The 72,089-nt window shown below is 35.5% G+C and overlaps 1 pseudogene across 1 annotated transcript; it reads left to right on the top strand.

The window, feature by feature from the left end:
* The first annotated feature begins 39,663 nt into the window (after nucleotides 1-39,663).
* LOC308415727 (craniofacial development protein 1-like) lies at nucleotides 39,664-40,550 on the top strand (annotated as a pseudogene). Its single transcript has one exon. The product of its transcript is annotated as a craniofacial development protein 1-like (transcript).
* Nucleotides 40,551-72,089: the final 31,539 nt, after the last annotated feature.

Raw genomic sequence — 72,089 nt, 5'->3', positions numbered from 1 at the left:
TTACTTCAAGTAAATAAGTAGCTTTGCTGAACACAAAGGAGAGTATTCATATTTAAGAATGAATGTAAACAAGCTCTAATACAAATAAATTATGTGACACTTCTCTCAATGAAGATATAAATAAATTCAATATTTTCTGGGAAGGGAGAAACAGTTTTTTTTTTTTAGAAAAAGAGACATCCAAATATGAAAAATAATAATTAAACCAATCATTATACACATTTTATATGTAACAATATCTCTATCAATAGAATACTCACATCCTGAGAGGGATATAATAGCAGTGTAAGTGAAAGAAGAGCAAAAGTATGCTGTTTCCTATAAGGCACTATTTAATAGCATGTATTGGAACAAACAAAAAACAAAACCAAAGACAAAAGCAAAGCATATCAGAGACAAATTTTTCCAAGGAATGCAGAAAGCATAGTTGGAAATGAGCAGTTAACTAATCAAAACTATCCTAAAGCAAGGAAAAAAAAAAAACAAGCAAACAAACAAAAAGATCATGGTTCAAAGTTGAACTCATTCAAATGGCTTTCACCTTTTTTTTTATTTTTTTCTTTTTTGAGGTAAACTGGTTTATAACTTTGACATCTACTTAATAGTACAATAATTTATTCCATTCTGTAAAGGTCAAAAGGAAAGGGGAAGTATAAGAGAGATGTAGCTAATCAACAGAAAGAAAAAAAAATAAAGAAAATTTATAGCTGTCCATGCAGAAATATAATACTCAAATGGAAATTTATATTTGCTCAGGATTTTTTGTTTGTCTCATTCTGTGTAACTTTAACCTTATGTAGATAATACTTTAATACCAAATTCTAAGACTGAATATGCTGTAATGTATTCTTTATATCCTTACCTTTTATCTATTTCCTTTACATTCCATCTCAAGTAATATTTTGTCAACAAAATGCAAAACTAAAATTTTCACCTATTTTCGATGTCTTCTTTTTGTAACTTATTCAAGTAACCAACTAATCCATGCTAAATTTGCTCCAGTGTTCCTAATCTCTTCATTAATTCTAAGATGCCTTAAAGCTTTAATTACCACCTAACATTCATGAATGTGATCAATGAAAAATTTCAAATAAAACTTGCATCACCACTCTCTTGATTTGTGATTTGTTCTTTATGGTATTTCTGTTGCTGTTGCTGTTGTTGGTGGTGGTGGTGATGGTGGTGGTGGTGGTTGGGGTATGTGTGTGTGTGTGTGTGTTTGTGTGTGTGTGTATGTGTGTGTGTAAGTGTTATGTGAACTTTCCATAGCATGCAAGTGGAAGTCAATGGACAAGTCTGAATGCCAGTCTTCACTCTTGTCATTGTTAAAGACATATCATCATTTTATTATTCACCATTGGTACACCAGGATAGCTTTTTTGGATTACTAGCTCTGTAGACATGTATTGTCTTTAGATGGTTTTTGAGTGTTTTAAGTACTTGCGTACACTTCTGCAATAAACATTTTACCTAGCCATCTTTGTAGGTCAATTTTATGAATTTTTTGAAACTTTATTTTAAAAAACAAAGATAAAAAAAATTAAACATTTTTGCATAAATGTATACAAATACAATTGTGTCAGTGCTTGGCTTTTTTTTTTTTTTTTTTTTTTAAAGGCTTGATACTCTGCATTAAGGTCTTACTATTTACAATGAGCAAAAAAGACATGTTAAACAGGGTGTAACTCAGAATTACTCAATGTGTTCTTGGTGTGTAAGGATTGAGCATGACTTCGTACAGTCTGTGAGTTGTTTCTGGGGCAGTCTGAGCCTCTGGGGGTTAGCATCCCACTATCAGTGACTGCATATTATGTCTGTTCTTTTGTGACTGGGTTATCTCACTCAGGATGATATTCTCTAGATGCAGCCATTTTCTTAAAAATTTTGTTAAGTCATTGTTTCTGATGACTGAATAGCATTCCATTGTGTAAATGTACCACAATTTTGTATCCATTCATCTACTGAAGGACATTTGGGTTCTTTCCAGCTTCTGGCTATTATAAATAGAGCTGCTATGAACATTTTGGTGCAAGTATCTTTGTTGTATATTAAAGTGTCTCTGGGGTATATGCCCAGAAGTGGAATAGCTGGGTTTTCAGGTAGTACTATGTCCAATTTTCTGAGAAATCAGCCAGACTGATTTCCAGAGTGCTTTTATCAGTTTACAACCCCACCAACAGTGGAGAAGTGTTCCTCTTTCTCCGCAACTGTTGTCATCTGAGTTTTGTATCTTGGCCAATCTGATTGGTGTGAGGTGGAATCACGGGGTTGTTTTGATTTGCATTTCCTTGATGGCTAAGGATGTCAAGCATTCCTTAGATGTTTCTCAGCAATTCCATATTCCTCACTTAAGAACGTTTTGTTTAGCTCTGTACCCCATTTTTAATAGGGTTGTTTGATTCTCTGGTGTCTAGCTATTTGAGTTCTTTGTATACCTTGAATATTAGGCCTCTATCTAATGTAGTGTTGGTAAAGATCTTTTCCCATTCTGTTGGCTGCTGTTTTGTTTTCTTGACAAAGTCCTTAGCCTTGCAGTAATTTTGCAATCCCATTAAGTCTGGTTTATTAATCTTCGACCTTAGAGCTTGAGTCATTGGTGTTTTGTTCAGAAAATTTCTCCTGTGCCTATGTGTTCTAAGGATTTCCCTACTTTCTCATCTAAGAGTTTCAGTGTATCTGGTTTAATGTGGAGATCTTTGATCCACTTACACTTGAGTTTGTACAAGGAGATAAGAAAGGGTCTATTTTCATTCTTTTGCATGCTGAGTGCCAGTTTGACCAGCACCATTTGGTGAATAAGCTGTCCTTTTTCCATTGAATGTTTATGACTCCTTTGTCAAAAAACAGGTGACCATATACGTGAGGGCTCATTTCTGGATCTTCTATTCTATTATATAGATCCACCTGCCTATTTCTGTACCAGTACCATGCAGTTTTCAGCACAATTGCCTTTTAATATAGCTTGAAGTTAGGGATAGTGATTGCCACAGATGTTTTCTTGTTATTGAGGATGGATTTCGATTTTCTAGGTCTTTTGCTATTCCAGATGAAATTGCACATTGATCTTTCCAACTCAATGAAGAAGTGGGTTGGAATTTTGATGGGGCTTGCATTGAATCTGTAGATTGCTTTTGGTTGGATGGCCATTTTTAAAATGTTGGTCCTTCCAATCCATGAGCATGGGAGACCTTTCAATTTTCTGAGATCTTCCTCAAATTCCTTCTTTATGGATTTGGCATTCTTGTCATACAGGTCTTCACTTGCTTAGTTAGAGTCACACCAAGGTATTTCATAGTTTTTGTGACTATTGTGAAGGGTATCTTTTCCCTAATTTCTTTCTGCACATGTTTGTACTTTGAATATAGGAAGGCTATTGATTTGTTTGAGTTAATTTTGTATCCAGCAACTTTTCTGAACTTGTTTATCAGCTGTAGGAGTTTTCTGGTGGAATTTGTGGGGTCAATTTAGTACACTATCATGTCATCTGCAAAGAGTGATGTTTTTACCTCTTTCTTTCTGATTTGTATCCCCTTGATATCTTTTTGCTGTCTAATTGCTCCAGCCAGGACTTCCAGTACTATGTTGAATAGGTAGGGGGAGAGTGGGCAGTCTTGTCCAGTCCCTGATTTTAGTGGGATTGCTTCAAGTTTCCCACCATTAAGTTTGATGTTGGCTGTTGGTTTGCTGTATATTGCTTTTATTATGTTCAGGTATGGACCTTGGAATCTTATTCTTTTCAGGAGTTTTAACATGAAGGGGTGCTGAATTCTGTTAAATGCTTTCTCAGCATCTAGTGAGATGACCATGTGATTTTGTTCTTTCAGTTTGTTTATATGGTGGATTACATTGATGGATTTCCTTATATTAAACCATCCCTGCATCCAAGGGATGTAGCCTACTTGGTCATGGTGAATGATCGTTTTGATGTGTTCCCTGGATTTGGTTTGCAAAAATTTTGTTGAGTATTTTTGAGTCAATGTTCATAAGTGAGATTGGTCTGAAGTTCTCTTTCCTTGTAGGGTCTTTGTGTGGTTTAGGAATGAGGGTTATTGTAGCCTTAAAAAATGAGTTGGGTAGTATTCCATCTGATTCTATCTTGTGGAATAGTTTGGAGAGTATTGGTGTTATATCTGCAATAAATGTCTGATAAAATTCTGCACTTAATATGTCTGGACAAAGCCTTTATTTGTTTGGGAGGCTTTTCATGATTTGGTCTATTTCTTTAGGTGTTATGGGATTATGTAGATGGTTTACCTGGTCGTGGTTTAACTTTAAGATCTTGTATCTGTCTAAGAATTCATCCATTTCCTCCAGATTTTCCAACTTTGTGGAGTATAGGTTTTTGTAGTAGGACCTCATGATTTCTTGAATTTCCTCTGTTTCAGTTGTTATATTTCCTTTATGATTTTGTTAATTTGTATTCTCTCTCTTTGCCCATAGTTAGTCTGGCTAGGGGTTTATCAATCTTTTTGATTTTCTCAAAGAACCAGCTCTTGGTTTTGTTGATGCTTTCGATGGTTCTTTTTGTTTCTATTTGGTCAATTTCTGCCCTAATTTTGCTTATTTCTTGCTGTCTCCTCTTCTTGGGTGTATCTGCTTCCTTTTGTTCTAGAGCTTTTAGCTGTGCTGTCAAGTTGCTGATGTATGCTCTCTCCATTTTCTTTTGGGAAGCGCTCAGAGCTGAGTTTTCCTCTCTGTACTGCTTTCATTACATCCCATAGGTTTGGTTATGTTGTGTTTTCCTTTTCATTGTATTCTAGAAAATCCTTAATTTCTTTCTTTATTTCTTCTTTGACCCTGCTATTGTTTAACAGAGCATTGTTTAGTTTCCATTTGTATGTGGGCTTTTTGTTTTTTGTTTTTATTAAAGACCAGCCTTAGCCCATGGTTTTCTGAGAGGATGCATCGTAGTATTTCAATTTTATATTGATTGAAGCTCATTCTGTGTCCAATTATGTGGTCAATTTTCGAGAAAGTGCCATGGGATGCTGAGAATAAGGTGTATTCTTTTATTTTAGGATGATATGTTCTGTAGATATTAATTCCAGTTGGCTCATAATCTCTGCTAGTTTTACAGTGTCCTTGTTCAGTTTCTGTTTCCATGATCTGCCCATTCATGAGAGTTGGTTATTAAAGTCTCCCACTATTATTTTGTGGGGTGAAATGTATTTTTGAGCTTTAGTGGGGTTTCTTTTATGAATGTAGTTGCTTTTGTATTTGGAGCATATATGTTAAGGATTGAGAGTTCCTCCTGATATATTTCGCCTGTATTGAGTAAAAAGTTTCCTTCCTTATCTTTTTTTGATAAATTTTGGTTGGAAATTTACTTTATTCGATATTAGAATAGCCACTCCAGCTTCCTTCTTTGGGCTGTTTCTTGGAAGTTTTTTTTTTTTTTTTTCCTACCTTTTATTCTGAGATTTTTTCTGTCTTTTTTTCTGAGATGAGTTTCTTCTATGCAGCAAAATGCTGGATTTTGTTTATGTATCCAGTCTGATAGCCTATGTCTCTTTATTGGGGAGTTTAGTCCATTTATGTTAATAGATATCAAGTAATAATGGTTTCTGTTTCCTACTATTATTGCTTTGTAAGTTGAGCTGTGTCTGTGTCTCTTTCTTCTTTGGTTTTCTTGCTTAGGAGTTTTCTTGTTTTTCCTAGGATGTAGTTCCCCTCATTGTATTGGGTTTGCCACCTATAATTCGTTGTAGTGCTGGGTTTGTGGTCAGATATTGTCTAAATTTAGATTTGTCTTGAAATATCTTCATCTCTCCATCCATGGTGATTGATAGTTTTGCTGTGTATAGCAGCTTGGGCTGGCACTTGTGCTCTCTTAGGGTAAGCATGATGTCTGTCCAGGCTCTTCTAGCTTTCATAGTCTCTGTTGAGAAATCAGGTGTGATTCTGATTGTTCTGCCTTTATATGTTACCTGACCTTTTTCCCTTACTGCTTTTAGTATTTTTTCTTTGCTTTGGGCACTTGGTGTTTTGACTATTTTTTGTTGGGAGGAATTTTTTTTCTGGTCCAACCTATTTGGAGTTCTGAAGGCTTCTTTTATGCTCGTGGTCATCTCATTCTTAAGGTTAGGGGAATTTCCTGTACAATTTTGTTGAAGATATTTACTGTGCCTCTTAGTTGATATTCTTCTCCCTCTTCTCTTCCTATTATCCTTAGGTTTGGTCTTCTCATTGTGTTCTGGATCTCCTGGACATTTTGAGTTAGAAGCTTTTTGGTTTTTTCATCTTCTCTGGCTTTTTTTTTTTCTATGTTTACAATGTTTTTCTTTGGCCCTGAGATTCTCTCTTCCATCTGTTGTATTCTCTTGGAAATTCTTGCTTCTGTTTCTCTTGTTTTCTTTTTTAGGTGTTCTATTTATAGGGTTATCTCTTTTAGTGTTTTCTTTATTGTGTCAATTTCCACTTTAAATTCCTTCTTCCATTCCTTCATCTCTTTGTTTCTGTTTTCCTCCAGTTCTTTGAGTTCTTTTAGTGTTTTTCTTGTTTCCTCTTTCAAAGCTTCTGATTGTTTTTGCTTTTCCTCCCTTTCTTTCTAAGGATCTCTATCAGCATCTTGAGGTATGATTTTAGGTCTGTGTCTTCTTTTTCTGGAGTGTTTTGCATTCCAATGTTTGCTGTTATGGGAGAGCTGGGTACTGGTGTTGCCAGGTTGTCTTCGTTTCCTTGGGATATACTCTTTCACTTTCCTCTTGCCATCTTGTTGTCAGTGATATTTTATTGCCTTTCTCTTGTATCTGGTCTGTGTCCCTGGATCTCCACTGGTCCAGGTGGTGGATGGTGCTAGCCCTGTTCTGTGCTGCAAAGCTGCCTGTTGGGAATAGAGGTCCCAACGCTGGGGTCCTGGTCCCTGGGTCAGTCAGGGCAGGGACTTGCTATCCGTGTGCACTTGACAGAGATCTCTCTGCCCCTGGCTTCTCAGATCTCCTTCTCACCAGGCCTTAAACTTTGGAACTGTTGATCTAGGTGGCAGATGGACCGAGGCTTGTTCTGTGCCCCAAAGCCACCGGGTGGGAACAGAGGACACAATGCTGGGTTCCTGGTCCCTGAATCAGGCAGGGCAGAGACTCTGTTTCTGTGATTTTGCTTTTCTAATTAGAAAAATGTTTAATGTGTCTTTATTGAAAATATAGGCAAATGTGTGTAGTGTATTCCCATGTGAAAGATATAGAGAGGTATATATTAATTACAAATTTTGAAATCATGTTTTATTCTGTAACTACTGACAAAATGGTTCATATTTCATCTCCCCTTTAACTGAACATCTTCAAGTAAGAATGAGAAAAAAAAAGAGGTTGGGGGGCCTTGTTGAACCAGAAAAGTAGATAAAATACAACAGTCTGCTCAGCTTAAGTGTGATTAGGCTTGCTGTGTCTACTAGCCAGTAGTTCAGAATGCTAGGATTCTATCTTCCCAAAGGAACTGGAAGTCAGTAGTATCATCCTTCCTAATGATTATGCTTCAAAGGAAAGGCTCTCAAGTATTTTAGAAAGATGCTTCTGAGTTGCAAGAGACATTTCTTCACAGTTGTAAGAACTTTGTAGTAAATGCACTAAGAAATTGGAATCTAGTGCCTGTCATTATGTGTTGGATAGAACAAATAGTCCATTTTCTTTCTCAATAGAACTTTCTCAGGCAGAAATTTTAATGGTTATCTAGAGTTACAGTGAGGACATAGCCTATGCTGTTACAAGTAATATGAAAGTTTGGTCAAGTCTCAGAGCACAGTAGTCTGGAGAGTGCTGACAAGCAAATATAATGCCTCACAATATTTAAGAGAGAAATCTAACAAAGAATAGAGTGGAAGGCCTCAGATATATGTAACTATAATTAATGATATTGAATGTATAAATGCAAATAAGGTTAAAAAATATCTCTGGCTTGGAAATGCCAAATCATTGAGTATAGGCATCTTCAGAGATAAAAAGTCCTTACCTGTGCTCTATATGTAAAGTAGACAAGACAGTTTTTACATGAAATCTTGCAAATTAAGTCTTCCATAGTTCATGATGGTTAGCATAAAACAGAACAAAACTCACACACAAGATTTAAAATAATTAATTAAGAAATGTGTATAGGAATCAGTTAAAAGGAATAAAATTCATCAAAATATATTCATAAAAGTGAAATTTCTCTGTAGGAATTAACCCTGAATTATAAGTGAATATATGAAACATGAATTTCTAGGACATATATTTTATGATTAAAATGAATTTTTTATAACTGAGAGTAATACACACACACACACACACACACAAACACACACACACATATGCAATCTTGAAAGTATGTAACAAGCATACAAGGTTTAAGAAGTTAGCATATCTTCTGGTTTGCAACTGAGCCCTGCAGCAGATAATGTGCTACAGCCCCTATCCCCAAACCTCACCACATACCCAAAGACAGCCTGATCCTCCCTGGTGTTCTAACAACAAGAGGCTCACAGGTGAGATCCAAACTCCTGAAACAATATCTGGCCTAAATGAGACACCCCAGGTTATCCCCATCCGCCATCCCCTACCCCAAAAACCCCAACTCTTTCTACTCACTCACTGAGACCCAGGGAACACAGGAACTCCTGCCCTATCAGAAAACAGATCTACTTGCCGGTCAGGTCAGCACCTGTACCAAGGAGCAGAGCAGATCATGTGTACCACTCCCTTCTCCCACACACACCCAGAAAGCTTGACACCCACAAGTTCTGAAACCAGCAGGTTCACTGGTAAGACAGCCACTTGTCCCAATACCTGACCTAACTGTGCTCCCTACCCAGGTCCAGTGGATGTACAACTTCTTGCCCTTCTGGAGACACATCTACTTCAAGTCTGGAACTGTGCCCAGGAGCAAAGAGATCATGTGCTCTAGTCCCATCCCACCCTGCCCAAAGCCAAAGACAACTTGACTCCATGAAGTCTCAAAAACCCAGACTAACAAATCAGATGCCCTCACACCTCAATACCTGTACTAACTGGGTCACCGTACCTTTAAAGGCCCATAGAACAGAAGACCTTCAGCCCTGTCAGAGACACATTATCCTTTCTGGCCTGCAACTCTGCACAAGAGCAGATCTTCTGCTTCATACCTCCAACTTCTCCCCAGCCCACCCTACCACTGCTACACATCTAGACATAGCTTGACTCAAGGAATTCTGACACAATCAGGAACAAAGAAGGTCTTTCAGAGCCTGCATCACAGATTAGATGCTCCAGACATTCTCCAATATTCAGAAATAGCCTGATCCCAGGAAACCCATCATAACTAGGATCATAGGAAGTACTCTAATCAGAGACAGCAGGGGCAGTTAACATCAGAGATAACCAGATAGAAAGAGGCAAACTCAAAAATATAAACAATAGAAACCAATGCCACCTGGCACCATCAGAACCCAGTTCTCACACCACAGAAAGTCCTGGATTTCCTAACTCATGAGAAAAGCAAGAACCTGACCTGAAATCTCATCTCATGAAGATTACCTTAAGGAGAACATAAAAGTCTCCATGAAAGAAATACAGAAGAACACAAGTAAACAAGTAGACACCCTCAAAAAGGAAACATAAGTTTTTTTAAAAGAAATACAGAAAAAGACAATCAAATAAGTGAAGTATTTGAACAAAACCATACAATATCTAAACATGGAAATAGAAACAGTAAAGAAGTCATATAATTCCAAAAGTCCTGTTGCATGCAGGGTAACATGGTAATAGACCCCAAAGCCTAAGGGCCTTTCAGGAGAATAGCTACACACAGGGAAACAGTTTGACTACTACTCTGAAGACCCGAGACTCTAAAGGACTCCCAGGAGATCTGCTGCATACAGGGCAACAGATCAGCAGCTTGTAGGCCCTTCTTAAGACCCCACAGTCTGAAGGCCTCACAGGAGATCTGCTAGTTCAGGGCCACATGTCTTCCAGGCAACGTGCAACAACTCAGGGAAACAAAAGGCAAGCTCCAGACAGAGACACACATACCAGCTAACACCAGAGATAACCAGAGGCTGAGAGGAAAGCAGTTCAGAAACAACAAAAGTCAATATACATTGGCATCATCAGAACTCATTTCACTAACAACAGTAACTCTAATGAAGATGATAGCATCCTTACAGAAGGATATAAATAACTTCCTGAAAAGAATACAGGGAAACAAGTAAAAGCACATAAAGAGGAAACAAATAGATCCCTTTAAAATACAGAGAAGAAAATCAAACAGGTTAAGGAATTGAACAAAGTGGCTTAAGACTTGAAAGTGGAAGTAGAAACAATAAAGAAAACACAAATGGTAGCAACCCTTCAAATAGAAAACCTAGGAAGTAGATCAGGAATTACAGATCTAAGCATTATCAATGGAATACAAGAGACAGAGAGAGAATCTCAGTTGTAGAAGATATTTTTAAAGATATGTACCGAACTGTTAAAGAAAATTTAAAACAGGAAAACCTCTTAACACAAAGTATACAGGAAATCCAGGATAAAATAAAAAGACTAAATCTAAGAGTAATAGGAATAAAGGCAAGCAATGATACCAGCTCAGAGAACCAGAAAACTTCTTAAAAATAATAGAAGAAGACTTCCCCAACATTTAAAAAATGAAATGGCTATAAATATACAAGAAGGCAATAGAACAGCAAATAAATTGGACTAGTAAAGAAAATCCTCTCATCATATAATTATCAAAACACTAAAAGTGCAGAACTAAGAAAGGGCATTAAAAGCTGTAAGGAAAAAAAGCCAAGTAAAATAAAAAGGCAGACCTATCAGAATTATACCAGACTCTCAACATTAACATCTAGAAGAACATGGACAGAGATCATGAAGACCCTAAAAGAAAAAAAAAAAATTCGCCAGCCCAGGTTACTATATCCAGCAAAATATCAATCAGCATAGATGGAAAAATCAAAATATTCCAGGACAAAACCAAATTCCAACAATATCTACATACCAGTCCAGCACTACTGGCGTGTCAAAAGTTTGTTTGAATGGTTGGCTGAAGCATTTATGTAAAGATGGCATACTGAAAAGGATTTGGAGATGCCTTATATCCCTTGGCTTAGTGTTGAGGAATGGATTTTAAGGCTCAGGAAAATTACAATGCTAGGGTGGATACATTCTGTATCTAATCCTTAACAAAAGGAAGGCCCAGAATATATGCTATTCAGGAATTCTATGAGAGAAAAACTGGTAAGAGGAGCACTGGCACATTTGAAGGGTTTTGTTCTTGCCCTTTTCTTTGTGCCAGAACTTAGAGTTGGAGAAGCTGCTGCTCAATTGGATGAATTAAATGCAATGGATTTAATTATGCCTCAGTGTAACAAGGGTCAGGTGGCAGCAGTGAATCACCAGAGACAAAGTGATTGTAGTTATTATAATGGACAGCATAGACAAAACAGTGTTTATACTGACATAGCGCATAATGGCCAGCATAGGAGAGCTGAAATTTATAATGGTTTTTTTAGTCGGGATTTCTCTTCCTGCACAAACATCATGACCAAGAAGGAAGTGTGGAAGGAAAGAGTTCATTCATCTTACTCTTCCACATTGTTGTTTATCATGAAAGTAAGTCAGAATAGGAACTCAAGCAGGTCAGGAAGCAGGAACTGATGCAGAGGCCATGGAGGGATGTTACTTATTGGTTTGCTTCCCCTGGCTTGTGCAGCCTAATTTCTTATAGGACCCGGGTCTACCAGCCCAAGGATGGCACCACCCAGAGTGCTGGTCCCTCCTCTTTGATCACTAGTTGAGAAAATGACTTACAGCTGGATATTGTGGAGTCATTTCCTCAACTGAGTCTTCTTTCTCTGCAATAACTCCAGCTTGTGTCAAGTTGACACAAAATCATCCAGTACAAGTGGCATGACTTGTTCAGACATTTGGTACTTGGCAATCAATCATGGTCCTTCCAGGCATAAAATACATAGGAAGCCTTCTACATATCTGTTTAATCCGTGTAAGCAGAAAAAAATATCTAAAACACATGAAATAAAGGCTACATTAGATGTTGGCAAAAGGCAATCTCAGCCAGTAAACAAATTTCCAGATTTAAATCATTTTGCAGACCCAGAACCCCTTAAATGAAGGAGTTTCTAGGTTCCCCCGAGGAAGGATCCTGATAACACACCTAAAAGTTTTGCTGTTAGCCTTTCTCCAGTTTTCCCCAGAGGGAACTACAACTTTTTAAAAGAGTAAGTATGCACTGGGAAAAAGGAAATAATCAGACTTTCTGGGGTATCTTGGATACTGGTTCTGAATTGACACTGATCCCAGGAGATCCCATGAAACACTGAGGCCCTCCAGTCAAAGTAGGGGCTAATGGAGGACAGGTGATTAATGGAGTTTTGACTGATGTCTGACTCACAGTAGGTCCAGTAGCTCCCCAAACACATCTTGCAGTCATTCCCCCAGTTTAGTAATGTATAATTGGGATAAATATACTCAGAAATTGGCAGAATTCTCACATTGGTTCCCTGACCCATGCAGTGAGGGCTATTATGGTTTTAAAGGCTAAATGGAAGCTTTTAGTGTTGCCTCTGCCAAAGAAAATAGTGAATCAAAAACAGTATCATATATCTGGAGGAACTGCAGAAATTATTGCCACTCTCAAGGACTTGAAAGATGCAGGGGTGGTGGTTCCCACATCTCCCTTTAGCTCTCCTATCTGGCCTATGCAAAAGACAGATGGATCATGGAGAATAACACTTGGCTATCAAAAACTAAATCAAGTAGTAACTTTGATTGCAGCTGCTGTACCAGAAGTAGTTTCCTTACTTGAGCAAATTAACACATCTTCTGGTACCTGGTACACAGCTATTGATCTAGTAAACTCCTTCTTCTCATTACCTATCCATAAGGATCACCAGAAGCAATTTGCATTCAGTTAGCAAGGCCAGCTGTATACCTTCATAGTTTTGCCTCAAGGATATATCAGCTCTCCTGCCCTGTGTTATAACTTAGTTAAGAAGAATTTGGTTATTTGTCTCTCCTACAAAATATCACATTGGTGCACTATATTGATGACATTATGCTGATTGGGCAAAGTGAGCAGGAAGTAGCAACCACTTTGGACTCATTGGTAACTCATATACTTATGGGAAATAAATCCAACCAAAATTCAAGCACTATCAACATCAGTGACAATCTTAGGAGTCCAGTGGTGTGATGCATGCAGAGATATTCCTTCTAAGGTGAAGGATAAGTTATTGCACCTGGCACCTCCCACAGCCAAGAAAGAAGCACAACATTTAGGGGGCCCATTTGGATTCTGGAGATAGCACATTCCTCACTTGGGCATGTTACTTAGGCCCATTTACCAAGTGATTCGGAAAGCTGCTAGCTTTGTGTGGGGCCTGGAACAGGAGAAGGCTCTTCAACAAGTCCAGGTTTCTTTTCAAACTCTCTAACCCTTGGACCATAATATCTGGCGCACCCAATGGTACTTGAGGTGTTAGTGGCAGATAGAGATCGCAGGCCCTTGTTGATAAATTGCAGAAGAGACCTTTGAGATTTTGGAGCAAAACTCTACCATCATGTACAGACAACTATTCCTTGAAAAACAACTCTTGGCCTGATATTGGGCCTTAGTGGAAACTACATGTTTGATGATAGGACACCAAGTTACCATGAGACCTGAACTGCCCTTTATAAACTGGATGTTATCAGACCATTCAAGTCATATAGTAGGACATACACAATAGCAGTCTATTATCCAACAGAAGTGGTCTATATGTGATTGGACCCTAGGATATCTTGAAGGAACAAGCAAGTTACATGAAGAAGTTGCCCAAATGCCTACGGTTCCTTCTCCTGTTAAAATGTTGCCAAGCATATGCCCATAGCCTCATGGGGTATTCTCTATGATCAGCTAAAAGAATAAGAGAAGACTAGGACTTGGTTTACTGATGGCTCTGCATGTTATGCAGGTACCACCCAGAAGTGGACGGCTGCAGCTTTACAACCTCTATCTCTCTGGGACATCTCTGAAAGATACAAATGAAGGAAAATCTTTAAAGTGGACAGAACTTTGGGCAGTATATATGGTATTATCATTTGTTTCGAAGAAGAAATGGCCACATGTACGATTGTACAACAATTCATGGCCTTTAGCCATTGGATTGGCTAGATGGTCAGGGACTTGGAAAGTTCAGGATTGGAAAATTAGTGAGAAAGACATCTGGGTAATATGTAGATAGATACCTCCAAATTCACAAATGATGTGAAGATACTTGTGTCCCATGTAAATGCTCACCAATAAGGTGACTTTAGAAGAGGAAGAGTTCCAGTAATCAAGTGGATAAGATGAGCCATTTTGTGGACAGCCAGCATCTTTTCCTAGATATTCCTGTTATTATTGCTCAACACTGAGCTCCAGATATGGCACCATTCCTTGAGGTGACCAGCCAGCAACTTGTTTGCAGATTGAACACATTGGACTACTTGCTCCATGGAAAAGACAATGTTTTGTTCTCACTGAAGTAGATACTTATCCTTGTTACAGATTTGCCTTTCCTGCGAATAATGCTTCTGCCAAAACCACCATCTGTGGACTTGCAAAATGCCTTATTCATGGTCACAGTATTCCAAACAGTATCGGTTCAGACCAAGGAACTTATTTCACAGCCAGAAAAATGTGACAGTGGGCCCATTACCATGGAATGCACTGGTCTTACCATGTTCCCCATCATCCTGAGGCTGCTGATCTGATACAAAGATGGAATGGCTTTTTGAAGTCTCAGTTACAGTGCCAACTAGGTGACAACAGCATGGAGGCCTGGGGTAGAGCTCTTCAGAAAGCAATATATTCTTTGAATCAGTGTCCAATATATGGTACTGTTTCTCTCATAGCTAGGATTGAGTCCAGGAATCAAGGGGTAGAAAAGGGAATAGTTCTACTCGCTGTCACTCCTAGTGACCCTCTAGGACAATTTTTGCTTCCTGTCCCCACAACTCTAAGTTTTCCTGGCCTAGAAGTTTTGGTTGCAGAGGAAGAAAGGCTCCTACCAGAAGCTACAACAAAAATCCTATTGAACTGAAATCTCAGACTTCCCACTGGTCATTTTTGTCTTCTAATGCCTTTGAACAAACAGACTAAGAAAAGAATAACAGTATTAGGATAAGTGATAGATCCAGATTACCATGGGGAAATTGGATTGTCTCTCCACAATGGAGGCAAGAAGGATTATGTCTGGAGTGCAGAAGATTCCTCAGAGTATCTCTCAATACTCCATTTTTTCTGTGATTAATGTCAATGGGAAACTACAATAGCCTGATCCAAGCAGGATGTCAAAGAACACAGAACAATCAGGAATGAAGGTAGTGGTCACTACCTCTTTCTTCCAGGAAAAGAACCAAGACTTGATGAGATGCTTATAAAGGGTAGAGGAAATACAGAACGGGTAGTAGAAGAAGGTAATTATAAATACCAGCTTAGGCAATGTAACCAGTTGCAGAAATGAAGATTTTAAGTAATATGAATGCTTCTGTTTTATTTTGTTAAGAACACATTTGTAACATCAATTGGTATTTAAGTTGAGATACTAAAAGAATATTCCCAAGGAAAAATGCCACATTGTGTTTGTCATGGTAAGAAAAAAATAGTTGTATCATGTTAGGCATATTCATGACCTTACTTTTGGTTCATGTGGACATGAGATATTATTTGTTTCAAGTTGACAATGGGTGGAACATAGTGGCTATTCCTGGTTGTCAACTGTACTATATCTGGAATAAGCCACAATCCAGAACTGGGAGGCTCACCTTTGATTCTGATCTTGAGGCATAGAGGCTATGGATCTTAGGACACTGAGGCATGGAGATATCTGAGTACAAGGTATTCTGAAACAAAGCAAATCACAGACCGATGTGTGGTGGTGCACACCTGTGATCTGGGACACACCTTCTGTTGGAATTCAACATAAGGACATTGGAAAAATATAGGCTTTCTCTCTTAGCCTGATTGTCTTGTGGGACTGTGCATCTACTAGATCCTTGGACTTCCACTCACAGCTGCTGCTGACCATTGTTGGGGATTTGGACAACTGTCTCTAATTTACCCACAAATACCTTACTACATAGAGACTACCCTAAGTTATGTGACTCTAGAGAACCCTGCCTAATACAATGGGATTCTAAATGGAAAACTCCTACACAAGGAGGGTACCTACAAGAAAAAGAAGATATTAATATTCTTAGAGCTAAAAGGAGAGATTCATATTTAATGTTACCTATAAAAACAAACATAACAGAAACTAACAGTTATGTGTCCTTATTATTTCTTCATATCAATAGATTAAATTTCCCCCAATAAAAAGACATGACTGGATAAGAAAACAGGAGAAAACATTTTACTACACCCAAGAATCACACCTCAACAACAAAGACATACACTATCACAGAGTAAAATCAAAAAAAAAAAAAAAAAAAAAAAAAAAAAAAAAAAAAAAGCTTCCAAACAAATGGGCCCAAGAAACAAGCTAGAGTTGTCATCCTCATTTTTAATAAAATAGATTACCAAAAATATTTTTTCAGAGGAGACTGGGAAGGTACTTCATATTCATCAAAAGAAAAATCCACAAATATAAGTCTCAATTCTGAACATTTATGCCATAAATTTAAGGGTACCCACATTAATAAAAGAAATGTTGCTAAAGCTCAAAACACATAAAATTTCACACAATAATAGTGGGAGCACTCAGCACCCTACTCTCACTAACTGACACGTCATTGAAACAATCTAAACAGAGACACAGTGAAATTGATAGGTTATTAAACACATGTATTTAACAGATATCTATAGAGTAGCACACATGAAAATGAAAGAATATACCTTCTTCTCAGAACCACATGGTACTGTCTGCAAAATTAACCACATAATCAGTCACAAAATAAGCTTCAACAGATACAAGAATATTGATGAAATTCCATGCATCTTATCAGATTGCTATGGACAAAGGCTAGACTTCAATAGTAATAAAACCAGCAAAATACCCTGGAAACTGAACAACTCTTTACTCAATGATAGATCAAGGAAGAAATTAATTTTTTTAATTCAATGAAAATGAAGACACAGCATATCCAAATATATGGGATACAAGAAAAGCAGTGCTAAGAGGAAAACTCATAGCACTAAGTGCTCAGGTTAAAAATAAAATCAGAGAGATCTAACACTTGGAACTTTACAGCACACCTGGGAGCTCTAGTTAGAAAGCAAATAAGCATATGCAAAATGAGTAGATGGCAGGAAATTGTCAAACTCAGGACTGAAATGAAGAAAATAGAAATATATATGCAAAGAATCAGTTAAACCAAATCCTGTTTCTTTGAGAAAATCAACAAGATAGATAAATCCCTACACAAACTAACAAAAGGTCCCAGGAACAGTATCTGACTCACCAAAATCAGAAAAGAAAAAGGAGACATAACAACAGAAACTGACAAAAAAAAAGTCAAAGAATCATTAGATCCCACTTCAAAAGCCTACATCAACAAAACTGGAAATTCATAAAGAAATGGATAATTTTCTTTTATTTTTGTCTTTTCTTTTTTGTTCAGGTTATATCTTTTTAGTTTCTTGGAGCTAAATCAAATTCCACATTACAAAAGAATCATGTTTTCTCTTTAAGGATTTAAAGAAATGAAAAATAAAAAGAAAGTATCAGGAGGTTTATTTCTTCCAAAATGGTTCTAGTGTTCTTTCTTTGTCTCTCAGTCTTGGTATCTGTCTCTCTGTCTCTCTGTCTCTCTGTCTCTATCTATCTATCTATCTATCTATCTATCTATCTATCTATCTATCTATCTATCTATTTATCTATCTATCTCTATCTATCTATCTGTATCTCTCTCTCTCTCTCTCTCTCTCTCTCTCTCTCTCTCTCTCTCTCTCTCTCTCTCTCTTGGAATAGAGTTTTATTGGTTTTATTTTATTTACATTTTAAATGTTATCCCCTTTCTAGTTTTTTTCCTCCATGAATCCCCTATCTCATTCCCCCCTGCTACTATGTGGGTATACCCCTATCCACTCAAATCATCCTGCCTCCCCGTCCTGAGATTCCCCTTCACTGGGCCATCAATTCTTGACAGGATCAAGGGCTTCTCTTGCCATTGATGTCTAACAAGACCATCCTCTGGTAATATGAATCTGAAGCCCTGGATCCATCTATTTGTATTCTCTAGATAGTGGTTACTCCCTGGGAGATATTGGTTGGTTGGTATTGTTTTTCTGAAAAGGTTGCAAATTTTTTCAGATCCTTCAAATATTTCTCTAACTCCACCATTTGGGACCCTCTTCTAAGTTCAGTAGTTGGCTGTGCGCATCTGTATCTGTATTTTTCATACTCTGGCAGAGCCTTTCAAGTTATATCTATATCAGACTCCTGTCAGCATGGATTTCTTGGCATATGCAATATTGTTTATGTTTAGTGGCAGTATAAGGGTTGGATGCCTAGGTAGAGCAGTCTCTGGATGACTTTTGCTTCAGTCTCTGCTTGAAACTTTGTATCTGTATTTCTTCCTGTGAATATTTTTTGTTCCTCCTTCCAAGAATGACTGTAGCTTCTGCATATTGCCCTTCCTTCTTCTTGAGCTTCACATGGTCTACAAATTATATCTTGTGTAATCCAAGCTTTGGGGCTAATATCCACTTACCAGTCAGTGAGTGTATACCATGTGGGTTTTTTGTTTTGTTTGTTTATTTTGTTGGTTGGTTGGTTGATTTTGTTTTTGTTTTTTTCTTTTTGTTTTCTGTGTATGTGTGTGTGTGTGTGTGAGAGAGAGAGAGATATGGTTGCTTCACTCAGACCTATATTTTTAATTGAATTCATTTGTCTACAAATTTCATAAAGTAATTGTTTATATTAGCTGAATAGTACTCCACTGTGTAAGTGTACCACATTTTCTGTATCCATTCCTCAGTTGAAGGACATCTGGGCTCATTCTAGATTCTAACTATTATAGATAAGGCTGCTATGAACATAGTGGATCATGTGTCCTTGATATAAGTTGGAGTATCTTTTGGGTATAGGTCTAGGGATGGTATAGCTGGGTCCTCATGTAATAGTATATCTTATTTACATCCAAATGTTATCCCCTTTCCTGCTTTCCTCTTCACAAATGCACTATCCCCTTCCCCAGTTTCATAGTTCTATGAGTGTGTTCTCCAACCCAACCACCCCCTCCTGCCTCTCAGCCTCGACATTCCCCTACAATTGATCACTGAGGCTTTGCAGAACCAAGGACTCTTCCTCTCATTAATGCCCTACAAGACCATCCTCATATGCAGCTGAAGCCATGGGTCCAACCAAGTTATTTTCTAGATAGTGGTTTAGTCTCTGGGAGCTCTGGAAGGTATCATTGTCCTTATGGGGTGGGAATCCCCTTTAATCTTGTCTCTAACTTTTCCAATGTGAACCCCATTCTCAGTTTAATGGTTTGCTGGGAGCATCTGCCCTTGTATTTGTCATGATCTGGCAGAGTCTCTCAGGACACAGCTATATCAGGCTCCTACTAGCAAACACTTCCTATCATCAGTAATCTTTTCTTAGTTTTGTATCTGTATAGTGGCTGGAATTCCAGTTTAGGTAGTCTCTGGATAGCATTTCATTCAGTCTCTACTTCAAACTTTGTCTGATGGATAATTTTCTAGACAGAGACCAAGTATCAATTTAAGAGCAGGTAGACTATCTAAACAGGCCCATGTCCCCTAAGGAAATAGAAAGTCATTAAATGTCTCTCAGCCAAAAAAGTCCAGGACCATTTGCTTTAGTTCAGAATTCTACTAGACCCTTAAAGAAGACCTAATATTAATACTTCTCATACTATTCCATAAACTGGGAACAGAATTGTTTGCTGTATAAAAGCAAGTGCAATCTGATTTTAAATAGAAATCTTGATTATTTATCACCATGTAGGCTTTAATTCATAGAATTATTTTTGTGATAGTGTCTAGTTAGAGTTTTACTGCTCGGAAGAAATCCATGACCATGACAAGTCTTATAAAAATAACATTTAATTGTGGGGCTAGCTAACAAGTTCAGGGATTGAGTCTAGTATCATCAAGGCAAGTTCATGGCAGCATCTAGGCAGGCATAATGAAGCAGGAGCTGAAAGTTCTATATCTTCATCTGAAGGCTGCTAGTAGAAGACTGGTTTCCAGGCAGCAAGAGTGAGGGTCTTAAGCCCACACCCACAGTGACACACCTATTCCAAAAAGGCCATACCTCCTAATAGTACCACTCCCTGTCCCAAGCATACACAAACTATCACATTCCACTCCCTGGTTTCCATAGACTTGTCCAATCACATGAGGCTATGGGGGCCACACCTAAACATAGCATAATACAAATTACATTTAGTCCAACTTCCAGTGTCCACATAGTCTATAGCAGGCTCAACAGTGTTAAGAGTCCAAAATTAAAAGTCTTTTCTGAGATTCATTTCATAAGTCAACTGCAATTGCCAAAGCAAGACGGAAAACCAGCTAAATACATGCCAAACATCTTCATGTTTGATGTAAATTTGGTCTTCAGATCTCCAACTCCTTTTTCATCTTTGTGGACTGCAACAAACTTCTTTCTCCTGGGGTTGTTATACTTTCTGTTCGCAGCTTTCCTTAGTAGATATCCCAGGACTCTGGCATCTTGTTTCAACATGAAGGATCCACACATAATCTTCTGGGCTCCTCTAAAAGGGCTGGTGATCCTTCTTCAGTTCTGCCCTCTGTAGCTCAGGTTGATCCATTCCACTGCCAGTTCTGTTCTTGGTGACCATACCATGGTACTTGTGTTTTAATTATACTGGTTCTTCCACTATAACTAGGACTCACCAATACCCTCTCATATGCTCCCTTCATGGTGCCAAGCCTTAAATCCTTTGCATGACCTCTTCAGTCCTGAGGCTGCATCTTCACCATTGGCCTTTACTGGCCTCCCACAGTGCCAACCTTCAGTTGCTTTTCATGACGCCTTCATGCCTTCAAAACCAGTACCACCTGAGTGATTCTTACATATTACCAAGTACAGATACACCATGAGGTACACAGCTTCTTTGTGTTTCTGAAAACATTTCCCAGAGGATTTCACCTCAGTGATGCTGGTATCTTCTTAATCACCACTAATTTCTTAGCTCCAGGTGACCAGCATCAATAGTCCCAGTTGTCCCTTCTGTGCTCTAAAGCCAGAGATGAATTGTTGAAGCTGCCAAATTCTACTGCTTGCTGGACATGGAATGTGGTCCCTTGTTCTATTGTATTATCATCACCTTTCTGTTTTCCAAATCCTTCAGTGCCTAAGCTTGGGTGTTCTAGAACTTAATCTGTGGACTAAACTTTGAACATGAATTCTGCATGTCTATCTCCTAAACACTGGGATTAAAGGTTTGGTCCACCAAGCCTGAATTTAAGTTTTTCAACATCTAGAACTTGCTTTGTTCTAGGCTAGCCTTGAACTCAGGGATCTGCTTCTCTTTGCCTCCTGGAATTAAAGGTTTGTATTGACATGCCTGGTCCTAAGGTCCTAAACTTAGCTGGGTAGATGCTTACTGGAAGGTCATTATTTCCTTAATTTAAGTTAATATCCTTGGGCATGGGATTCAGCTCCATTTCACTTCCTGGTGTCCTTTTAATACTCAAAGTATATATGTTTTTGTATTTTTCCTTTCTTAGCGTGTTATGTTTGTTCAAAATGTTCTTCATCAGACTTAAGCAGAGAATAATGTCTCTGTTGGGCTTTTTTGTGAGACTTCCTTTGTTTGTTCAATTAATGCAAATGTTTTTACCTTAGTCATAGGTAGTCTTCTCAGACAATAGCAAAAGGCAGTCACATTCTTCACTGAAGCATCACAAAACAGTCTCTCAGCCACATAATAAAGTTCTTCTCCTTTTGGGCAAGCAGGACTACACAGTTCAAATGACACTCAACATGACTATCTTCCATATTCCTACTAGGTTGGCCCATTAAGCCAAACTTAAAGCATTCCATGGTTTTACAAATTCAAAATCCCACAATCCAGATTTTCCAGAACAAAAGCATGATCACACCTATTACAGCAATACCCCAGTCCCTGGTACCAACTTCTGTCTTAGTTAAAGTTTTACTGCTGTGAAATAATCCATGACTGTGACAAGTCTTATAAAAAACATTTAATTGGGACTGGCTTACAAGTTCAGGGATTCAGTACAGTATCATCAAGGCAAGAACATGGCAGCATCTAAGCAAGCATGGTGCAGGAGGGGCTGAAAGTTCTATATCTTCATCTGAAGGCTGCTAGTGGAAGACTGGCTTCCAGGCAGCAAGGGTGAGGGTCTTAAGCCCACACCCACAGTGACACACCTATTCCTCCTAATAGTGCCACTATTCCTTCTAATAGTGCCACTCCCTTACCCAAGCATATACAACACATCACAAATAGTAAATAAGAGTGGGAAAGATATTTAAAATGTATTTAAATATCTGTTATATTCAGATATATATTATTTGTTTCAAAATACATTCCAAATCTTGTTTCTCCAAAATACCCATAGCAAATCTATTAATGAAGCAATGTTACATTTAATGTTTACTGTGATTCAAAATCAGCACAACCTTAGAGTTGTGACTAATGGCCTGTATGGGAGGACAAGGTCACATATTTATGACTTCTGAGAGTTCCCTTAATAGTAGTACTTTCTTGGACTTTATTCATATTATTTTAATAGTTGTAGATTAGTAGAAACAAAGAGCTGCAAAAATTTAATGTAAGAAATGAGGTGATATTTAGTATTATCTATGATAAAACTGGTAAATTTCTAAGTATGTAGGATAAAATTGTAGGGGAAAGAGATTGTAGTAACTGCTATCTATTTGGACCAGAAAAAGAATAATAAATTCATATTTATATAATTAGCTTAGTAGTATACCAATGTTAATACTGATTTTGATTTACTTTTAATTTATGGTACTATTTTTTTTTCTTTTTGTATTACTTATAGATTTATTTGAGTGCAATTTCCCTCCTTTAGAGGCAACCTGATTTAAGTTTTTATTATTATACATTCTCTGTATTTACATTTCAATTGTTATTCCATTTCTCCCCATTACATAGCCCCTCTCCCTCCACTTTTTTCCATGAAGGCCCTCCCTCTCCAAACTACCCTCCTCACCTCAGTGCCTTGGATCCTCTTACACTGGAAAACATGCCTTCACTGGACCAATGGCCTCGTCTTCCACTGATGGCAAACAATACTATCCTCTGCTATATATTCATCTGGACCCATGGATCTCTCCATTTGTGCTCATTGGTTGGCTTTTTAATCCCTGGGAGTTCTGGAGAGTTTGGTTGGTTGATAAGGTTGTTCTTTCCACAGGGTTGCAAAACCTTTCAGTACATTCAGTCTTTTCTCTTGCTCTTTCACTGGGGAAATCATATTCAGTCTGATGGTTAGCTGCAAGCATCCTCAATAGTACATGTATGCTTCTGGCAGAGGCTCTGAGGAGGCATCCATATCTTGGCATCAGTAATAGTGCTTGGGTTTGATGACTATATTTGCGGGGATCTCTGAATGACCTTTTCTTCAATCACTGCTCTTCTTTTTTTATTTTATTTTATTTTTTTAAACGACTTTATTTTACAAAACAAAGATAAATGTACAGATTTTAAACATTTTTTGCTTAAAATTATACATTTTTGTCAGTACTGTTTTTTCAGACATTAAAATAATTTTTACATAAAACCATGTGAATATTTTTTAGTCAGTACTTGATTTTTTTCAAGGGCTTGACAGTATGCATTGAAAACCTAATAGTTACAATAAGTGTAAAGTACATGTAAAACAAAACGCAACATGGAAATAGTCAAAGTCTTCTTGTTTTGTAAATATATGTATATTTTTTGTTTTCTTTATTTCTTGGACTTCATACAGTCTGTGAGTTGTTTCTGGGGGAGTGCAAGCCCCTGGGCTTAGCATCTCACTATCAGTGACTGCATATTATGTCTGTTCTTTTGTGACTGGGTTATCTCACTCAGGATGATATTCTCTAGATGCAGCCATTTTCTTAAGAATTTGGTGAAGTCATTGTTTCTGGTGGCTGAGTAGTATTCCATTGTGTATATGTACCACAATTTTTGTATCCATTCATCTAATCACTGCTCTTCTATATGTCCCTGTATTTATTTATTTCTGTGAGTGCTTTATTTTTCTTTCTAAGAATAACTGAGACATCCACAATCTATCCTTCCCGTTTTAGAGATTCATGAGTTCTGTGAATTGTTTCTTGGTTATTCAGAGCTTTTTGAGCTACTATATGCTTATCAACAACCTGATTGTTCTTTTGGGACTCTGTTAACTCATTCAGGATGATTATTTCTAGCTCCATCCACTTGCCCAAGAATTTAATAATGTCATTTTTAATAGCTATGTAAATGTACCACAAATTTTATATCCATTCCTCTATAGAAAGATACATTCCAGCTTCTGACTATTATAAATAAAGCCACTATGAACATGGTGGATCATGTGTCCCTGTAACATCTTTTGGGTATATATGCCAATGAGTAAAATAGCTGGGTCTTCAGAGAATACTGTATTTAATTTTCTGAAGAAGTGAAATACCGATTTGAATAGTGGTTTTACCATCTTGAAATCCCACCAACAATGGAGGGGTGTTCCTCTTTATCCACATCCTTGCCAGAACCTGCTGTCACCTGGGTTTTTATCTTAGCCATTCAGAAGTGTGTGAGTAGAATCTCAGGGTTGTTTTTATTTGAATTTCACTAATGACTATGGATGGTGAACATGTCTGTAAGTGCTTCTCAGCCCTTCAGTACTCTTCAGTTGAGAATTCTTTGTTTAGCTTCAATTGAAACCATTCATTTGTTATCTTTCATTCTCATGTGCATTATGTGTATTTAAGCAAAATTCTAGTGGAACTTTCTATTTGTCTCAAAATATCTAGTGAACAGCTATTGCTCATATTTCTTTTAGTAATTTTCTCTCTTTTTATTTTGAGAAGTCTTGGAAATTTTAATAAAATTTACCAAATTACTTGCAGATTTTAATGATATTTTTAATTTTTATTTTGAAAATTTCAGCCTTTTACTCTGAGATAGTGACTGTCTTTGTCTCTGAGATGAGTTTCCTGTATGCTTCAAAATGCTGGATTTTGTTTATGTATCCAGTCTGATAGCCTATGTCTCTTTATTGGGGAATTGAGTCCATTTATGTTAACAGATATTAAGGAATAGTGGTTGCTGTTTCCTGCTATTTTTGCTTTTAGAGGTAGAATTATGTCTGTGTGTCTTTCTTCTTTTGGTTTTCTTGCTTAGTTATTTTCTTGTTTTTTTTTTTTTTCTTTTTCTTTTTTTTTTCTAGGATGTAGTTTCACTCCTTGTGTTGGGTTTTCCAACTCTTATTCGTTGTAGGGCTGGATTCGTGATCAGATATTATGTAAATTTAGTATTGTCCTGGAATATCTTGGTCTCTCCATCTATGATGATTGAGAGTTTTGCTGGGTATAGTAGCCTGGGCTGACATTTGTGTTCTCATAGGTTCTGTATGATGTCTGTCTAGGATCTTCTAGCTTTCACAGTCTGTTGAGAAGTCCAGTGTAATTCTGATTGGTCTGACTTTATATGTTACATGGCCCTTTCCCCTTACTTCTTTTTAGTGTTCTTTCTTTGTTTTGAACACTTAGAGTTTTGACTATTATGTGTCGGGAAGAATTTCTTTTCTTTCCTTTCTTTTTTTTGGGGGGGGGGGGAAGAATTTCTTTTCTGGTCCACTCTATTTGGAATTCTGTAGGCTTCTTTTATGCTGGTGGTCATCTCATTCTTAAGGGCAAGGAAGTTTTCTTTTACAATTTTGTTGAAGATATTTTCTCTGCTTCTTAGTTGATTTTCTTTGCCTTCTTTTATTATATTATACTTAAGTTTGGTCTTTCCATTGTGTCCTAGATCTCCTGGATATTTTGGGTTAGGAGTTTTTGGTTTTTGCATCTTCTCTAAATGTTTTTTTTTTTTTTTTTCTATGTTTTCAAGGTTGTCTTCAGCCCCTGTGATTCTTCCATCTTTTGTAGTCTGTTGGAGATGCTTGCATCTTTGTATCCTGATCTATTTTTTAAGTTTTCTATTTCCAGGCTTATTTCTTTTTGTATTTTCTTTATTGTTCCTATTTCCATTTTCAATTCCTTCATCTCTTTGTTTCTGAAAAGAGGAAACGTATCTGCTTTCAAAGTCCCATGTCCAAATCATCTTGCTTCCCAGTACATCACTCTCCCAACATCATGTCTGTTTATTTAATTATTATTTTATTTTTGATTTTCAGTTTTATTTACTTACATTGACATAATTCTTTATCATTATTGTCTTTCTAAATTTGTTTCTGTTTAAATTGTGATCACTTTTAAACAATGTTAATTTTTTTTTTGTGTGTGAAATGTGCTGTTTAACATACATTGCTGACTTCCTGGTGGTTAATTTTGTTGATCAGTTTTTCAGTATTCCCTAATAAGTAGTATTGTAAGGTCTAAGGAATGGTTAATTTCACTTGTTTTAGAATGTACAGTTGATATGTCTCTAATTACTTCACTTAAAGCAATATGTCACTTCATTTTTTATTTCTGAGATTCAGAAGAAAGCAAACACTAGCATTTTAATTAATTGTGCTCTGGCTAATTATACTATTTTCATTATTCTTTGCTTTTTACATATTAAAATCTAATATATTTTAAGGTGCAATTTTTCTGTCGGTCATATTAGAATCATTCCACCTTACTTTATCTTTGTGTATGTTTTTGACCAAAGTTTGTCATTAGCATCATGATTCCTTAGATAGTAATTTCTTTTTTACTTCTGCATATTGTTCTCTTTCCAAAATTAAAAAAATATATAATTATAATAATATGTGACCTAAATGATGTTATTTTATTTTTTTAATTGGATTTATTGTATTTACATTTCAAATGTTATCCCCTTTCACAATTTCCCCTTCATAAACTCACTATTCCATCCATTCTCCATTTCTTCTATGGGCATGCCTCCACCCCTCCCATTTCCCAGCGCTGATATTCCCCTATACTGTGGCATTGAAGGTTGGCAGGACCAAGGGCTTCTCTTCCCACTGATGCCCAGCAAGTCCACTCTCTGCTACATATGCAGCTGGGTCCACGGGGCCATCCATGTTTACTCTTTGGTAAGTCCCTGGTAGCTTTGGTTGATTGGTATTGTTCTTATAGAGTTGCAAATGGCTTCAGCTCCTTCAATCCTTTCTATGACTCTTCATTGGAGACCTGGTTCTCAGTTCAATGGTTGGATGTGAGCATCTGCCTCTGTGTTTGTCCTAATCTGGCAAAATCTCTCAGGAGACAGCTATAGCATTTAGTACTATCCTAGAAGTCTTTGAAGATTTGCTTATGCTTTCAGTACTATAGTCACAAATACTCAGCTTGAAGTTCAAGCTTATTTTTAATATTTTTGTTCTCTTAATTCTATTATTGAGTACTTCCAACAATGTTTTAAACTTTCAGGTTTCATATATTCTGATAATTATAATTTGTGCTTCAGTTTTTATTGTATTTCCTATTTCTTTGATAAGAACATTTACCTTTATATTTTCCTAACAGAGGTTTCATTTATAACTGAATAAATTTTAAGATACCCAATTGAATTTTTTTTGATAATTAAAATTTATATTAGCTTTCTCTTGTGTTACTGTATATATATTCTAATTAGATGTATTTTTTAGTGACTAATAATTTTCATTCTATGGTAAATACATCTTATTACCTAAAATAACATTTGTAGCAGGATCTCTAGATGGATATTGCTGGATTTGTTGTTACTTGCAGTCTTATTTTATTTCTGAAAACATGGATTTAAAAAAAATATCTCCAGATATCATCTTTAAATCTGCAGAGTTAACACTTGTTTCATTTAACTTTATATAAGTTTCTACTTCTACATGTTAATTTTAATGAGAATATGATATCTAGTGTTTTGAAGTACTCTGTTTCTATTTTATTAGATGTCTTTCAGCTATATATTTGCTAATATAATCTTGTTCTTGTTGTCTTCAGCCCCTGAGATTCTCTCTTCCATCTCTTGTAGTTTGTTGGAGATGCTTGCATCTGTGACTGCAGGTTTCTTTTTTAGGTTTTCTACCTCTAGGGTTGTCTCTTTTAGTGTTTTCTTTATTGTTTCCATATCCACTTTAAAGTCCTTCTTCCATTCCTTCACCTCTTTGGTTCTGTTTTCCTCTAGTTCTTTGATTTCTTTAAGTGTTTTTCTTGTTTCGTATCTAAAAGCTTCTATTTCTTTATGCTTTTCCTCCCGTTCTTGTTTAAAGATCTCTATCATCATCTTGAGGTATGATTTCAGGTCTGAGTCTTCTTTTCTGGAGTGCTCTTCATTCTTCTGTTTGCTGTGATGGGAGAGCTGGGTTATGGTGTTGCCAGGCTGTCTTGGTTTCCCTGGGGTACGTCCTTTTGCTTTCTTCTTGCCATCGTGTTGTCTGTGATTATATGTGGTCTTGTTGTCAGTGATTGGTTCTTATCTCTCCTGTATACCTGGCCTGAGTCCCTGGATCTCCGCTGCTCCTAGTGGCAGATGGCCTGAGTGCCTGTTCTGCACGCAGGGTCCCTCCAGTTGAAAACCAAGTCTCAGAGATCCTACTCCCTTGAACCAATGGGGGGGGCTTTCCAGGTGCTCAACCCAGACTTCTCTGCGCCCTGACTACTCACAGATCAGTCTCACCAGATCTGTGTCCCTGTTTCTCCGATGTTGCTGGTGGCAGATGGCCTGAGCACCTGTTCTGCACACACTGGCCGCTAGCAGGAAACAGAGACCCTAAGTGAGGTTTCCTGCTCCCCTGAACCTATGTGGGGGGTGCTGTGTACAGACCTATCTGCTCCCTGGCTATTCGGAGCTCTGTCTCACCAGGCCTGTGTCCCTGGATCTCCTGACATTCAGTTTTAAACTTAAAAACAGACACACATAGGACCTCAGGATGAAAGGTAAGAAAAAAAAAGCATGAATTACCTATTATTTTATTATTTGGAAGAATAATAAAATAGTCTTTATAAGCAGTTTATGATAAATATTTTCTTCTCTAACGTTGATGTAAACCTAAAATAATCATACATAAATTTATTCAGAACAGTAGAGTTATAGTGCTCAAGAACAAATAATTATCATTGCTAAATATAAAAACATCAGGTAATACCAGTATCTCCTTTCTAAGAGAATAGTCCAGCTCAGTGAAAATAGCACAGTCATTAGTCTTTCTTCTAGTATAACAATTGACCTGCAGAAAAACTATATGATCTTGGTAGTTTTCTCATTCTTAATAGTATGAGTATATGTGTTCTGAATTTCACATGCTAACATATTTGTGTTTTTTGATGAGTGTTCCCTGTAGAAAGTACCCATTAGGAAAACATGCCTCTGTGGTATTAAAATTTAATGAATACTGAATTAACATTTAATTCATTTGGAGTGACAGTCATAGATTTTGTGTGATAAAAATAGAACAGAATTGGATGCTTATTTCAGCCTTACAGCACAGTAAAAGTAGAATGATATACAGAACATTGGCATAATCTTTGCACAATGATAAAATGAAATATTGTGAAAGAATGAAAATTAAAATAAACTAAGTCATGCACAATCCTGTTGCCACACAAAAATATATAATGTAACGTAGGAAACCAAAGATATTATCTAGTCATATTATTTTCTTTCTCATTTTTTTATTTCTCTAGATGATAATGCAGGAAGTGGATACATTTACTATTTATCATGAAAAGAATCAATGTATGTTAAAAACTCACAGATCTAAGTGCTTAAGATCTACCTATCATCTATTTATTTATCTCTTAACATTAATAGATCAATTTGGACTATGTATGTATCATCTGTTTATCTGTCTTTAGACACATTTATTCAATACTTGAACAACACAATTTACAACAGTTTAATTTGCTTTCTTATCCACCCTAAAGGTACTACTAATATTTGAACAAACTTAATATTTAAGATACAAAAACATTAATGATTTAATGAAGATTATTTTCTGATTTGTAAAATTTTAGTACACAATATTACTAAGTTACATTCATTGTTTCACAGAATTTAGACTATTTCGTATATTTAAAGAAGCTTATAGCTCATTTAAATTGCAGTTTCTATTTATTTTCTATAATACCTGACATAATTACAACCTACTGTATGGAATATTTGATTTTTTATAAAGTTACTAATTTTTTTAAAAATAAAAGCATTATTTATATTTTCTGTGAATCAATTTAAGAATTTATAATCATCACCATTTTGATGTTTTATATACAACCCAGAGCTCATTATTTTGAATGTAAACTTTTTAATTTATACAGAAATTATATGGCGTAAGTTTAAGTAAAGTAACACTGTTATAAACTACTCACTTGGCTATCTGATATTCATGAGTAAACTTAAGTGTTTAACACACTGAGTAGTTCACAATCACCTGAATATTTGTACAATACAATGAAATCAGTTATCCTTCAGGAAATTTTGAATATGAAAATAGTCTTTAGAAATCCTTTTACTTGTAATAGTAATATGTATACAAATTCTTGAGAGAGGTGTTTGTTATAGGTAAAAAAAAAAATTAGTCTGTACTACTTTAATATGGGAAAGTCAAGTAATATAAACGTTTAGCACCTATTGACATAACATACATAGTCAAGTTCAGAGAAAATTAATGTGCACATGTTTAATAGTCACCAAAATTTCTATCCTTTTTTTATAGTCATGTTGCAAACAATGGAGCAGTACAACCTCTGGAAGCTAACTCTCCCCACGTCAGTTAAGTTACTTAAGACATTACAGCAAAGAGAGAACCCCAAGATAAGAGGATCTAAATAATCTCTCAAGAAGATTTTCTTCCCAAGTGTTTGAAATTATGTCAAATCTAAAAATAAAAATTCTCATTACATAAAGTTTATTTCAAAATATATAAAGTTTTATTAAAAGAGATTGAAAGTAAAACATGCCCCTTGAAAAGTATGTTCAACTTCAGTAGTCAAGTAAATAATGTTTGTGACATAACTCTGTTAAATCTCTGCAAGAGAAATGTATAAATAAAGAGCCTTTGCTTAATATTTTTATTTTATTAGAATTTCATACATTAGTACTATATTTACATCATTTCCACCCTTTCTTCTACACCTCTAAGTCCACTTCTGAGTCCTCTCAAATTCATGATCTCCTCTTTAGCTATTATTCTTACACATACATACATACACACACGCACACACACACACCTTAATGATTCTGATTCTTTAATGATATGTGTGTTGAGGGCTAATCACTTGGGATTGGCTAAACTATAATAGAATTCATTGCTAGAGAAAACTAATTATCCCTTTGTATGAGGCATGAAAAATATATTTTTCATATTTTCTCAATTATCATAAAACCATTAGGCTTTAAAGAAGGAACTAAAAAAATTAGTGGGTAATGATAATAAAAAGTGAAAACATTTTAAAATGGTACACCTTTATTTCTCAAAATTGAAATTTGGTATTTGTCAACATTCAAAATGGTTTGGCCTCTAAAATTATAATGTTATGTTTACATTGTGATATAAATCAAAATTTGACCTAATGTATAGGTCAAATTCTTTTTTTATTTTTATGTTCTATGTGTGTAAATGAAGATTTGTTTTTTATTAATATGATATGAATAAAGAAAGTATTACTGGAAATAATGACACAGAGCAAATAACCATTGCTGGGAAGCCTTTTTTTTTAAAAAAAAACATTAAGGTAGTGAGGTACATACCATTTCAAACCCTTCTTAAAGTGTGTGGTTTTAAGCTAGGCATTGTAAATAACTTAAAAGCCCAGGTCAAAAGGCCTTCATAAGTTATGAAGTGATTATAAAGTATAGGTTCCAGAAACAATTTAGACTTTCTTGATCTTATTATGAAGAAATTTCTAAATGGGGATAAAATTAAGTGAATATTCATAATTAAAAATGAATGTTCACTTAAAAATAGTTTCTCAGAAGTGCAATTTTCATATCATTGTGATGAGCATACTTTGAGAAATGCCTAGCACTATTTCTTGAATACCTGTTCAAAATATTATTAAAAGTGCTAACAAAGATTGGCAATACCCTCTCATGTTAAAAGTCTTTGAAAGATCAGGAATTAAAGGCCCATACCTAAACATAGTAAAAGGAATATATGCAAACCAGTAGCCAACATCAAACTAAATGGAGAGAAATATGAAGCAATCCCACTAAAACCAGGGACTAGAAGAGGCTGCTCATTCTCTCTCTACCTATTCAATATAGTGCTTGAAATCCTATCTGGAACAATTAGACAACAAGAAGAGGTAAAACAAAAAATATAAAATGGAAAGGAAGAAGTCAAAATATCACTATTTGCTGGTGATACTTAAGTGACCTAAAAAATTCCAGAGAATTCCAAACCTGGTAAACAACTTCAGTAGAGTGATTGGATATAAAATTCACTGAAACAAATCAGTAGCATTCTTCTACTCAAAAGACTGGCAGAAGAAATTAAGGAAACTACACACTTCACAATAGTCACAAGCAATATAAAATATCTGAAGTGACTGTAACCCAAAAAGTAAAAGAATCTGTAGGACAAGTACTTTGTGTCCTTGTACAAATAAACTGAAGATGATCTCAGAAGATAGAAAGATCTCCCATACTCATGGATTGGCAGAATTAATATAGTAAACCTGGGTACCTTGCCAAAAGCAAACTACAGACTCAATGTAATCCCCATCAAAAATCCAATTTTCCTGAACAAATGCCAAGGGCTTATGTTCGAATATCAAGTATCAACAAATGGGACCTCATAAAATTGTAAAGCTCTTGTAAAACAAAGGACATTGTCAATAGAACAAAATGGCAACCAACAGATTGAGTAAGATTTTTACCATTTCTACATCTGATAGAAGGCTAATATCCAATACATAAAAACAACTCAAGAAGTTAGATTCCAGGGAATCAAATAATGCATTAAAAATGTAAGTGAGTGCTAAACAAAGTTCATTTGAAGAATATCTAATGGCTGAGAAACACACAAAAAATAATATTCAACATGCTTAGTCATCCGGGAAATGAAAATCAAAACAACCCTAAAATTCCATCTCATATCGGACAGAATAACTAATATAAATAATGCAGGTGACAGCAGATGCTGTCAAATATGTGGAGAATGACGAACTCTCCTCCATTGTTGGTATGATTGCAGGCTTGTATAACCTCTCTGGAAATCTTTCTGGCATTTACTCAGATAATTGAGAATAATACTACCTGAGGAAGCAGATATTACTTTACTGGACATATACTCAAAAGATGCTCTAACATATAATAAGGTCACATCCTCCACACTTCAGCTTTCTTTAATAATAGCCAGAAGCTGGAATGAACCCAGATGTCCTTCAACATAGGAATGTGTACATTTATATAATGGAGTATGTCAGAAAATGTGGTACATTTACATAATGGAGTACAACTCAGCTATTAAAATCCCCGACTTCCTGAAATTCTTAAGCAAATGATATTAACTCGAAAATATCATCGTAAGTGAGGTAAACCAATCACAAAAGAACACACAAGGTATGTGCTCACTGATAAGTGTATATTATCCCCAAAACCCAGAATACCCAAGATAAAATTCATAGACTACATGAAGCTCAAGGAAAAAAACCAAAGAGTGGATGTTTCAGTTCTTTGAAGGGAAAAAAAAAATATTCACATGAGAAAATGCAGCGATAAAGTGTGGAGCAAAGATGAAGAAAAGGTTAATTCAGGGACCGCTTCATCCAGGAATACATCCTATATGCAGTCTCTCAACCCAGACTATATCATAGATGCCAAGAAGTGCATGCTGACAGGAGTATGATATAATTGTCTCCAGAGAGGCTCAATCACAGCCTGACAAATACAGAGGCAGATGCTCACAGCCAGTCATTGGACTGAGAACAGTATCCTCAATGAAGGAGTTTGAAAATGGTCTGAAGAAGCTGAAGGGGTTTTCAAACCCATCAGAAGAACTATAATGTCAACCAACCAGAATCCCCAGAGCCCCCATGGACTAAAGCACCAACCAAAGACTACACATGGATAGTACCAAGGCTCTAGCTGCATATTTGGAAGAGGACGGTCTTATTGGGCATCAAGAAGAAAAGAGGCCCTTAACACTGTGAATGCTCAATGCCAAAATGTAGGGTAATGCCATTGCAGGAAGGTGGGAGGGAAAGGGCAGGGTGAGGTGGGATAAGATAGGGGCATTCCAGATGAAAAACCAGGAAAAGGGTAACATTTGGAATGTAAGTAAAGACAATATCCAATAATATATATATATATATATATGTATAAAATTGAGGACATCAAACATTAATGCATGTATTAAAATATAAAACAGAATCTCAATTGTAAAATCTTAAAATAGGAAGTGGCATAAACATGAACAATATCAAGCAAGGCTGTTATCTAGGTGTCAGTTGATGTACAACAGCCTTAAAGCTCTCCTTCCCACTCAAGGATTTTGGAGCAGAATCCTGCAGGGCTCGAACATAGTAGAAAGCCAAGGCCCATCACTTCAGATTGAGTCTCTTGATAGCACCAAGGCTGATGGATACCTCTTTCTCACTTTGCAATCCAAATAGGAAACTCACTCCAGGGACAGCAGGGGACACTATGGGAAAAGGTACTTTGACGGTTGCCATGGCAGTCCCTTAATAAGAAAATTTATCAGTATAAACATGTCCAGGGTTGGCCATGTTGGGCTTCAGAAATGTGCATTACAGATAGAAAAATAGGTTACTCAGAGCCTTGTAGACTGCCATCTAAATTACCTCCTGGCAGTGCTTCAAGTCATCGTCCCATTCAGGGAGGATTTCAGACTCCACATTGGGTACAGTGACATTCTTTTGGCAGATGCTGGCATAACAGGCCAGAACATCGTTTTCCCTGATAGCAAAGGCCAAGGGAGTATGTTCCCTTGTTTTTAACACACAATGTCATTTGGCAAAATCAACTCTATCCTTCTTATACTGGACACAGCATTCAGACAGCCTACCAGTCTTAGGGAGTGATTGTGCTATTGGTTCTGCCTGGGGTACCATATCCTTTTCTATTTTTATGCCCACAACACCACCCTTGTATTTGATAAGTTGGGGAAAAGAACGTTACTCATCTGCTATCTGATACAAGGTCTCATAGAAAAGGATCATCCCAACCCCCATCTCCCCTCATGCCCCCAGTACAAGCATTCACAGTCAGCAGCAGTCAACAGCAGTTGGTAGTAAAAACTACTGGTCTCCTAGGTGTTCTCTGTGCCAAAGGATTGCAGACTCTTGGCATAGCTTCCAGCGGACTCATCTGCAGCTTCTATGTATGCCCTTGCCTGGAGTCACAATTTGCTAAGTGATATCATACACCCACTTCTTCTGCTCATTGGTCAATGCTGTGTCTGAGTAGGGTGCGGGGTCAGTGGCAGCACTTTCCTGGGACAGTATAGAGTGGGTCTGCTAGGTACACAGGTGAATAGGCAAAAGGACAAAGAATCAAACAAGGCTACGGTGACAAGAACCTTATTTTGCAGCGCTCTGCAAGAGAACATAGCATATTCAGCTAAGGTAGAAAAAAGGATCTTCTGTTTTTGGATGGTAATAAAAATCATTTTTTCAGTAAAATTAATGAAACAATTTTAATTTTATTTTTGTTGTTCTAATCTCTTGTGAATATTGCTATAGGAAATAGAAAAGACATTAGATTTAAATCTATTTTAACAATATATTATATATTAATTACTATAAGTATATTTTGAATATACTTGTACATGCTAGTACAAAATCTACAGTTGCTTACTAAAAATATGGTTATCAAAGAAATTAAAGCTACCAATGAGTTCTGAAACCATTAAATGTATTTTCAAAAATAATTTATGTCAGAATCAGGCACATTAATATATAATGCTATAGTAACTTTGATACGTGATGTTGTTTAAGTTGTTATTTGTTTGATAACTGATATCACAAAATTCAAAGTACTATTAACTGTCTTATCAAAAACAATTTTGACATTTTTACAAATATACAATTGCTTTTATTATCATATTTGTTTCTATACTTTGCTTGCCTTGGTGGTATAAAACATAAATTCAATTTTAACATGTTTGTGCACAAAAACATCATTTGCTTTTCTGATTTTCTCTAAATAATATCTATAAAATGATAGTCCTTTCAGTTGTTTAGTGTTATTTACTATTGAAAATTTGTGCAATGGTGTGGACTATTGAGGTAACAAGAAAAATATTACCATGTTACATATTAGGGCAAAGTGAAAAGGTATATATGACATGACTTGGTTTATGAAAACTAAGAAACTAGATTTATCATGCTCATCATTGATTCATATCCATTATGATGATAATTTATATTGTTGTGGAAAAAGTATTTTTCAAATGAGAAAAAAATACTCAAAATACCAGTAAAATATGTCTTAGATGTTTGAGTCTGTTTTCTCTTAGTATAAATTGTTTTCTAAAATAATAGGTAAAGGGTATGGAAATACATCTGACATGTCATTGTACAGAGCTATATAGTGCTAATGTACTTCACACTGTGTACCCTATGCTTCCCTGAACTACTTCCATAAAACAGTCCTTTAATTTCAATACCTTTAATTTTAATAAAAGCAAGAATGGAACATAGAACATCACCTACAGCAAAAAAAAAAAAAAAAAAAAAAAATATGTGCAATAGCAATAGAAATTGAAAATCAAAAGACAGGTTATATTACTATATTAAAATACAGTTGATAATTGTGCACAGGATTTCAACAGTATAACTTTCCATAATATAGCCCCAAAACTTTGTGTGATGTTTTATTTTTCAGATTTTTATAATTTCTGTGAATATATATTAGGACTCCACATATACTCCTGTATCTCTATTATTTGTATGTATATATTCATATCAATATTATCTTTATTATGTAAGGCATCATGTATTTCATTAAAATAATTCTCTTTGATTCTATATTAACTTTATTTTTAAGAATGTAAGCTTTTTTCATTCATTACTGAAAAACTACAAATTAAGATATTACTAGCTAAATATTTATTTTAATTGTTTTATTTTATTTTTATTTGATATTCTCTGTATTTACATTTGAAAAGTTATCCCCTTCCACCACCCTGCTCTTACCCCCCTACCCCTCTACTTGTCATTATGTATATGAATATTCTGTCTGTCTGTATGTCTGTACATCACATGTGTACAGTTTCAACAGAAGCCATGTTTTTTTTTTCCCTAAAACTGGAGTTACAGACTTCAGTTTTGTACTGCTACATGGGTTCCAGGAATTGATACCAGGATATATGATACTCCTCCATTGTTGGTGGGATTGCAAGCTGATACATTCAAGAAATCAGTCTGGCCATTTCTCAGAAAATTGTACTTAGTACTACCAGGAACCAGCTATACGAATCCTGGACATATATCTAAAAGATGCCCCAACATATAACAGGGACACATGCTCCACTATGTTCATAGCAGCCTTGTTTGTAATAGCTAGAAGCTGGAAAGAACCCAGATGTCCTTCAGCAGAGGAATGGATTCAGAAAATGTTTATGGAATACTCAACTATTAGAAACAACGACTTAATTAACTTTGTATGTAAATGAATGAAAACAGAAAACATCATCCTGAGTGAGGTAACCCAATCACAAAAGCACATACATGCCATGCACTTACTGATAAGTGGATATTAGCCCAAAAGCGTAGAATACCCAAGATACAATTCACAGACTAAGTGAAGCTCAAGAAGGTGCAAGACCAAAGAGTGGATGCTTCATTCCTTTGTGAACGGGGGATCAAAGTATTCACAGAAAGAAATAGGAAGACAACGTTTGGAGCAGAGACTGAAGGGAAGGTTATCCGGAGACTGGAGACTACCCAACTCAGGGATCCATTCCATATATAGTCACCAAACACAGACAAAATTGTGGATGCTAAGAAGAACATGTTGACAGGTGCCTGATTTAACTCTTTCCTGGGAGGCTCTACCAGATCCTGAGAAATAGAGTCAGATGTTCTCAATCAACCATTGGACTGAAAACAGGGTCCCAAATGGAGGAATTAGAAAAAAGACTGAATAAGCTGAAGGTGTTTTCAACCCCACAAGAAGAACAACAATATCAAACTAGCAGATCCCCCTCCAGAGCTCTAAGAGACTGAACCACCAACCAGAGTACACATGGAGGGACCTATGACTCCAGAAACATGTGTAGCAGAGAATGGCCTTATTAGGCTTCAATGAAAGGAGAGACCATTTCCCCTGTGAAGGCTCAATATCCCAGTATAATGGAATGCCAGTGTGGGGAGGCAAGAGGGAGTTGGTGGGTGTAGGAATGCTCTCATAGAGGCAAGGTGAGAGGGGATGGAATAGGAGGATTCCAGATGGGAAACCAGAAAAGGGGATAACATTTGAAATGTAAGTAAAGAAAATATCTAATAAAAATAAAGATCTACTCACTTCCTTAAGTGTTGACTTATTGTCTCCTGAATTCTATATACTACTAAATGTTTGCTAATTTTCACTGATTTACATTATAAAAAAATCTTTTTTTATCTTTCTGCAGTTTTATCAACAATATGTTACTATTTAAGAATTAACCACTTATTGCAACTGTGCTATGATTTGTGCAATACATATTTAGCATTTGAGATCAGATCAATTATGTGTACACATGCTCTCTCTCTCTCTCTCTCTTCCTCTCTCTCTCTCTCTCTCTCTCTCTCTCTCTCTCTCTCTCTCTCTCACACACACACAAACACACACACATAAATATTATAATTCATATATATTAATATATTATTGAATTGTGATTAGTAAATTAATGATCAGAAAATGCACTGTTCCCTTATATGTCCCACTTCCCATTGTATTTTCCTTGTGAGTCACAATTTAATGCTTTGCATTTGTTATTATTGAAGAAACTGGTATCTTATTTACTTAGTCATATATCTTGTAATCAGCACTACCTTTTGGACTGTACACCTTATAAGTTTTGAAAAATATACCTTGGTTTATAAGCATTATTTCAGAATTGTCATATTATACTGAACTATGATGCAGTATGTGCCCGCCAGTAAACATATTTTTCACTACTTGATGAGTTCATATCAACAAACATTAATTGGCTGTATGGGTAATAACATCTTTAAAGAGGCACGGAGTAATTAAGGAAGTTGTAAAGCCCAAGCACCCTGAGAGACAAAATAGATTTGGGAGCTATTTTAAACATGAATTGCCAAGAAAAATCTTTTACTGACAAATGTTTAACATGAGGTTTTCGTTGAACTTGTTTAAAAAAAAAAAAAAAAAGGGTATTATGGGCTATAGCTCTCTCAACTACTTTTACTTAGAAAGCTGTACACAAAATAAATGCAGTTTTGTCTACCAAAAATAAACTGGAGAATTTCATTAAAAATGCCAAAAAAATTACCTAACTTCTTAGAATTAAGACCTGTAACACTGTCTGTGCATGTGCGCTTGCCTCTAGGATGGCCCTAGCTGCTGGTCCTGTACCTCTACAGTCTCGCCCTAGAGCTTCGCTATTTTGGGGCCGTGGCCGCAGTCTTGTAGGTAGCAGGCCCCAAGTGACAGCAGTATGAAGGAATTCGACTCCGAAGACTTCTCCACATCGGACGAGGATGAGGACTACGTGCCGTTGGCTGCAGAGTACAGTGAAGATGATGTCAATGAATTAGTGAAGGAAGATGACATGGATGGTGAAGAGCAGACTGAGAAAACCAAAGGGAAAAGAAGGAAGGCTCAGAGAATTCCAGCCAGGAAGAGAAAACAAAGTAGCCTCATGTTAGGTGAAGAGGAAGATGGCAAGGAAGACTCCGGAGGTAGCAGTAGTGAAGACGATGATGAGGAACAAGAAGAAGGCCTTGGGTCAGAGAATGCAAGGAAGAAGAAGGAAGATGAATTGTGGGCCAGTTTTCTTAATAATGTAGGACCAAAGTCAAAAGCAGCTCCAAGTTCACAGGTTATGGTGGCAGAGGAGACTGAAGAGTCTAGTTCAAATAAACCGTTGGTCAAAGCAGATGAGCTAGAGAAACCTAAAGAATCAGAAAAGATGAAGATTACCAAGGTGTTTGACTTTGCTTGTGAAGAAGTAAGGGTGACTAAGGAAGTAGATGCTACATCTTAGGAAGCCAAGTCTTTCCTCAAGCAAACAGAGAAAGAAAAACCACAGGCTCTCTTCACTTCAGCAGCAACACCACTCCCTGCTGGGTCAGGGATAAAAAGACCAAGTGGTATGAGCAGCCTTTTAGGGTAAATTGGAGCCAAAAAACAGAAAATGAGCACCCTTGAGAAATCCAAACTGATCTGGGAGAGCTTCAAGGAGGAAGAAGGAATTGGTGAAGAACTGGCCATCCATAACCGAGGGAAAGAAGGTACATTGAACGGAAAGCGTTTCTGGATCGAGTGGACCACAGGCAGTTTGAAATTGAGCGGGATCTCATGCTGAGCAAAATGAAACCTTGACATTCTGGGGGAAATTTATAGTAGCTTAAATCTGTTGGCAATGTGAGCTCTTCTGTGTCTGAAGTATTTCCAGTGTTCTTCGTCGTGTTCCAGCAAGTCCCTTTTTTTTTTTTTTTTTTTGTTGAAGTTTGGTTAATATATCTTAATCTCACCTGGTTTCATTCATTTTTTTAAATTTGTCTTTAAATAAACAAATAGAAGCCTTCTGTGAGGTTAGTGAAGATGCTGTGCCCCTCCCTTTGCTCTGCTGTGAAATTCAGCCAGGCCCAGCTGTCACATCTCAGACGTGTCTGATTCTCACAAGTCTCTAAATCAGCCTTTCCTAGAGGCCCCTAGGGGACTTCCTGGGCTAGGCAGAGTCTCTGGGCATTTGTTCTCAGTTCACTCAACTTTTCTCTTGTGTGAGACTCTCATATGTGAGGTAGGGAACATTGGGATAAACTAACGCTGAGTGGCTATGTGTTTTCTGCCTCAGTAGTTCTTCAGGGTTTTGTATTTGTCAAGGGATGTCCTTGCCGGTATTGCTGACACACACCTAGAATCCCAGTGCCTGGAAGACTGACCAGGAACTGCTGCAAATCTGAGGGAGGGCAGCCTGGGCTACAGAGTTCCAGCCCAGCCCAGCCTGGAGAGTGAGAAATGGGGATAGGGAGGATGCCAAAGACTCCGTGTTCTTTATACTCCTTAGACTTCCCAACTCAAACTTCCTGCTTAGGAGGCATTGAAGAGAAGAATAAGTAACCAGCCACCCAGGCCATTATATCATTCAATTCCATCCCCTGTTCCAAGGGCATGGGAATGGGGAGAAAGTGGGCCTCAAAGACTGAATTCGGTTTCCTGCTCAGATACAGCTCTGTGGCCTTACCACAGCTTTGTTTTCTGGGCTGTGGATGGTGTGAGTCACATCAGCCTAAGACCAAAGAATACTAGGTCACAGTGGACTTCCTGTGTAGGAAGTTTACAAGCTACATTTGAACTCATGGTCTGTTCACATCCATCTGCAAAGGACTGTACAGGTGACACAGAGCATACCAAGTTGGCATCACGATAGATAGATAGGCTCTACTGAGACTTGGATGAGGAAGGAAGTCATTCAGCCAGAATCAGCCAGCATCCCATTAGGGTAGGACCTCCATACCTGTAAGACGGGCCCGCCTGCAATCTGTCTGGTATGTCACCCATGCCCTGGCTTGATAATTGTCTTGCAGTTCTGTGTACCCCATCATCCCATCTCAGCAGCCATAGTATCAACAGCTCATGAGTCAACTGCCCATATATGCAGATGTTCTGCAATCCTTCGGATAAAGGGTCATGCACTCATGGTAACTTGGGTCTTCCTCTTAGCAAAGGCCTACAGGATTAAGAAGTCCGTGGGTCACTGAGACTCACTTATGGGCATCAGCCCTGGCAGCCCTCACAATAGTCTTTTCCATTGGTGGCCTGTATTCAGTGCTTGTAACCTCTCTAAAAATGCTGTTTTTCCTGGGTTTGCCTACTCCCATCTAGGCACATGTGACCCAGATGATACCAGTTTGACTGACTTAGTTACAAGCACAAATTAAAGTGTGTGTACCAGTGTGTGTTGGCATCAGTAAGACTAAAGATGGCCTCACAGCAGACCTGGGTCATCACAGGACTCTGGCTGCAGGGGAGGCTGCAGATGTATGCATGTAGTGTTTCCAGCCCCTCTCAGAAGCTGACAGTCTTTCTAAAGCTGTCCCAGGAGGGTAGGGGGTTGAAGATGAAAGCAGACGATCATGTGTTTGATAGTTGCTGAGCCTGGGAGAGGGATATATACAATGTTGTTCTCAATTTGGATATGGATTTCAATTTTTCCTAATAAAACATTTTCTAAAGTTAAAAAAAAAAGACCTGTAACAAGATGAGGCTGTAGAAGATTTAACTGAGAATTTAATCCATATTTTCATAACAATAAGGCAATTATATACACATAAAAGAACATCCTAAAGGGTTTTGGCTTTTATCTGGTATGTAAGTAAGTACACACCTAAGAATTAATGCCACTGTGGTGACTCAATGTGGTAAACAGTTCTCTCAATTCGCCTACTAATATAGTCATTCAGAATCATGATTTTAATCTAGAATATTAAAATATCAGCATCTGTTAAAATTTGAATATACTTAATTTTATTCTCATACCAACCTTATGGCTTAAAGAAATAAGCACATGCTCCTGGACCCCTCAGACACTTACCTAAATACACTCTTCTTCTTTCACATATTAAGCAGTCTTTAAAAGGGTTTATAAAATCTTCACACTATAATTTTTTAATTTAGAATTTTTTTAGAAGGAAAGTTGGTATATATATTTTATCTCAATTTCTCTGAAAATTACAGAAGGCATTTTCTTCTGTGAATTGAAATGTTAAATGTTAAGTCCTCATTTTCTGAAGCTGCTCAGGTAATATATTAAAATGCAAATATGAAAAAAATAGCAAATGATGTTCATGGAATCATTTATTATAAACATTTTCTATTGCTCTGAATATTTTATGAATGTTACATAGTATATAATATACATTTATAAACGTGTATTTCCTCCCATTTAGATGTATATAGTAAAATTATTACTTTAAAAACAATTGATAAACATGATAATAGATCATGGTTATATTCCTTACATTTTAAATATAAATTGATAAATGGTAGAGTATGATTATTTTTCTATTAAAAGTTAGCTAAATAGATACTGCATTCAAAAAAGGTCTAGAGTATAAAAACAGTAACATATGTTCTTGCAGGTAACTACTTTTCAGTGACATAGCTACAAGATGCATTAGCTTTACTAAAAGTAATCAGCTGACATTTGTGCTTAGTGCAAACCACTCTAAAGCTCATAGAATCTTAAATCAAATTCAAATTGCCACCATGCAATATGTCTGAATAAACTTTCTCTAAATTATCAGAAGTCAGTGCACTAAAAAGGAATAGTTGACTATATACCCTCACCATGACTGAAAATCAAATTAATATGAAATAAACATTTTATGTGGACATTGTAAAATGTTTTTGAGGCAGTAGAGAAATACTTTTGCATTAGAAATATAAATGTTGTGCCCAATTTCATTAGTATATTCTTACATATTACTAAAAACCATTTTTCATATTTTTAACAACATAGAAAAGAAAATTCTGACATTATCTAGGGAAAGATAACACAGATCCCTGAGGGAAATTTTTGACAGCTAGACACACTGACTTTTGCTGAAGCTGATATTTTATTTGTTATTGTCATTGTGTGTCATATCATCCTTTTTTGGTTGACAAGAAGATTCACAGCAGATACAAAAGAATGAAATTCTCACACATGAAAGAAATTTGGCTATCGCAAAAACAGTGACTTGGTTAAGTATTGCATTCTCAATGCAATAGGCTGTTAGTTCCATATGCCTCCATTCTGCTGGCATACGTATGTGGAATTTGCACATCTCTCTGTCATAGAAGCTGCTATGAACAACAAGTAAAATCTGGCCTGCTGAAGATGAAGATCTAGAAAGTTTATATCTTGCACGAATTCAATAATATTAGCAATTGGGAAAGTATTGTAAAAGCCCTTAATCAATAATTAAGTATCATTAGAATGCAAAAACAGGGACTCAAGATCTTAAAGAAATGCGAGCTCTAGTTTTCTGTTAATGTTCAGGAACTAATTCAATGTGTTCTACTTACATGCAATATAGAACCATCCTCAATTTAACCACTCAGACGATGTGTAATAAAATAAAAGTGACATATTTTCAGTTATTATTAAATTAATACAGAATTTTACGTTTAGCTATTTGTAAAGTAACACAATTACAGAACAACGTAATATAAAGTTCTTAGAAAGGTAGAAAATTCTCTCTTTTAAATAGCCTGTTGTTAAAGAAAAACATAGCTTTGGAATCTGATAGCCACTTATCATAAAACAAACAAACAAAAAGCCAAAATATTTTCTATATGCAGATTGTTATCTTAAATGTTGTTCTGATAGTATCTTCTCAAGTGAGTCACCAGTTCTCTTTACCTTTTGCCAGCTCGCATCTGCCAAAATATTCTCATTTTCCCAGAGTAATTTAAATACAGAATTACACAATTCCTTATTGTCTTTCTTCCTTCTCTTTTTTCTTTTCTTTCTTTTTTTACTTTATTTGTTTTCTGTCCTATGCGATTCACTTACTTCTTGTTCACTTCATTTTTTTTTAACTTTACTTCTTTTGCAATCATTGCTATTGTGATGACAATGGTGGTAGTGTGACTCAAAATCTAAGGGATAGTACTCAAGTACTCACTGAGTAAGGCACAATCCCATGTACTTTCTTCTGTGAAAAACATGTTCAGAACTGTTCAATAAATACTTTCTGTTATTTGAAGATGCTAAGTTTGTAGTAATTTCCTTACATAAACTCATAGAATTAGTATAGTTTTCTTCCTTTTAGAATGTGACAGTTTGAAAGAAAATGGACACTATAGGCTCAGATATCTGAATGCTCAGTGGAACTGAATAGCTGGTGGAACTATTTTGGCCTCTATTCAAGTTATGGTCTTTTTGGAGGAGATGAACCACTGGGGGTGGGCTTTGAAGTTTCAAAGGTTCAAGCCAGGTCAAGTCTATTATTTGTTGACTCCAATGTGCAAATAAGAAACGTTTCATCAGAGGCTCCAGTGCCATATCTTCCTGCATATTTCCATGTTCTCTGCCATGATATTTATGAACTCTTCCTTGGAAACTATAAATGATCCTCCAATTAAAAGTTTTATGAGTTTCTTTGGTTATTGTGCCTCTTCAGAGTAACAGTAGAATAATTATGATGCTTTTTTTCATTCTTTTTTTATTCATTCTCCTTATCCCAAAAAAATTGATAACGTTTGGTTTAGAAAAGATCCACTAAGATCTGCTTAAGGTTTAAAATTACAAATTTACAAATGTAGTTTTTATAAAAAAGTGTAACTGAAGTGAGAAATTAATTGAAGAAAACTAGAAACATATGGATTTTCGTTGGTAGTTTTCATTTTAATATTTTGAATACTAAAATTATTTTTTTAACTTAATAACAATTTGATTAATTTTATTCTGAATGTTATGACAAAATTAGATTCAACGGATGATATTTAGTGCTTTTCCATGTATCTGTGGCCAGTTGTGTATCAATGAGAAATCACTGTTTCCAGGGATGTTTTTCTGCATGTCAGATATAGTGCACTGAATATCCTTCACTGATTATTCATTCTCCAGCTAGCTAGTCTGGATTTGTTCTCAACATGACAGAGTTTCAAGACATAGCAAAGAGTGAAACTTACTTGAATGTTGGATTTTGAATTTACAATTCTCCTCTGCTATTTTTTGTCTGGGAAATATACTTCAAGGTCATTTAAGATTTGGGAAAAAATAATTCACTTAACAAAGATTAGAATAAAAGTCATACTTCAGAGGCTATTGATATAGCAATGAATACAGAATGTTTACTATTATAAGAGCACATGCATGCATTATTAATATTTTAATTGCATTTTAATAATAACAAAATTATTTAAAGAGACAGAAAAATAAATCTACTGTACACTTCTGAAAAATAGGCTTTGCTTGTATGCCACTCTTATTTTGAATAGTTATCTTGTCAAATAGTTCAACTAAATAATACTCTATCATATATGATATGATGTTATATGTTTAACTCTATTATTATAACTAATTGTTAAAATGTATAAGTTCATTGTGAAGACATTGCAAATTAAGTGCCTGTGATGTGGTATATAAAGTTAATTCATGAGATCTTTTACCTGGACTTTGGTTTATAAATCCATTAAAAATATAAAATTGTCATCTGCCACCAGGAAAAGCAGAGACCCAGACAACACAGGAATGGAAAGAACCAGGTGAGAACGGATTCCGACTAGCCAAGGGGCAGAGAGATCTCAGCTAAGCACACAGAAAGTGTGTGCATACCTGGTTTGATCCTGGGATCCAGGAACCTAGCAGGCAGCATCGGTCCCTCTGTTCCCAGGCGGAAGCTTCCTGGGTGCACAACAGGCACTCGGAACATCTGCCACCAGGAACAGCAGAGATCCAGGGACATAGGCCAGATACAGGGGGAAAGGCAAGAACCAATCATTGACAACAAGATGGCAAGAGGAAAGCAAAAGTACATACCCCAGGGAAACAAAGACAACCTGGCAACACTAGATCCCAGCTCTCCTATCACAACAAACAGTAGAATGTGAAACACTCCAGAAAAAGAAGACTCAAACAGGAAAGCCTACCTCAAGATGATGATAGAGATCCTTAAACAAGAACGGGAGGAAAAACATAAAGAATTAGAAACTTTTAAAGAAGAAATAAGAAAAACACTCAAAGAACAAGAAGAAAACAGAACCAATGAGATGAAGGAATGCAAGAAGGAATTTAAAATGGAAATAGACACAATAAAGAAAACACTAAAAGAAACAGCCCTAGAGTATAAAATCCTAAAAAATGAAATCACGAGTCACAGGTGGAAGGATTTCCAACAGACTACAAGAGATGGAAGAGAGAATCTCCGGGGCCAAAGACAACATTGAAAACATAGATAAAACAGTCAGAGAAGATGCAAAAAACAAAAAGCTCCAAACCCAAAATATCCAGGAGATTGAGGACACAATGAGAAGACCAAACTTAAGGATAATAGGAATAGAAGAGGGCAAACTAAGATATCAACTAAGAAGTACAGTATATATTTTCAACAAAAACATAGAAGAAAACTTGCCTAACCTTAAAACTGAGATCCCCACAAGCATAAAAGTAGCATACAGAACTCCAAATAGGTTGGACCAGAAAAGAAATTCCTCCCAACACATAATAGTCAAAACACCAAGTGCCCAAAGTAAAGAAAGAATACTAGAAGCAGTAAGGGAAAAAGGTCATGTAACATATAAAGGCAGACCAATCAGACTCACACCCGATTTCTCAACAGAGACTATAAAAGCTAGAAGAGCCTGAACAGACATCATGCACTCCTTAAGAGAGCACAAGTGCCAGCCCAAGCTGCTATACCCAGCAAAACTATCAATCACTATAGATGGAGAGATGAAGATATTTCAAGACAAATCTAAATTTACAAATTATCTGACCACAAACCCAGCACTATAACAAATTATAGGTGGAAAAACCAATACAATGAGGGGAACTACATACTAGGAAAAACAAGAGAACTCCTAAGCAAGAAAACCAAAAGGAGAAAGAGACACAGACACAACTCAACCTACAAAGGTAATAATAGCAGGAAACAGAAACCACTATTCCTAGATATCTATCAACATAAATGGACTAAACTCCCTAATAAAAAGATATAGGCTATCAAACAGGATATATAAACAAAACTCATCATTTTGTTGCACACAGGAAACTCATCTCAGAAACCAAGACAGACACTCTCTCAGAATAAAATGTTGGGGAAAAAAAAAAAGAAAAACCTTCCAAGCAAATGGCCTCAAAAGGAATATGGAGTGGCCATTCTAATATCAAATAAAGTAGATTTTCAACCAAAAGTTATCAAAAAAGATAAGGAAGGACACTTTTACTCATTATAGGGGAAATCTGTCAGGAGGAACTCTCAATCCTTAACATATATGATCCAAATATAAAAGCACCCATACTTAAAAAAGAAACCCTACTAAAGCTCAAAAAATATATTTTAGCCCACACAATAATAGTGGCAGACTTTAATACCCCACTATCACAAATGGATATATCATGGAAACAGATACTGAACAAGGACACTGTAAAACTAGCAGAGACTATGAACCAACTGCAATTAATATATATATCTATAGAACATATCATCCTAAAACAAAAGAATACACCTTCTTCTCAGCACCTCATTGCACCTTCTCGAAAATTGACCACATAACTGGACACAGAACGAGACTCAATTGATAAAAGAAGATCGAAATACTCCCATGCATCCTTTCAGATCACCATGGTCTAAGGCTGGTCTTTAATAACAACAAAGAGAACAAAAAGCCCATATACACGTGGAAACTAAACAATGCTCTATTAAATGATAGCAGGTTCAAAGAAGAAATAAAGAAAGAAATTAAGGATTTTCTAGAAGTCAATGAAAATGAAAACAGGACATACCCTAACCTATGGGATGCAATGGAAAGCAGTACTGAGAGGAAAACTCATAGCTCTGTGTGCTTCCAAAAGAAACTGGAGAGAGCATAAACTAGCAAACTAGCATCAGAGTTGAAAGCTATAGAACAAAAGGAAGCAGATACACCCAAGAGAAGTAGACAGCAAGAAATAACCAAACTTAGGGCAGAAAAAGACCAAATAGAAACAAAAAGAAACATCAAAAGAATCAACAAAACCAAGAGCTGGTTCTTTGAGAAAATTAAGAAGATTGATAAACCCTTAGCCAGACTAACTAGAAGGCAAAGAGAGAGTACCCAAATTAATAAAATCAGAAAGAAAATTGGAGAAATAACGACTGAAACTGAGGAAATACAAGAAATCATCAGATCCTACTACAATAGCCTATACTCTACAAAGCTGGAAAATCTGGAGGAAATGGATGAATACCTAGACAGTTATAACACAAAATAGAATCCAATAGAACACTACCTAACTCATTTTTTGAAGCTACAATTACCCTCATTCATAAACCACATAAAGACCCTACCAGAATAGAGAACTTCAGACCAATCTCACTTATGAACATTGATGCAAAAATACTCAATAAAATGCTTGCAAACCGAATCCAAGAACACATCAAAATGATCATTCACCATGATCAAGTAGGCTTAATCCCTGGGATGCAGGGATGGTTTAATATAAGGAAATCCATCAAAGTAATCCACCATATAAACAAGCTCAAAGAAAAAACAACCACATGGTTATCTCACTAGATGCTGAGAAAGCATTTGACAAAATCCAGCACAACTTCATGTTAAAAGTCTTGGAAAGAACAGGAATCCAAGGCCCATACCTAAACATAATAAAAGCAATATACAGCAAATGAACAGCCAACATCAAACTTAAAGGTGGGAAACTTGAAGCAATCCCACTGAAATCAGGGACTCAACCAGGCTGCCCACTCTCCTCCTACCTATTCTATATAGAACTGGAAGTCCTGGCTGGAGCAATTAGACAGCAAAAGGAAATTAACTGGATACAAATTGGAAAGGAAGAAGTAAAATCATCACTATTTGCAGATGACATGATAGTGTACTTAAGTGACCCCACAACTTCCATGAGAGAAGTCCTACAGCTAATAAACAAGTTAAGCAAAGTGGCTGGATATAAAATTAACTCACACAAATCAGTAGCCTTCCTATATTAAAAAAAAGGTCATGTGGAGCATGAAATTAATAAAAAGATACCCTACAAAATAGTCACAAAAACTCTTAAATACCTTTGTGTGACTCTAACTAAGCAACTGAATGAACTGTACAATAAGAACTTCAAACCTCTAAAGAAGGAAATCAAGGAAGATCTGAGAAAATGGGAGAATCTCCCATGCTCATGGATTGGAAAGATCAACATTTTCACAATGGCCATCTTACCAAAAGCAATCCATACACTCAATGCAATCCCCATCAAAATTCCAACCCAGTTCTTTATTGAGTTGGAAAGAGCAATGTGCAATTTTATCTGGATTAACAACAAACCTAGAGTAGCGAAATCCATCTTCAACAACAAGAAAACATCTGCAGAAAGCACTATCCCTAACCTCAAGCTATATTACAAGGCAATTGTGCTAAAAACTGCATGGTACTGGTACAGAAATAGGCACGTGGATCAATTAAATAGAATAGAAGTTCCAGAAATGAGCCCTCATGTACATGGTCACCTGATTTTGACAAAGGAGCTCTAAACATTCAATGGAAAATGACAGCCTATTCAACAAATGGTGTTGGTCCAACTGGCACTCATCATGCAGAAGAATAAAAATAGACCCTTTCTTATATACTTGTACAAAGCTCAAGTGTAAGTGGATCAAAGATCTTCACATTAAACCAAGTACACTGAAACTATTATATGAGAAAGTAGGGAAAAGCTTAGAACTTATAGGCACAAGATAAAATTTCCTGAACAGAACACCAATGGCTTGAGATCTAAGGTCAAAAATTGACAAATGGGCCTTAAAGAGATTGAAAATTTCTGTAAGGGTACAGACACTGTCAAGAAAACAAAACAAAAAAGTGTGAAAAGATCTTTACCAACCCCACAACAGATAGAGGCCTAATATCCAAGGTATACAAAGAACTTAAAAAGCTATACACCAGAGAATTAAACAACCCTATTAAAAATTGGGGTATAGATTTAAACAAAAATTTCTCAATCGAGGAATATGGAATGGTTGAGAATCATGTAAGGGAAATCCTCAACATCCTTAGCCATCAGAGAAATGCAAATCAAAACAACTCTGAGATTCCACCTCACACTAGTCTGATTGGCCAAGGTCCAAAAATCAGATGACAACAGATGCTGGCGAGGATGTGGAGAAAGAGGAACACTTTTCCACTGTTGGTGGGGTTGTAAACTGATACAACCACTCTGGAAATCAGTCTGGCGGTTCCTCAGAAAAATGGACATAGTACTACCTGAAGACCCAGTTATTCCACTTCTGGGCATTTACCCCAGAGACATTCCAACATGCAACAAAGTTACATACACCACAATGTTCATTGCAGCTGTATTTATAATAGCCAGAATCTGGAAAGAACCTAGATGTCCTTCAGTAGATGAATGGATACAAAAATTGTGGTACATTTACAAAATGTACTACTACTTAGCTATCAGAAACAATGACTTAATGAAATTCTTAAGAAAATGGATGCATCTAGAGAATATCATCCTGAGTGAGATAACCCAATCACAAAAGAACAGACATAATATGCAGTCACTCACATATAATGGGATACTAACCCCAGAAAGCTCGACCTACCCCAGAAACAACTCACAGACTGTGTGAAGTTCAACAACAAAAAAAAATATATTTTAATTAAAATAGAACTGTATCACATCCCCCCTTTCCTCCCTACAGCCCCTCCCGGTCTCTCTCTTTTCCCCTCAAATTAATAGCCTCTTTTCCTATATTATTGTTACATATATACATACATTTATGTATATGTACCAACAAATACTTAATTACGACCATAAAAAACGTATTCGTATACTTTTATGCAAAAATGCTGAAAATTTGTACATTTATCTTTGTTTTTTAAAATAAAGTTAAAAAAATGAAGGAATTCATAAAAAGCAACCTGTGAATATTTGCAAGGTCAAAATTTACAATTATTATGAGAGTTCTCAACCAGTTTTTAAAAGATATTTATATGTGTTAAATATAGGTAAATTCATCAGGACTTTTTTCTTGGAAACATATATATATATATATATATATATATATATTAAAATTTGAAATATGTTTATACTTTGCTCATTTCGCAAGGTAGTGTTTTCAATAGGAAATAACAAAAAAAAGTAAAGTAAGATTAAAACTTCACCTTCACTCTAAATTTGAGACTGCTATATTCTTGTTTGTAAGATAGCTATATCATGTTAAGTGACACCAAAATCATATTATTGCCTTCATTTGAAGTTTAAGGATGACTTATAAAGATATATATGGTGTCAAGTTGACATGAGGTAGATTAACTATGTGTGAATGTTAGTGAAATTGTCAAAATGACAGAATCTAGAATCAGCTGGATGATGAGTCCTTGAGCAAGCCTGAGGATGATTGTCTTGTTTTTGTTAGCTTAGATTGGGCTACCTACCAAATGCAGATATCAACATTCTATGGATAAGATCCTAGACTATATAGTTGATTAAATGGAGCTGAGCAGTACCTTACATTCATTGTTTTCTGTTTCCCAATGGTAAATTTGATACAATCAGCTACTTCAAACACATGCTTTTAATTCTCTACCATTATAAACTGTATATCAAATTGCCATTCAGGAATAAGCCCTTATTTTCTTAATGTCCTTTTGTTATTGTATTTCATTGAAGAAACAGGAGAGATAACCAATTCAGAAAACTGGTACCAAGAATGGAGTTTGTTGTTGTCATAAAAATGACCATGTGATTTGGGGATATTAGGAGCTGTATTGTATGTAGAATATAAAAGGATTTGTTACCTTGCATGCTAAATCTGTAACATGCCAGAAAGAGAACGTAAATTGTACTGGGAGTTTGTAAGATGAGATTGAAGAGAGAAATGTGGACAATGGAGACATTTTTTATTAGGTAACAGAAAAAAATGATCTATTTTAAACAGTATAAACATTATTAACTCTATGAAGACCCGTTACTCTTTATTATTATTATTATTATTGTTATTCTTATTATTCTTCTTCTTATTATTATTAGATATTCTCTGTATTTACATTTCAAATGATATTCTGCCCTCCCATCACTCCTCCCCCTCCACTTGTTTCCAAGAATTTTCTCCCTCTCCCAATCACTCTCTCCACCTCAGTGCCTTAGTAATACCCTACACTGGACCAAAGATCTCTTCAGGAAATCTCTTTAAAAACAGTTATGTGTCTCATTTTCAATATAGTGGCTTTTTTTTTTTTTAGAATTTGTTTTTTTAACTGAACAATTTTATTTTAAAAAAACAAAGATAAATCTACAGATTTTAAAAACATTTTTGCATAACAGTGTATGAATACATTTTTGTCAGTACTTGATTTTTTTAAAGGTTTGATAGTATGCATTAAAATCTTACTAGTTACAATGAGCATAAAGTAGATGTAAAACAAGATGTAACCTGGAAATAGTCAAAATTTTCTTGTTGTGTAAAACTTAAGCATAATTATTTTTCAATTTTTTTGACTTTGGTTTTCTTGAACTTCATATAGTATGTTGATTCTGAGGTATTCAGAGCTTTCTGGGGTTAGTACCCAATTATCAGTGACTGCATATTATGTCTGTTCTTTTGTGACTGGGTTACCTCACTCAGGATGATATCCTCTAGATGCATCCATTTTCTGAAGAATTACATAAAGTCATTCTTTCTGATAGCTGAGTAGTACGCCATTGTGTAAATAAACCAAAATTTCATATCCATTCATTTACTGAAGAACATCTGGGTTCTTTCCACCTTCTGGCTATTATAAATAGGGCTGCAAAGAACATTGTGGTACATGTGTTTTTGTTGTATGTTGGAGCTTCCCTGGGGTATATGCATAGAAGTGGATTAACTGGGTATTCAGGTAGTACTATGTCCAATTTTCTGAGGAACAGCCAGAGTGATTTTCAGAGTGGTTGTACCAGTTTACAACCCCACCAACAGTGGAGAAGTATTCTTCTTTCTCTTCATCCTTGCCAGCAACTGTTGTCATCTGAGTTTTGGATCTTGGCCAATCTGATTGGTATGAGGTGGAATCTCAGGGTTGTTTTGATTTGCATTTCCCTGATGGCTAAGGATGATGAGTACTTCCTTAGATGTTTCTCAGCCATTCAATATTCCTTAATTGAAAACTTTTTGTTTAGCTCTGTACCCCATTTTTAATAGGGTTATTTGAGACTCTGGTATCTAAGTTCTTGAGTTCTTCATATACCTTGGATATTAGGCGTCCATCAGATGTGGGGTTGGTAAACATCTTTTCTCAATCTGTTGCCTGCATTTTGTTTTCTTGACAGTGTCCTTAGTCTTACAGAAACTTTGTGATCTCATTAAGTCCCATTTGTTGATATATCAGCTTAGAGCACTAGCCACTGGTATTCTGTTCAGGAAATTGTCTCCTGTGTCTACGTGTACTAAGGTTTTCCCTATTTTCTCATCTAATAGTTTCAGTGTACCTGGTTTAATGTGGAGATCTTTGATTCACTTCCACTTGAGCTTTTTACAGGGAGATAAGAAAGGGTCTTTTTTTCATTCTTCTGCATACTGAGTGCCAGTTGGACCAACACCATTTGTTCAAGAAGCTGTACTTTTTCCATTGAATATTTAGAGCTCCTTTGTCAAAAATCAAGTGACCATATATGTGAGGGCTTATTTCTGGATCTTCTATTCTATTCCGTTGATTCACATGCCTATCTCTGTACATGTACCATGTAGTTTTTAACACAATTGCCTTGTAATATAGCTTGAGGTCAGGGATAGTGAGTCCTGCAGATGTTTTCTTATTGTTGAGAATGGATTTCACTATTCTATGTCTTTTCTTATTCCAGAAGAAATTGCACATTACTCTTTACAACTCTATGAAGAATTGGGTTCGAATTTTGATGGGTATTCCATTGAATCTATAGATTGCTTTGGGTAAGATTGTTATGTTTACAATGTTGATATTTCCAATTCATGAGCATGGGAGATGTTTCCATTTTCTGCGATCTATCTTAATTTCCTTCTTCAGAGATTTGAACTTCTTGTCATACAGGCCCTTCACTTGCTTAGTTTGAAACACACCAAGATATTTCATATTGTTTGTGAGGATTGTGAAGGGTATATTTCCCATAATTTCTTTCTCCACATGTTTGTCTTTTGAGTAGAGAAAGGCTCATGATTTGTTTGAGTTAATATTATATCCTGCCAATTGCTGAACTTGATTATTAGCAGTAGAATTTCTCTGGTGTGTTTTTTTGGGGGGTCAATTATGTACATTATCATGTCATCTGCAAAGAGTGATGTTTTTACTTCCTCCTTTCAAATTTGTATCCCTTTGGATTCCTTTTGCTCTCTAATTGCTCCTGTCAGGACTTCCAGTACTATGTTGAATGGGTAGGGGGAGCGTTGGCAGCCTGGTTTAGTCTCTGATTTTAGTGGAATTGCTTCAAGTTTCCCACCATTAAGTTTGAAATAGTCTATTCCTTTGCTGTATATTGCTTTTATTATGTTTAGTTATGGGCCTTGGATTCCTATTCTTTCCCAGACTTTTAACATGCAGGAGTGCTGAATTTTGTCAAATGCTTTCTCAGCATCTAGTGATTTTTTTTCCCTGACTTTGTTTATATGGTGGAATACATTGATGGATTTCCATATATTAAACCATCCCTGAATCCCAGATATGAAGCCTACTTGATTATGGTGAATGATCATTTTCATGTGTTCTTGAATTCTGTTTGAAAGGAATTTGTTGAGTATTTTCGCATTAATGTTCATAAGTGAGATTGGTCTGAAGTTCTCTTTTTTGTAGTGAATTTGTGTGATTTAGGAATGAGGGTTATTGTGGTCCCCAAAAAAATGAGATAGGTAGTATTCCATCTGACTCTATTTTGTGGAATAGTTTAGAGAGTATTGGTATTAAGTTGTCAATAAATGTCTCATAGTAATCTGCACAGAACTCATCTTGACCTGGACATTTTTTGGTTGGGAGGCTTTTGATGAATACTTCTATATCTTTAGGTGTTATGGGATTATTTAAATGGTTTACCTAGTCCTGGTTTAACTTTAGTATCTGTTATCTGTCTAGGAATTCATACATTTCCTCCAGATTTTCTGGCTTTGTTGAATATAGGCTTTTGTAGTAGGATCTGATGATTTCTTGAATTTCCTCAGTTTCAGTTATATCTCCACTTTCCTTTCTGATTTTGTTAATATAAATACTCTCTCTTTGCCCTCTAGTGAGTCTGGCTAAGGGTTTATCAGTCTTGTTATTTGTGAAAGAACGATCTCCTGGTTTCTTTGATTCTTTGAATGGTTCTTTTTGTTTCTATTTCATCAATTTCTGCTCTGAGTTTGAATATTTCTTTTCATCTACTCCTCTTGGTGTATCTGGTTCTTTTTGTTATAGAGCTTTCAACTGTACTGTCAAGTTGCTAGTGTATGCTCTCTCCAGTTTCTTTTTGGAAGCACTCAAAGCAATGAGTTTTCCTCAGTTCTGCTTTCATTGTATTCCATAGATTGGGTATGTTGTGTTTTCATTTTCATTAAATTCTAGAAAATCCTTTATTTATTTCTTTACTTCTTCTTTGACCATGGTATCATTTAGTAGAGCATTGTTAATTTTCCATGTATATATGGGTTTTTCTGTTTTTGTTGTTATTAAAGACCAGCCTTACACCATGGTGATATGATAGGATGCATGGGAGTATTTCTGTCTTCTTATATCTATTGAGGCTTGTTCTGTGACTATTTTTATGGTCAATTTTGGAGAAGGTGCTGTGAGGTGCTGAGAAGACAGTGTATTCTTTCGTTTTAGGATGAAATGTTCTGTAGATATCTATTAATTTCAATTGGTTCATAACCTCTGCTAGTTTCACTGTGTCCTTGTTCAGTTTCTGTTTCCATGATCTGTCCATTGATGAGAAGGGTGTTGAGGTCTCCCACTATTATTGTGTGGGGTCCATTGTATCTTTGAGCTTTAGTAGGGTTTCTTTTATGAATATGTGTGTTCTTGTGTTTGGAGTGTATATGTTAAAAATTGAGAGTTCCTCCTGACAAATTTTTGGTGTAATAAGTAAAAAGTGTCCTTCCTTTCCTTTTTTGTTAACATTTTGTTGAAAACGTACTTTATTTGATGTTAAAATGGCCACTCCTGTTTGCTTCTTGGGGCCTTTGCTTGAAAGTTTTTTTTTTTTTTTTTTTTTCCCCAACCTTTTACTCTGAGATAGTGTCTGTCTTTGTCTCTGAGATGAGTTTCCTGTATACAGCAAAATGCAGGATTCTGTTTGTGTGTACAGTCTGATAGCCTATGTATTTTTATTGGGGAATTTATTCCATTTTTGCTAACAGATATTAGAGGATAGTGGTTGCTCTTTCTTGCTATTTTTGCTTTTAGAGGTAGAATTGTGCCTGTGTGTCTTCCTTATTTTGGTTTTCTTGCTTAGGTATTTTCTTTTCTTTTCTTTTCCTTTTTTTTTTTTTTTTTTTTTTTTTTTTAACTAGGATGTAGTTTCCCTCCTTGTATTGAGTTTTCTACCTATAATTCATTGTAGTGCTCGGTTTGTGGTCAAATATTGTGTAAATTTAGTTTTGTTGTGGAATATCTTTGTCTCTCCATCTATGGTGATTGAGAGTTTTGCTGGGTATAGCAGCTTGTGCTGACAATTCTGTTCTCTTTGGGTCTGCATGATATCTTTCTAGGATCTTCTAGCTTTCATAGTCTCTGTTGAGAAATCGGGTATGATTTTTATTGGTCTGTCTTTATATGTTACATGGCCTTTCTCTTTTAATGCTTTTAGTATTCTTTCTTTTCTTTGTGTAATTGTCATTTTGATTATTATGTTTTAGGAGGAATTTCTTTTCTGGTCCACTCTATTTGGTATTCTGTAGTCTTCTTTTATGTTCATGGTCATCTAATTCTTAAGGTTAGGGAAGTTTTCTTCTATGATTTTGTTGAAGATATTTCCTTCTTAAGATATGCCACACTCTTCTATTCCTATTATTCTTAGGTTTGGTTTTATCATTGCGTCCTGGATCTCCTGGATATTTTGGGTTAAGAGCTTTTTGGCTTTTGCATCTTCTCTGACTGTTCTGTCTATGTTTTCCATGTTGTCTTCCACCCCTGAGATTCTCTCTTCCATCTCTTGTAGTCTGTTGGAGATGCTTTCATCTGTGATTACTGATTTTGTTTTTTGGTTTTCTACCTCCAAATTTGTCTCTTTTATTTTTTCTTTATTGTTTCCATTTCCATTTTAAATTCCTTCTTCCATTCCTTCATCTCTTTGTTTCTGTTTTCTTTTAGTTCTTTGTGTTCTTTGAGTGTTTTTTCATGTTTCCTTTTTAAAAGCTTCTATTTCTTTATGTTTTTTCCTCCCGTTCTTGTTTAAGGATCTCTATCATCATCTTGCGGTATGATTTTTGGGTCTGAGTCTTCTTTTTCTGGAGTGTTTGTCATTCTTCTGTTTGCTGTGATGGGAGAAATGGGTTCTGGTATTGCCAGGTTATTTTGGTTTAGATTGCTGAACATTTTTGCTTTCCTCTTGCAGTCTTGTTGTCAGTGGTTGGTTCCATTCTTTCCAGTGTACCTTGCCTGTGTCCCTGGATCTCTGCTGTTCAGGGTGGCAGATGGCCTGAGTGTTTGGTCTGCAAGCAGGGATGATGGTGAGGAAACCATGTTCTTACTGCAGAGTTCCTGCTCACCTGAACCAATGGGGGAGTCTTATTTGCTATGTGCTTGTCCCAGACTTCTTTGTGACATGGCTACTTGCAGTGCAGTCTCACAAGGCCTGTGTCCCTGGATCTCTGTTGTTCTTGGTGGCATGAGACCTGTTAATTTTGATTCATTGTCAGCTGTGTTCTGCATTTCAAATACTGAGGACACTTATATTTACTGTATTTTGAGAGAAATACTGACATTTTAGAAGGTACATTAATGATTCAGTTTAGTATAAGTGGTGGGGTATTGTCAAAAGTTGTAAAAGACAAATTAACAAAATAGACACTTCTATTGTTTATAGAAATTTAAGGTTATATCGGTGAATAATAGACCAACAGTTTTTTACATAAAACCCAGTATCAACATTTCTTTTCCAAGAAGAAGTTTTTAAATAGAAATCTATACTGATATTTTATTATCATAGAACTAGTTGTGCAGGTGTAAATGAAAATCATTTTTCATAATAAGAACAATATATTTTTTAATATGAAGAAGTATTTTTTTAATTGTTTAACCTGTTAAAATCTATATTGAAGGCTCTGAACCCTTGTCCACTTTCTACTTCTAATGGAGTTCTCCTTTCGCTACTTAATTGTAATATATATATATATATATATATATATATATATATATATATATATATATATATATATATATATACAATGTTTTAGGATGGTAGTTACAAACAAGCATTTTTTAATAAAACATACTTTTTGTCAACCAAATAAAATCCTCTTCTCTATCAAACTGAGAAACTATTACCCATTTTCAACTTTTCAACAAATTATTTATGAATATTTTGTTATAGTACCTTGTATTTAGGCTTACAACAAAGGTCTTGTTATTGACCTATACAATAATAGTCACTGTCTTTTGGCTAAAGACATTCCAACATATACCATGGACACATGTTCCACCATGTTCATAACACCTTTATTCAAAATAGCAAGAAGCTAAAACAAACACGGATGTCCTTCAACAGAGGAATGGATTCAGAAATTGTGGTACATTTACACATTGGAGTACTACTCACCTAGTAGAAACAATGATTTTATGAAATTCCTAGACAAATGGAATGAAGTAGGAGCTATTATCCTGAGTGACATAACTCAGACACAAAAGAACAAACATGGTATGCACTCACTCATAAACAAATATTATCCCCCAAAGCTAAGAATACCCAAGAAACAATTCAAAGTCTTTAAAAAGTTCAAAAAGCAGGAAAGCTAGAATGTGAATGCCTCAGTCCTTCTAAGAATGCAGAACAAAATACTCACAGGAGGAAATAAAGGGACAAATATTGGAGCAGGGATTGGAGAAAAGATGATCCTGAGATTGCCTCCCCTTATATTTGTCCCATATGCAGTGGCCAAACCCACATATGTTGTTGATGTCAAGAAGTGATTACTGGCAGGAATCTGATATGGGTGCCTCCTTAGAGGCTCTGCCAGAGTCATACTGATACAGAGGAGGATGGTTGCATGTAGCCAATGAACTGATCACAGACACCCCAATGTCGAGCTAGAGAAATGACTAAAGGAGCTGAAAGAGTTTGCAACCCTATGGGAAGAACATCAATACAAACCAACCAAACACTCCACAGCTCCCAGGGACTAAAACACCAACCAATGAATACACATGGAGAGAACCATGCTTCCAGTTTCACATGTAGCAGAGTATAGCATTGTCTGTCATCAATGGGAGGAGAGAACTTTGGTCCAGTAAAAGCATGTTTTCCCAGTATAGGGGAAAGCCAAGGCACTATGGTGGAACAAGGTGATTGGGAGAAGGAAAACCTTCATGGAGGCAAGGGGAGGGAGGGGAGGATGGGAGTGGAGGAAATGGGAAAACATTTTAAATGTAAGTATATTTACACAATGGAGTACTACTCAGCAATTGGAAACAATGACTTTACGAGATTCTTAGGCAAATGGATGGAACTAGAAAACATCATTCCAAATGAGATAACCCAGTCACAGAAGAACACACATGATATGCAATCACTAATAATTGGATACTGCCCCAGAATGCTCTGAATACCCAAAAAACAACTAACAGACCTTATGTAGAAAACTTCCTTACACTTATGAATGAAATGATCATCAATGTACAAGAAACCTACATAAGTCCAAATAGATTGGATCAGAAGAGAAACACATCCTGACACGTAATAGTAAAACACCAAACATTCAAAACAAAGAAAGAAAACTAAAAGCATTAAGGAAAAAAGGACAAGTAACATATAATGCAGACTGATTAAAATTACACCAGGCTTCTCAAGAAAAGACTATGAAATCTAGAAGTCCCTGGGCAGACATCACACAGACTTTAAAAGAAAACAAATGCCAGTATAGGTTAATATATGCAACAAAACTTTCATTTACCAAAAATGGAGAAGCCAATATATTCCAGGACAAAAGCAAATTTACACAATATCTGTTCACAAATCTAGTCCTACAAAGGAGAATAAATGGGAAAATTCAACACAATAAAGTAAACTATGCCCAAAGAAAAGAAAAGCAAGAAAATAATCATACAAGAAAACCAAAAAAAAAAAAAAAAAAAGAAAAGAAAAGAAAAGAAAACCACACAAACATAAACCTACCTCTTACAACAAAAATAACAAGAAACAACAATCTTAATATCTCTTAACATCAATGGAATCAATTATATAGTAAAAAGACATAGACTATCAGACTGGATACATAAACAGGGTCCAGCATTTTGCTGCACACATGAAACTCATCTCAGAGACAAAGACAGATACTACCTCATAGTAAAAGGTTGGGAAAAAAAAAAAAAAAAAACTTCCAAGCAAATGGTTCCAGGAAACAAGCAGGAGTGGCCATTATAATATGGCATAAAATAGATTTTCAACCAAAAGTTACCAAAAAAAAAAAAAAAAAAAAGGAGAAGGACACTTTTTTTTACTCATCACAGCAAAAATCTACAAAGATGAACTCCCAATCATGAACATCTATGCTCAAAATACAATGGCAACCACATTCATAAAAGAAACCCTACTAAAGTTCAAAGTATACACTCCACCACATCCAATAATAGTGGGAGACTTCAACACCCCACTCACACCAACGGACAGATCACAGAAGCAGAAACTGAACAGAGATACAGCAAAAGTAGCACAGGTTATAAACCAATTAAAATTAACAGACATTACAGAACATTTTGTTCTAAAAGAAAAGAAAATACCTCTTCACAGCACCTCAAGGTACCTTCTACAAAATTGCACATTAGTCACAAAACAGGCCTCAACAGATATGAAAAGACCAAAATACTCCCATGCATTTGGAACTACTATTTATAAAGGGTAGGATGTATTACCCCAGTTTTTACATGTGGATATGTATATTTATTAGTAATATATGCTTATGAAGTTCTTTACTTTCCAATACATATTTTAATATCACTATAAATATGTGGGTGAATATAGCTATATAAATTTATATCAGTTCCCTCTATTATGTAACATTTATCTGTATGTCTGTTTTATTGTTACTGTTCTGTTTTTTTTTTTTTTTTTTTTTTTTTTTTTTTTTTTTTTTTTTTACAGTGATTATCAGGTGTAACTTTACCTTTGTTATGAAGATTTCCTCAGCATTATTCATTTTGCTCAAGATTATTTTTCTTCTTCTACATGAATTTTAAGATGTTTTATGCTATCTTTGAAAAGAATTTTAATAGAGTTTGATTTATTTGGCATTGAATCTGCATATTTCTGTTTATACTGAGGCTACATTTCACAATATTAATTGTCCCAATCAGTGTTTGTAGCAGGTATCTGTTTTCTGCTGTCTTTTTCATTTCAGTGTCCTCCATGTTTACAATTTCCACTGTAGACAGAGGTTCTTTACTTCTTTGGTAAGGTTTATTCTATAATAAAATTCTGAGATGAATAACTCATAAAGAAACAATTTCCAATTAGTATCACAATTCAGAAACTTCTATTCAATGGATCATTGCTTCATTGCTTTGAGGCTTATATTATGGGAGTATATAATATTGTATATATGATGGAGAAAAGATACTTAACTTATTGTTAGAAATTGATTTAAGCAGAAAAGAATACATAAAAGAGAGGAGAAACCCATATATCCCTGAAGAATACAGCCTCTTAGCCCATTAGACTTATCTTTTAAAATTTCATTTACTTGATAATAGTGTCAAGCTGATGGCCACTTAGCAGATTTACATTCACATGTAGGATGATCAAAATTCAAATGATATCCTAATTATATTTGTTGTGTGTGATTTTTAATTATCTCTTATTCACAGAGGAACATATATATATATATATATATATATATATATATATATATATATATATATATATATACACACATATGTATGAGAATATATATATACACACATATGTATGAGAATATATATATATTCCCATTGTATTTATTTATTTATTTAAAAAACTTTATTTTAAAAAACAAAGATAAAAGCAAAAAATTTAAACATTTTTGCATAAATGTATATAGATACAATTGTGTCAGTGCTTGACTTTTTTTTCTTTTTTTTTTAAGGTTTGATACTATGCATTAAGGTCTTACTAGCTACAATGAGCAAAAAGTACATGTAAAACAGGATATAACCCGGAATTAGTCAACGTTTTCTTGGTGTGCAAGGATTGAGCATGGCGTTTTTTTTTTTTTTTTTTTCTTTTTTCTTTTCTTTTCTTTCTTTTTTTCTTGAACTTCACACAGTCTGTGAGTTGTTTCTGGGGCAGTCCGAGACTCTGGGGTTAGCATCTCACTATCAGTGACTGCATATTTTGTCTGTTACTCTGTATTTACATTTGAGATATTACCCCTTTCCCCTGTACCCTCCCATTCCCCTCTCTCTCTATTTGCCTTCACAAAGGTGCACTCTCTCTTAATCACCCTCTCTACCCCACTGCCTTTGCATTTCCCTGCACTGGGAAAACACGCCTTCCCTGTACCAAAAGCCTCTTATCACATTGATGCCAAATACTATTATCTTCAGCTACATATGCAACTGGATCAATAGGTCTCTCAATGTGTGTTCAGAGGTTGGTGTTTTAGTCCATGTAAGTTTTGGAGTGTTTGGTTGGTTGATAATGTTCATTCCATGAGGTTGCAACTCCTTTCATTTCCTTCAATCTTTTCTTTAGCATCTTCATTGGTGTCCCTGTCTTCAGTCTGATGGTTAGCTGCAAGAATGCTCAGCTGTATCAGTATGACTCTGACATAGTCCCTGAGGAGGCATCTATATATGGTACAGAGGTATATATTAAATTATAAATGTATAAATGATTACTCATGCTTTCCATTTGCCATTAATAAAAATCTTTTACAGAGATAATCTACTCTGATTATTCTTATATTTAAAATATTATGCTGTGTTTTTTATTTATCATAAAGAAAAATTGTAGTTTCTAAGTTGTTTCAATGGCAAATTAAAAGAAACAAATGAATATATTAAAATAGACTTCTGATACAAATGGATAAAGTGCAAAGCCAGAGAATATGTCAATAGACAGAACAAAAAGATAATGTTAATAGATTAAACCAATTAACATAAATATATCAAGCTAGTATTTTGTATTGAAGCTTGTTTGAATAAAGAACAAGCTCTTAGATGAAGACTGTATAGGGGATAAGTACAGGGATTTTCAAATCAAATCCTATCAATTAAACATAAAAGCAAAATAAAAGGAAAGCTACAGCAATAGTTCAAAGAGAGTTATAATTCATAACACAGAGAAGAAGGTAAATTATTAAGAATAACATAGACATGTACTATATTATGAATTTATGTTATACCATGAAATAGACACCCTTTTAGCTTAGTTTTGTGAAATAAGAAATCCCTTTTAATACTAACTCATCTTGTTTATTGAAGCCAAAAAATATCTTCCATAAATTCACTTTAATGGAAAACTATGATCAATTAAAATGAATTAGTGTTAATAAATTCTAATTAATGTAATACTGATGGCTTAATAAGTGCTAAGCTTATAATAAAAGAGAAAATTAATAATGATTTTAACTTCCTGATATTTTGCTGACCACTAATTTTTTTAGTAAAGCCTGTCTTCAGAGCAACTCTGGAACTATCTTGTAAATTCAAATGAATCCAGGATATTTAATAAAAATTGGTCAACTATTTAACAAAATATAAAGTAGCTGCATGGATACACAATAAAGTATGGATTGAGATAATTTTGACTCAAAAAATGGAACTCTTATATTATATTTTCACAGATTAAGATTCTTAGATAAACATGATTTTCTGTTTTGGTAATTTTGTCCTAAAATCCTTCAGTAGAGGATAAAGAGAGAGTTCACCAATTAAGAATGTTTGTTGTTCTTGCAGAAAACTCAGGTTTTATTCTCAGAACCCATATTGTGACACACAAACATTAGTAATACTCGTTTCAGGGGATCCAATGCTCTCTGCTGGTCTCTGTGGAAAGCAATACACAAAAGTGGTGCACATACATTTTGCAGGCAAAACACTCATATAAAAAAATATATATTATTGTATCATTGGAGAAACAGTGGATTTTGCAAGAAAATAGAAATGCATGCATTATCCTAGATCCATACAGAGAGTAATCATACTTATGAAATCTTATTTAGCACTGTTTTTGCTAAAGATTCCAAATAGGGAACGGCTTGAAATATTGTAGAAGTTAATTAAAGTGGTGATTCTTCGGCAACTTATATCTGTACAATTTCAGAAAAGCTTAGAAAGGAAACTTACTCTGACTAAAGCATATTTTGAAAAATAAGCTGTAGTTTTTATCCTTGAACTTTAAATAGCTCATAATGACAATTTCCATTTATTTCATAACATAAAACACTGCGTATAGTAGATTAATGTGATAAGACTGTCAAATGATCAAGAAGCACTTAAAGAAATGCTTAACTTCTATAGTCAACAGGGAAATACAAATCAAAACAACTCGGAGATTCCATTGTACATCAATAATAGTTGTTAAGCTCAAAATCACAAGATATAGCACATGATAGAGAGGATATGGAACAATGGACACAGCTACTTTGCTGGTGGGAGTGCAAACTTGCACAACTAGTGTGAAAATAAATACAATCTATAAAGCCACTCTTACACTGACAATAAATCACACAAAAAGCCAACAAAGAGAGAGGACTTCAGACCATTTTTTCTCATTAATATTGATGCAAAAATACACAATAGTGTTCTCACAAATTGAATACAAGAACACATCAAAAGGATCATTCAGACTATCTGGCCCAGCAAGAGGGCCAGGCAACCTCCATCATGACTCATGGCATTCTGCACACACCCCACTCCCCATGAAAATCCTTACATGCACTCTCCTACCTGAGCCAACAGGAGCTTGCCACACACCCTTCAGGCTATCCTGAGAGGGATAGCCTGGACCTCCTGGAGGACAGCTAACATGGTGTCCTCCAGGATGTGGTCCTTTCTGGCCCAGCTAGAGGGCAGGGAGACCAACATCAAAACTCAGGACCTGCTGGTACATGCTGATGTCTAACAGAAGTCTTGCAAGAGCTCTCCCACCTGAGCCCACACAGCCAGAATGAAGTCACTGCACTCAGAACTCACTACTTGCCTTAAAAAAGAAAAACACCCAGAAGCAACATTTCAGAGACTATGAAAGCTAAAAGTTCTGGAGCAGACATCATACAGACCCTAAGAAAACACCTGTAACTTACTTACTAACCAGGTTACTATATCCAGCAAAACTCTCAAACACCATAGATAGAGAAAGCAAGATATTGCAGAACAAACCAAATGTACACAGTATCTGTCCAGAAATCCAGCCCTACAGTGGATGACAAATGGAAAACAGAAAATAAAGAAGGAAACTAGGCCCAAGGAAAAGATAACACTACTACTACTACTACTACTACTACTAATAATAATAATAATAATAATAAATAATAATAATAATAATAATAATAATAATAATAATAATAATAATAATCGCACAAGAAAACCAAAAGAAGAGAAGTACAAAAACATAAGTCTACCTCCAAAAACAAAATAACAGGAACAAAAATCACTATTCCATAATTTCTCTTAACATCAATGGATTCAATTCCCCAACAAAAAAGACATAGACTATCAGATGTGATAAGTAAACAGGAACCAGCATTTTGCTGCATAAAGGAAACTCATCTCAGACACAAGGACAGATACTAACTCAGAGTAAAACCCTTCCAAGAAAATGGGTCCAGAAAACAAGCTGGAGTAGCCATTCTAATATCAAATAAAATAAATTTTCAACTAAATGTTATCAAAAAAGAAAGGAAGGACACTTTTATTCATCATGGAAAAAATCAATCAAGATGAATTCTTAATCTTGGACATCTATGCCCCAAATACAAGGGTACCCACATTTATAAAAGAAATCCTACTAAAGTTCAAATCATATATTACACCACACACAAAAATTGTGGAGACTTCAAAACCCCACTCTCATCAATGGAAAGATCATAGAGACAATAACTTAACAGAGACACATAACAACTAGAAGAGGTTATCAAACAACTGGAATTAACAGACACCTACAGGAAATTGCATCTAAAACCAAAAGAATATGCTTTCTTCTCAACACTTCATGGTACCTTCTCCAAAACTGACCATATAGTCAGTCACAGAACATTCCTCAATAGATACAAGAAAATCCAAATATTCCCATGTTTCCTATCAGATCACCATGGACTAAGGCATGTGTTTAAAAACAGTAAAAGTAATAAAAAACCCAAAGACACATGGAAGCTGAACAATGCTTTGCTCAATGATAACATGGTCAAGGAAGAAATAAAGAAAGAAATCAAGGATTTTTTAGAATGAAAAAAACAAACAAACAACAAAAAAAGAAGACATCACTACATACCCAAACTTATGGGATGCAGTGAAAGCAGTACTGAGAGGAAAACTAATAGCTCTGAGTGCCTCCAAAAAGAAACTCCAAAAAGAGCATACACTAGTAGCTTGACAGCACAGCTGAAAGCCCTAGAAGAAAAGGAAGTGAATACACCCAAGAGGAATAAAAGGCAGGAAATAATCAAACTCAGAGCAGAAATCAACAAAATAGAGACAAAAAGATCCATTCAAATAATCAATAAAACAAAGAGCTGTTTTTTTTTTTTTTTTTTTTTTTTGAGAAAATAAAAAAGATCCATAAGCCCTTAGCCAGACTAATTAGAAGGCAAAGAGAAAGTATCCAAGTTAACAAAATCAGAAATGAAAGGGAAGACTTGACAACAGAAACTGAGCAAATTCAAAAAATCATCAGATCCAATTACAAAAGCCTATACTCAACAAAACTAGAAAATCTGGAGGAAGTGGAAAAATTTCTAGACAGATACCAAATACCAAAGCTAAATAATGATCAGATAATCCATCTAAACAGTCCCATAACACCTAAAAAATAGAAGCAGTCATCATAAGCCTCACAAAACAAAACAAAACAACAACAACAATAGAAACAGAAGGAACACTACCCAACTTGTTCATCCAAGCCACAATTTCACACATACCTAAACCTCACAGAAACACTACAAAGAAAGAGAACTTCAGTCCAGTTTCTCTCATGAGCATTGATGCAAAAATACTCAATAAAATTCTTGCAAGCCTAATTCAAGAAGACATCCAAACATCCACCATGACCAAGTAGGACTTATCCCAAGGATGCAGGGATGGTTCAACAGAAATACATTAACATAATACACCAAATAAACAAACTCAAAGAAAAAAAAAAACACACATGATCTTCTCACTAGATGCTGAAAAGCATTTTACAAAATTCAACAACAAATTATGATAAAAGTCTTTCAAAGATCAGGAATCCAAGGCCCATACCTTAACAGAGTAAAAGCGATATACAACAAAGCAGTAGCCAACATAAAACTAAATCCCAGAGCAATCCCAGTAAAATCAGGGACTAGACATGGCTGCCAAATGTGCCCTTGCTTATTCAATACAGTACTAGAAGTCCTTGTCAGAGCAATTAGACAGCAAAAGAAAATCAAAGGACTTCACATTGGAAAGGAAGAAGTCAAAATATCATTATTTCCAGATGACATGATAGTGTACTTAAGTGATCCCATATATTCCACCAGAGAACTTTTACAACTAAATCAAATTCAATAAATTGACTGGTTATGAAATTAAGTCAAACAAATCAACTTCCATCCTCTATGTAATGGATAAACAGGCTGAGAATGAAATTAGAGAAAAGATACCTTTCCCAATAGTCACAAACAATATGAAATACCTTGGTGTGACTCTAATTTAGCAAGTGAAGGAACTGTATGACATGAGCTTCAAATCTCTGAAGAAGTAAATTGAGTAAGATCTCAGAAAATGGAAAGATCTCTCATGCCCATGGATTGGAAGGATCATCATTGTAAAAATGGCCATCTTACCAGAAGTTATCTAAAGATTTAATGCAATCCCCATCAAAATTATAACCCCATTCTTTATAGAGTTGAAAAGAGAAATTTTCAAATTCATCTGGAATAAAAAAAACCAGAATACTGAAATCTATTCTCAACAACAAGAAAATATCTGGGAGAATCATTATCCCTGACCTCAAGGTATATTATAAGGCAATTGTGGTAAAAACTGCGTGATACTGATATAGAGATAGGCAAGTATATCAATGGAACAGAATAGAAGATCCAGAAATGAACCCTCACACATAAAGTGGAAAAAGGACAGCCTCTTCAACAAATGGTGTTGGCTCAACTGGCAGTCAGCATGCAGAAGAATGAAAATAGATCCTTTCTTATCTCCTTGTAGAAAGCTCAAGTCCAAGTGGATCAAAGATCTCCACATAAAACGAGGTACACTGAACCTATTAGAAGAGAAGGTGGGGAAGAGTTTAGAACACATAGGCACAGGGGAAATTTCCTGAAAAAAACATGGCTTATGCTCTAAGATCAAGAATCAATAAATGGGACCTCATGAAATTGCAAAGCTTTTGTAAGACTAAGGACACTGTCAAGAAAACAAATGGCAGCTAACAGATTGGGAAAGTTTCTTTACCAATTCTACATCTGATAGAGGGCTAGTATCCAATATATACAAAGAATTCAGAAAGCTAGACTATAGAGAATCAAGTAGTCCTAATAAGAAATAGGATACAGAGGGAAACAAAGAATTCTCAGCTGAGGAACATCAAATGGCTGAGAAGCACCTAAAGAAATGCTCAACATCCCTAATCATCAGGGAAATGCAAATCAAAACAACCCTGAGATTCTACCCTACACCAATTAGAATGGCTAAGATAGAAAAACTCAGGTGACAGCAGATGCTGCTAAGGATGTGGAGACAGAGGAACACTCCTCAACTGTTGGTGGAGTTGTAAGCTGGTACAAATACACTGGAAATCAGTCTGGCAGTTTGTGTTTTTTCAAAGTATATTACTTTTTTTATTACTTTTTATTCTAAAACTAAATGAAGCTTCTATATCTGTTTTAGGGGAAGAGAAAGAGCACAGAAAATGTTTTTGCATTGTCATAATGCAGGATATAAATACCCTTCTTATACAACCAAAACTTTAAAACAATTAATGAAAAAATTATGAAATTTTGAATCTATATATTGCACCAGTATCCAGGGTACATTCATTCCATTCATTCAAAAATAGTGGTACATAGGCTCACCTCTGACCTCCAAGGTACCCTGCTTTTCTTGTGATTTAGCAAGCCTTGTTTTTCAAGATCCAAAGTAGCCAGATCCTAGAAAATTTTAAAAATTAACAGAATATTTAAAGAATTATACCTAGCACCAGTCCCCTCATTCTTTTCAATTTCTTAATATCTGTTCTCTATTCTCCCTTTCCTTTCTCTTCTGTCTTAACAGTATCTCTCTAAAGACAGAGAGAATGTGTGTGTGTGTGTGTGTGTGTGTGTGTGTGTGTGTGTGTGTGTGAGAGAGAGAGAGAGAGAGAGAGAGAGAGAGAGAGAGAGAGAGAGAGAGAGAGAGAGAAATCTCTAAATTGTATTATAGAAATCATTTTCTACTTACATTTATGTAATTTTAATTTGTATAAATTATTAAAACTTTTCAAACTCTTTTATCAGAATTTTAAATGAGTATGAATTCTCATTGTACTTTTTGTCAATTTTGGGGGATATTAATACATTTTGGGGAATGTTGTGGCTGGTCTTTCTACCAGGAAAAAAATTTAAAATACAGAGAAGTACCTGCATTGTTTTTTATTTATCCTCGACAAAAAGAAATGAAGAGTTCCTTCTGTCAATTTCTGTCAGTTTTCAGTGTGTCCAGGTTTTCAGTCATGCTTTCTTTAAGAGATTTGAAATAATATGTCACAGTTCTTTTAATTTTGATTGCTCTAATTCCAAGCAATATTGAGCTTTTTTCCCTCTTGTGTGGCTACAACATCTTATTTTAAAACTAAAATGGTATGAGAAATTTTATTTCTGCTCATATTTGCTGGCCAATGTTATTATCTATTTTATCTATTTTATTATCATCATCATTATTACAGCCAGTTTAGTGCTTTCATCATGGCTGCTATTAAACCTTGTAGTTGTTTTGATTTGCATTTTGCTAATGACCAATGTTGTTGAGCCTCTTGAATTTATTGGCCATTTTCATATTTTCTTTGAGGTAATGTGTGTTTAAATATTTTGCATATTTTAAAATTAGACTAGTAGAGTTTCAATAAAGTCCTCTCTTGTTGGGGATTTCTATTGCTCTAATAAAAGACAGTGACCAACTGCAATTTAAAGAAATAACAAATTATTTGGTTTACACTTGAACATTACAGTCCGTCATCAAAGGAAGTCAAAGCACTATCATTCCATGGGTAAGGAAATTAAATTGCATAAAGGACAAATTATACAGACATCATCTTCTGGTTGTGACATTATATCTTGGTAGTTATGATTACCTGCATAAGGACTGGGAATACAGGTCAATGTCAGAATTCTCATAAATGTACAGAGCTTTAGTTTTACTAAGTTCAGCTTCACATAAAACAACAAATATTACAAAAATAGTACATGATAATGTGCATTAGCATCCTTGCCATAGGGGCAGAGAAAAGTTCATATCACTTCCAAAAGTTTAAAGAGAAAGTATTATTGGTTGTATAGCAAAAACTTCACAAAGTCCCACCCACCCCCCTAATGTTATACATGGCTTATGGTTTCAGGGAAAGGGATACATTTTATTTAGTGTTATATCTTCATACAAATTACCTATTTTACTTTGAGTAAATGTTGAAACTCACTAGTTCAATAAGTTAGACTTACCTATATTTTTCTTTATATGCAATTGATACCATGACTGAAATGAAAGTATGTATGTTAATTTTCCTAGTAGCATTCATCTCTGTGCAGTATGACTTTATGTAATATGGTAAGCTGCTTCATTCTCTCAATACCAAAACTGGAGCCATACATTTTCCTTCAGGATAGACTATGCCACAAAGAAAAAAAAAAAAAAAAAAAAAAAAAAACCTTTATT

The sequence above is a fragment of the Micromys minutus genome (genome assembly GCF_963924665.1).
Source record: "Micromys minutus genome assembly, chromosome: X".
NCBI classification, from domain to species: domain Eukaryota; kingdom Metazoa; phylum Chordata; class Mammalia; order Rodentia; family Muridae; genus Micromys; species Micromys minutus.
This window is presented reverse-complemented; position numbering and strand designations above follow the sequence as displayed.